Source organism: Dromiciops gliroides, chromosome 4, assembly GCF_019393635.1.
Source record: "Dromiciops gliroides isolate mDroGli1 chromosome 4, mDroGli1.pri, whole genome shotgun sequence".
Lineage (NCBI taxonomy): Eukaryota > Metazoa > Chordata > Mammalia > Microbiotheria > Microbiotheriidae > Dromiciops > Dromiciops gliroides.
In genome coordinates, this window is record NC_057864.1 from 203,728,628 (window position 1) to 203,800,716 (window position 72,089).

Below are 72,089 nucleotides of genomic sequence, written 5' to 3' on the forward strand. Positions count from 1 at the left end.
CCTGGTCCCAATAATTAAGATCTAGTCAAAGAAATAGCTGAACTTTGTGCTTTTGGGACCAGACCAAGTTGCTCCTTAGTGAAAGAGGAAGAGGATGAGCACCAGACATCCCAATAAACTATCCTAGTAGTGTTGTGTGTTGTTACATTTGATTTGGCCTCTCTCCTGTGGCTCTCATACTGGTACATAATGTTATAGGACAGTGAACTACTTAACATTTAAATAGAGGAATTAAGCAGGCAGAGACAAGTATTCCAAAGCCACATACCTAGGTCAGAGTAGACCTGGATTATGGAAAAGCACTCAATGTTATAAATAAAGCCAAGGTCATAAAGATTTCCACTTTTGTAATATGGATTTCCCAAGTTGTTTAGGAGATGTTTTCATTGCGTCAAAAGTTAACATATCCCTGAAAAATAATAATAAATAGCTGTAGGAAGGTTCAGTGTCAGGGCTTGTTTTTACTTTTCAGACTTATGTATTTCCAGGGCTGACAAGTAAATCTACTGATCAGAGAAGTATTGCCCTAACATTGATGGGAATAATGAAAATAATGGAAACTGGCCCTTTTTTGTTCAGTATTTCCTAGAACCTAATGAAATTCTAGTGGTGAGGTCAATTTCTTCAGACATGAATGACAGCAGAGTACTTTTAGTTTTCAGATATATTATCCAAGTTCACAAAAACTGTGGAAGACTGAAAAAAAAAGTGTTCAGGATCATGTTGATGCCTACATTCCTGGGCTACTCTGTTCAATATTTTACCTGGGAAATATCTTTGATAAAGGTAAATACTTCAAGATTCCCTTAGAGGCAAAGGAGCCTTGGAGAATTTCTTTCTTTCTTTCTTTCTTTCCTTCTTTCTTTCTTTCTTTCTTTCTTTCTTTCTTTCTTTCTTTCTTTCTTTCTTTCTTTCTTTCTTCCTTCCTTCCTTCCTTCCTTCCCTCCTTCCTTCTTTCCTTCCTTTCTCTCTCTCTCTCTCAAGTGGGAAATTGTCAAAGGATATTTTGGAGCAATTTGAGAGTTCTGCATGGCATTTTCCATAGAGCCAATTCATATAAAACTAGTATTTGGTCTAGGGGAAAAACATTGTTATAAGGGATGGTTTCTATTGTAAAGGTAGGAGCTTGGGGTGGTGGGTAGTGATAGATATATATCTAATAAGAACATTAATAAAACATGAATTTTCATGCTTAGAAGAAAATAAACAAACAAAAAAAATATGTTCAGGCAAGACCTTAAACAAATAGAGCAATTTTGTCACTGTCTCGTTAATTTTTCCTGGACATATTATACATATGTTTAAATGTTTTTATATTTATTTGTGTTTATATTTTGTTATGTATATGCATATATATACATGCACATATTTCAGCAGTATGTGTCTATCAAGTGAAAGGAGTCAATAAATATTTATTTATTAAATGCTTACTCTGAGCTATGCATTGTGCTAAGCACCATAGATACAAAAAAAAAAAAAAAGACAAAGACAGTTCCTTCCTTCCAGGACTTCACATTGTAATAGGAGTGAAAACATGTAAACAACTATATACATATAAGATATATAGGTTGAATTGCAGGTGATCTCTGAACTGGAGGGGTGTGTCTATGTGTGCATCTATAGCTATCAATTCTTCTATTTCTTATTCCAAATCTGTATATCTATTTATATCTATCTCTATCTATGTATCTATCTATGGATGTATGTATCTATCTATCTCTGTCTATCTCAGAAAGCGAGCAAACGCTTAATGTGTAAAGTACTGGACTTGGAGTCAGAAAGGCTTACATTTATATCCTCAAATACTTCCTAGTTGCATGATCGTGGGCAGATCCATTTCACCTTTCTTGGCCTCTGTTTCCACATTTGTAAAATCAGGTGTATTAATAGCACCAATCTCATAGGTTTAATAAAAATTGGGGGAAGGGGGCAGTGATGGTTAAGTGACTTGCCCAGAGTCACACAGCTAGTAAGTGTCAAGTGTCTGAGGCCAGATTTGAACTCAGTTCCTCATGAATCCAGGGCCAGTACTTTATATACTGTGCCACCTAGCTGCCCCCTATCATAGGGTTTTTGTGAGAGTCATAGTATATGTAAAGGGTTTTGCAAACTTTAAAGTACTTTATATATCTGAATTGTTTTTATATACATTTATACTTCATAACAATATATGTTGCTGAAGTTCATAGTTTCTTATGTAACATTCTTTTTTTGAATACTATAGTGTTGTATTCATTGATGACTAAGTCTTTAATAAAATCAAGGGAAGAAACAAAAGGAAAAGAAGAGGAAAGAAAAAGAATAGAAAGGAGAAAAGAAGAAAAGAGGATAGGATGAGAGAGGAGAGGGGAGGAGAGGAGAGGAGAGGGGAACAGAGGACAGGAGAGGAGAGGGGAGGGGAGGGGAGGAGAGGAGAGGGGAGAGGAGAGAAGAGAAGAGAAGAGGGAAGAGGAAGGAATCATCTGTCTTGGCAGATTTGGGAAGCTCTACCTAGGCCCTGCCAGCATGCCTGACCCTAGGTGAAATGTCCAGAACTTGGTTCACAGACCACAGATTCTTGAATTCCTTAATGGCTTTATGCAGTTTGCCAAAGCATAAAACAACAGTCTAACTAAGCAGAGCTACTATTAGTTGTTCTCTTTGGAATTTGTATCAATTGTAAATGTTTCCAGTGAACTGTAGTTATTTGAAGACCATACTTTTATAGGAAGGTGACAATTCTCTGTGAAAGATGTGAGTGACTGAGGGAGTGAGTGAATGTGTGTGTGTGTGTGTGTGTGTGTGTGTGTGTGTGTGTGTGTGAATGTCTGTGTTTAGGGGCATAGCTAACCCCTTACTAACTAAAACATTATCTTAGCCACATTTATTCCCATTCAGTTTTCATTGTAACTTGTCACTGAGAATTGCGTTACAATTTATAGGAAAGATGGATTCAATTCTTGCCTCTGATAGTTCCTAGTTGCATCATCATGGGCTATTTAAGCTCTCCGATTCAGAGCTTCTTCATCTAAAATTCTGCATAATGAAACAACATTTTGATGATCAGATGAGATAATGCATCTAAAGCATTTTGCAAATTTTCAAATTCTGTAGAAACTTTGGCAATGATGAAGATGATGGTGGTGATGGTGATGATGAAGAAGCATTATCTTCTTCCCTGCATGAAAAGACAGAAAAAGTAATTTAACTTTCTTTCACCAAACCCTGCAGTATAAGGATGGGGAAATCAACTCAGAACAGAATACTATAGTGGAAAGAGCATTGGATTTAGAATCTGAAGACTTAGGTTCTGTTGCTTATTACTAGTTCTGTCAATTTGATCAATCTCTACAATGAGGGGGATTGGACTAAGTGACTTTTAAGGTCCCTACCAGCTATGAGTTTGTTTTCTTGGTTTTCATTTTAAAAAAATAAAAAACATAAGGAAAATGGTGAATACAGAGGCTTATGAAATCACTTGACCTTTGCTATCATTTCCATGTAAGATATGTACATAAGTCTAGATTGGTTTGGATGATGTCTAGTTGAAGAAAAAATAATAATTTGGGAGTCCTGAGAGAAATGGAATAATTGATCTATATAAAACTGGAACACACTTTCCATATTCATTTTCTGAGGTACTCAATAAAATGTTTTGTTTTTAATAACCTAGCCAAGAGCCTTTTCATATATCATTTCATTCTGTTTCCTTTCTTTCATTTACTCTCTGCTGAAAAGCCATAAATGTACTTTTTAAACTTCTACATTCCTAGGTATGGATGAGCAAAAGACAAGGACTTATTTCATTGTGTCAGTTTTTTGGTGTTTTTTTTTAAGAGCAAGATAATGAAAGCTGAGTCATTAAGGATTTATTTGATACCTCAGTCAATTATGAGAGTATTAATTGGAATAGGGTATGCACCAGTGGTGATGGTCTTCCTGCTTCCAGGCCATGGTGCTGGATCAGTGCTTGGGAATTTGTGGTGTAATGTAGCCTGTGACTACTTCCTGGCCATATATAGCCCAATATAGAAGAATTCATACATTTTAGGAAGGACAAAATTATACCTTTATAGGCCACAGAGCAGTCAGTCAATTAATCAAAATCATTTATTAAGTATCTAGCCAAACAATGTGCTAAGAGCGAGAAGGGGTGATGACTTAGTTCATTTTTAAAAAGGAATGAACTGCCTTCAATCATTTCTCCTCTTCTCTTCCTTGTGGCAGATAATCTATTCAAATTTATCTTTAGAGGGGTGAGCAAAAATATGGCTGTCCTTTCTCATACCCTGGTATAATTGGCAATTACTCCTGAATAGCAGGCTGGTATTCTTATAGATGAGCTCAGTCTGGGCCTCAGGACCTCTGGCTATCTTTTTCACTTTATGTTTCCTTTCCTGAGCATGGGTGACCAAACAGTGATCCTGAGTTGGATAAGTCCTGTCTTACAGGCAATGTTGAGAAATCTAATGATTAGAGGAGCTGGATCCCTTGGAAGCAGGGGGAATTGTGTGTGTGTGTGTGTGTGTGTGTGTGTAAGGATACTGTGAGCAGCTAGGTGGTGCAATGGACAAAGCAGCAGACCTGGATTCAATAGGACTTGAGTTCAAATCTGGCCTCTGACACTTGACACTAGCTGTGTGACCTTGGGCAAGTCACTTAACCCTCATTGCTCTGCCTAAAAAAATAAATGGATACCACCTGCAGGGGAAGGAGCTTCACCCCTGACCTGGCTTGCCAAAAGACATGGGATATGAGTAAGACAATGTAGAGAAGGGAGGAGATAAAATATACAAATGCCTTTTACCAATCCCCTAACTAATTCATGTTGTGATATTTAAATTTCAGTCTCCTTGTAGGATATAATAGTAATTGTTATTCTTCTTTATAGTTTAAGTTTCTGTCAGTGCATGTTTATGAGAGCCTTTTTGTGTCTGCTATTTCTTTTATGTGGATGAAAAAATAAATTATTTTAAAATTGATTAATATTTTATATTGGGTACTTTTCTATTCTTTCCTTTGGGGGTGACCCAAGAAATGAGCCAAACCTACATTTCAATAACATTTTACACAAGGTACTGGGGTGGGAGCACATAAAGCTAAAAAAGTTTGAGAAAAAGAGTCCTATTCTTTAGGCTTTCAGGTTCCTCAAGGTCTAAAGCTAGTCACCCCTTACATGTGTTCAGAGAAGATAGCCCCTTAGTGGAGAAGTAGAGAATGCAATTGTTTGTGACCAGAAGTGACTATAGATAAGGCAACTCTTAATTCTGGTTTTTCTGTATGAAAAAAAGAAAGAAAGAAAGAAAGAAAGAAAGAAAGAAAGAAAGAAAGAAAGAAAGAAAGAAAGAAAGGAAGGAAGGAAGGAAGGAAGGAAGGAAGGAAGGAAGGAAGGAAGGAAGGAAGGAAGGAAGGAAGGAAGGAAGGAAGGAAGGAAGGAAGGAAGGAAGGAAGGAAGGAAGAAAAATAAGTTATGGGTCTTAGTTTTCCAGGCATACTTAGTCTAGCTCCATTTGGATTCTTCATCCTTTCCAGCATTCACCAAATTTTGCATTTATGGGAATATCTGTGTACATCTGTAGTTAGTTGTATATGTGTCTTGGTGCTTGACATATTGGGTTATGAGTTCCATGAAGACAGGGTCTCATTTCCTACTTCCTCTAACTCCCCACAGCACCTGGTTCAGTATGCTGTGAGCAGTATACACTTAATGTTGTTGACTGACTGACTGATAGGGTGAGGGAAGAGAGACAGAGAGAGGAACTGAGTGTTTCCAGGTCCTTGTAGCTTTGAGTAGTTTCTTCTGCAGGATAACCTAGTTAAATTAGTTGCCATGCCTTGAATAGCCTTGGCCTTAAAATAATTATGATATAAATTTACACTTTACTGTTTAATACATTTCCACCAGCCAAATAAGTAAGAATTTACTTTTGATAAACTAATGTCACTCTGTCCTTTCTTGAGTTCCCTTATCACATAAAGACCTATTTCATCTGTAGTTAGAAAGGACCTGAGAGGCCACCTAGTCCAATATCCCAACCAATGCAACATCTCCACTAGCATCCCTAGTAGAATCTGCCTGAAGAGTTATGGTGCTAGGGATCTTCTTATCTCATTTGCTCCCCCATCCTCATTTGAATAATTTTAGTGGTCAGAAAGTTATTTCTTACATTGAGATGCAGTTTGTTTCTGTGCATTGGTTCTTGGTCTGTCCTCTAATGCAAGAGAGTAATTCTACTCTTTTTGTTACATATAAGCCCTGTTCCCTCAAGAATTATGAATTGTCTGGTAGCTTAATGGTGGTTGACCATATCCCATTATTTTCATTTAAGACTCGTAGTTTTTGAAATATTTCATAGTCACTATTTGAATTAACTTTGGACATGCTATCTGTTTAATTCTTCCAGTATCAGTGTATCCATGTTTTTATCATTTATTGTCTCTGATTCACCATTGCCTATACTCTGCTTAGACTGTACACTTCACTAGTCCAGGCATCCTAAATCTTTCCCTCAGCTTGATGACACAGTGTGACAACTCCGTTCCTTCTGTGCCATATACTCTTCCAACCATAAGTCACTTTAATTGGTTCTTTGCCTATAAAAGACAAAAAAATCATTATCCAATGAATAAACAATCAAAGGATAAGAGCAATAAATTCAAATTGCAAAATGTTAACAACCACAGGAACTGACCTGTACATCCTTTGACCCTGGGATACCACTATTAGGTTTCTAACCCCAAAGATATCAAATAAACGGGAAAGGGCTTATAGAGTGTGTTACAAACATTTTAGGCATAGTTTTAAGTGATCAAAGTTTAAATTTGCACTGAGATTTTAGGGATATCTCAAATATGTACAAAATACTTAAAGCAGTACTTTTGCTGAAGCAAAGAACTGGAAACTGATAGGCTAGCTATTAGGGAATGATTAAAATATTACAGTATATGAATGTAATTAAATATTATTTCACCATAAGAAATGGCATAAGGGATGGATTCAGGGAACCTGGGAAGAATTGCATGAACTGATGAAAAATTAAATGAGCAGAAACAGGAAAACAATTCATACAACAGCTACACTATTATAAAGAAAAATAACTTAGAAAGAATTAAAACTCTGATTAATGCAATGACCAACCACAACTCACAAGTACCAATTATAAAGTATACTTTCTACCTTTTGACAGAGGGTTGATGAACTCAAAGTTCGGAATGAACTTTGCAGTCATGCATGCATATATAATGTACACACATGCATGTCAGCATGTATGCTTGTGCATGCACATATTTCTGTACACGTGTGTGATGTGTGTGTATATTTATGTCTCACCAGCTTCATTCCTTGGATTTGATGCCACCACCATCATGCCCCTTAGGAATAGCTTCTCACCAGGAAACTTTATCATGAAGATTGCCTGACCCATAGTATACACTTAATAAATGTTTATTGAATTGAATTGCATATATGTCTAGATAGATAGATAGATACAAACATACATATACACACAAACACACACACACACAGAGATCACTAGCCCTTCTTAGATGCATTCCACTCCTACCCAAGTGTCCTAACCCAGAAATCATAATCCTATTCTCAGACACTATGTAAACTAACCATTCACTGCTATCATTTGTCTTTCCATTCTAACACCCTGTACATAGTGATTATAATGGCACTTTTTTCAGTAAGGTTTTCTATTTCTTGTCCAGGATTTCATATTTCCTCACAATGAATCAAGGTTCCATTTGACTACCCCCCCAAAAAAATTTATTTATCAGAGAATATAAGGTTTGACAAGTCTTGAGACTTGAAATCTCTGTTATGTCCTACATATATAACCCCAGGAAATCAGCAGATGTTTCTATTGATGCCTCTCCTGATTACCACAGCTGGAAGTGATCTCTCTCCATCTGGACTCTTATAGTGCTTAGTATATACTACTAATGACCTTTGTCACAAGTTGTAAGGCATTCGGTGAATATGTATTCTTTCTACTATTAGACTTCTTGTCTATGGTTAATCATATAAGAAGCAGCTTCTTGTCTGTGTCTGAGATGATTTCTACAGTGACCTTCTAGCTGGTCTGCTAAAGCCCTAAAAAGGCAATTTCCGTCTCCTGATACTTTACGAAGACTGAGTCCCAAAGCATTTAACTGATCAGTGGGATTCTTAAATGGGAACTGCCTGATTCCTCTGAACTCTCTTTGCTCTTTAACAGTTGCTATCGTTAGGGTTTTTACCTCTTTAGCGTCTACCTCAGGTCTATCTGAAATCTCTTCACCTATGAATGGTGCAGGCTTTATATGAGAGCAATGAATCCATGAGTCTTTTTCACCAATTTTAATGGCAGTAGGAGTTGTCAATAATACCTGAAAAGGTCCTTCCCAGGCAGGTTGAGTTCCACTGGTTCTCTGAAAATTCTTTACATATATTTTATCTCCTGGGTTGAAGTTATGCAATGAAAAGTCTAATGGTCCTGCCTGGACCACAGCTCCTGCCTCATGGAGTTCACGTAGCCTGGTCTGTAATTCCTGTATATAGGAAGCAACAGAAGTATCACCTCCCACCAGTGATGTATAAACTGGGGAAAAAGTTTTAGCTTGGATAGGAGGGTGACCAAAAAGCATTTCATAAGGAGATATATGAAGTTCTCCTCTTGGTCTACTTCGTAGATAGAATAATGCCAATGGTAGAACATCAGGCCATTTCAAATGGGTTTCAGTACATAATTTGCCAATCATACTCTTAAGCTCTTTATTCATACGTTCGACTTGGCCTGAACTTGAGCTGATCAACTATAACAAGGCAAAATTTATAATGTCCTGCTTTTGGCATAGTAATATAATCAATTTGTAAGTGCTCAAAAGGTGTATATGCTAGAGGACGCCCTCCATAAGCTTTGGCCTTAAAAGCATACTGATTATAAGACTGACATGTGGAGCAGCCCGAGCAGATTCGAGATGCTGTATTAGTCACACCTGGTGCTATCCAGGTTCTCTTAATAGAGTCTACAATGCCTTGTGTACCAAAATGGCCTTTTCTGTGAACAGAGAGGCATACCTGGTGGTAGAATTTCCGGGGAAGAAATGGCTTACCTTCCGGAGACACCCAGATGCCATTGATCTGTTTCGCCTTAAATTTCTTTTTCCACTTTTCTACTTCAGAATCGTCATAGGTTAGGTTGGAAGGAATATCCTCAGAAGGTGAAAGGTTAAATACATGTTCAGGAGCTTCTAATGCAGCAAGCTTGGCTGCAGAATCGGCTCGTGCATTTCCCTTTGAAACAGGATCACTATTCCCTGTGTGGGCAGGGCAATGTACAATGGCTAGGGAAGAAGGCAGTTTTAGGGCATCTAAGAGGTCCTTGATAAGGTCCCCATTGGCAATAGCCTTGCCCGAGGATGTTAGAAAGCCTCGTTGACGCCAAATCATACCAATAAAGTGGCATATGCCAAAGCCATATTTCGAGTCAGTAAAAATGGTGGCACTCTTATCTTTAGCTATATTACAGGCCTGTGTAAGAGCCACAAGTTCAGCAGCCTGTGCACTAAAATGGGAAGGCAGAGAAGCTGCCCAGAGGGTGTCATAATCAGAAACTACAGCAGCTCCAGTAAAACGGGTTCCCTCTCTCATAAATGAGGAACCATCTGTATAGAGGACAAGATCAGGATTTTCTAAAGGTGTATCAAAAAGATCATCACGGGGTTTTTCAGCCATATCAACTAAAGAAGCACAGTCATGCAACGGTTCCCCCGAGAATGGTAAATTAGGGAGTAGTGTTGCTGGATTAAGAACTGTGCAGCGTTTTAAAGTGATATTCTCATTACCTAACAGGGTTATTTCATACTTAGCCAGCCTTTGATCTGAAAAGGCTTGTGTCCTGTGACATAGTAAGAGAGCCTCCACTTCGTGAGGGCATTGCACAGTTAGAGGGTTACCTAGGACCAAATCAGAGGCTTTTTCTACCAAAAGCGCTGTGGCCGCCACTGCTCTAAGGCAAGGTGGCGCTCCAGCCGCTACAGGGTCCAGCTGAATTGAATAGTAGGCTATAGGACGTTGGTTAGGCCCCAGTGACTGAGTCAGGACTCCAGAAGCCACCCCCCTTTGTTCATGCACAAAGAGAGTGAAAGGCTTACTATAATCTGGTAGTCCTAGGGCAGGTGCTGATAACAAGGCCCGTTTTAATTCTTTTATGGCTGAGAGATGCTGGGGATCCAACTGTAAAATGTCTGGAACAGAACTTTTTGTAAGAGCTATGAGGGGTTTAGTAATTTCACCAAAAGAGGGTATCCATTGTCTACAGTACCCAGCTGCTCCCAGAATGGCTCTCAACTGCCTCTTAGTAGTGGGGGCAGAGAGTTGTTGAATGGCCTGGACTCGCTTAGAAGAGACAGAGCGAGTTCCAGCAGCCAAAATAAATCCTAAATATTCTACCTGGGGCAAACACCATTGTACCTTTGTCTTGGAAACCTTGTGTCCTCTCTTGTGCAGCTCCAGCAGTAAGTGACGGCTATCTTCCTGACAAATTTCAGCATTAGGAGAGGCCAAAAGTAAGTCATCAACATATTGTACTAGTGTGGAGGCTTTAAAGGTAATAGAGGCCAGATCCTGCTGTAAAATTTGGGAAAATAATGTGGGACTGTCTACAAATCCCTGTGGGAGTCTAGTCCAGGTCCACTGTCTATTTTTCCAGGTAAAAGCAAATAAATATTGGAAGTCCTCATGTACTGGTATGGAGAAAAAGGCAGAGCAAAGGTCTACCACTGTGAAACATGTAGATTCATAGGGAATCGATGAAATTATCGTAGTCGGGTTTGGAACTATGGAATGTCTAGGAATAACATAATTATTAATCGCTCTAAGATCTTGCACAAAACGATAAACAGGTTTACCATCTGGCCCAGGCTTGGGTTTTTTAACTGGCAAAATGGGAGTATTGCATGGAGAGTGATGACATGGAATAATAATACCCTGGCTTTTCAAAGCCTCAATTATAGGGGTGATCCCTTCTATTGCTTCCCTAGACAATGGATACTGTGGAATGGAGGGGGGTGGTCCCCCCTTAACTTTAAAGGTAACAGGCATGGCAGACTTAAGGAGCCCCACCTCATTAGGGGATGAGGCCCATAAAGACTCAGGAATGTCAGAGGGGATTTTGGATACCTCCCCTGCTGTTCCTTGAGCTTCTGTAAGTAAAATTGGTAATAAATGAACAGTATCCTCTGGCAATTGTAGGGAGACAGCCCCATCTGGAGCACAAGATATGGTTGCTCTAAGCTTGCAAAGGAGATCACGACCTAATAAATTTACAGGGGCATCAGGCATGAGTAAAAATGAATGTTCTACTGTTAAGGGCCCCATAGATACCATGCGAGGATTCAATTTTGCCACTCTCTGGCTCTTTCCTGAGACTCCCACTACATTCAAAAATCCTACAGTTAAAGAAGAAGAATCCAGCTTTCCAGACCAGAATCCAGCTTCCTCCTGATGACATCTTACCAATCCAAGAAGACAAGAGAACTGAGAAAAGACTTCCAAAGACTTAATTATTTTTTACTGTTTCATCAAGGAACACCTGTTCCTAGAAGAAACAAAGGGGGGAATGTGATAAAATAATGGGATTTAGCAGATACTCAAAGACCCACCTGGAGATTAATCAAGACTGATTAAATCAAGTGAGAGTGATTGACTGCTGATTAAGCCTACTTCAAGTTAATTGGATTATATCAAGTTAATTGGATTGTGATCATACCTGGTTATCCCTTAAGAAGGTGTAATTCTCAGAAACTAGACTGTGAACTTAACTTGAGAACACCTTCAAAGACAATGGATTTGGATGATGCCAACCAATAACCTTGAAGCAGTGTATAAGGACCGCCTCTGTTCCAGATCTATAAATAAGCTTCCAAAAACAGCTTGGGGGAGTAGGAGTAGCTTTCTTTTTTCCTGCTTGGCGGGACTCCTGACGGCACGGCACAGACTCTCTCTCCAAAGGTGGTCTTTTTCGGATTGGTGAGTTTTTATAATGAATATAGACTAAGCTTAGACTTAAGACGATTTGTATTGTGTTTCTACTTTTCTATCCTTCTAACCAACATCACCTTGTGACTATCATAAATATAAATAAAAAGGTCTATCTAGAAAATTAAAACCTGCTTCCATTTACTAGTTTGGGAGATAAATTAAGGGAAAGGTTAAGTAGGGGAGATTTATGATCTAATATCCAATTTTAAATCTCACAGACTGTAAGCTTCGTGATAATGGGAACTATAACTTAGATATCTTTGTATATCATAAAACTAATAATGTAAGAACTCAATAAATAGTTGCTCAAAGAAGGAGTAAATAATCCAAACCAACTTCTAACTGGCAAAATTTCCAGGCATGTTTAGAGTGAATTTTTTGGCCAAGAAATATTCTCTTATATCACATCATTCAGGTTAATCATTAAGACCAGCCCTAAAAGGGTAAGCTTAGCTGCCATTCCAGATCTACTCTTTTTTGGAAAGAGGATTTAATTCCTGGCTTGTTTGACTCATTTCCACCAGCTTTTCTCCAGAAATCAAAGCCATGGTAATTGGCTTTAAAATTCTCATACTTTCACTTTGATTAAAGAAAGCAACTCAGAGTCACAGATTCAGTGTCTGGAGGGATGCAAGATGTGGTATGTTATCAACAATATCTTTATTTTTTTTTAATTTAGTCTGAGTTGGTTTCCCTTTAAGAAGACATGGAGGCTGTCCTAGGGTTTGGATGGATCTGGAAGACTAAAGCTTGAACCATTGGCATGGGTTTCTTGTCAGTTAATCAACTCATGTTTATTTATTTTTATCTTCATCTCATCATTATTTCTCATCCTTTATCTCATTCTATTTTTGAGTATTTTACAGGAATAGCTATTTAGCATTTATATTTTGTTTTAAGGTTTATAAATTGCTTTAAAATACTATTTTCTTTTATTCTCAGCACAACTTTGAAAATTAGGTGCAGTCCCCAATTGATAGATGAGGAAACTGAGGCAGATAGTGATTAAGTAATTTACCCAGGGTCACAATCTAGTCTAAAGCAAGATTTGAATTTAGTTCTTTCTGACTCCAGGTCTAGTATTCTTTCTGTTGCACATGTCTAGTAATAGATGTATGCAACAGCCAGTTAAAGAGCACTGACTAAATGTCTGTTCTGTACCAAGAACTATATACTAGCCTACTTAAGGTTTAAAGAGCTCACAGTCAAATGTTGAAAATATGATGTAAACAATTACGTGTAAACAAGATATAAAGTGGCAGTTACATGACTCAGTAGAGAGAACACCAAGTCAACCCGAGTTCAAATTTGGTTTCATATGTCTACTAGCTATGTGACCCTTGGCAGCTCAGTTTACTCATCTTTAAAAGAGGGATGAATTTTGTTCAGTTGTGTTCAACTCTTTGTGACACCATGCATTATACTGTCCATGGGGTTTTCTTGGAAAGGATACTGGAATGGTTTCTCATTAATTTTTCCAGTGGATTAAGGCAAATAGAGGTCAAGTGACTTGCCCAGAATCACATAGATATTAAGTGTCTGAAACTGGATTTGAACTCAGGTCTTCCTGACTCCAGGTACAGTATTCTATCCATGGATCCATCTAGCTGCCTTTAAAATCAGGATAATAATAGCACCTATTTCACAAGGTCATGACGATAAAATGAAACAATACTTGCAAAGCACTTAGCCCAGTGCTTAGTACACAGTAAGAGCTATATAAATGTTATTTATTTTTGTTGTTATTATTACTATTTTTGTTATATACTGGGTAACTTAGAGGTAAGAAAAGAAGGAAATGGGTAAGATTAGGGCATAAAGGGCTCAGCCTATGGGAAGCTGTTATTGTTGAAATTAAACTCTATGCTGGATGTCTATGTCTTTGTGACCAAGAAATGCTGCCATAGTAAATGAGGTGGGGATGAAGGGAAAATACAGACTCTCTTTTTAGAAAATTCTATGCTCTTCTCTTTTTTTAACATTTTATTTTACAATTTTCCAATTACATGTAAAGATATTTTTGAGTTCCACATTTTTCTCCCCTTCCCTTCCCTCCCCCCTCCCAAAGACAGTAAGCAATCTGATATAGGTTATATATTACAATCATGTTAAACATATATCCACATTAGTCATGTTTTAAGAGAAGTATCAGAGCAAAAGGAAAAAAAAATGCAAAAAGAATAAATGACAATGACAAAAAAAGCAACAAGGAAAGTGAAAATATTATGCTTCAATCTACATTCAGAATACATAGTTCTTTTTCTGAATGTGGAGAGTATTTTCCATAGTGACTCTTTTGACATTGTCTTGGATCATTGTATTGCTGAGAAGATTTAACTCTATTACAGTTGGTCATCACACGATGTTGTTGATACGGTGTACAATGTTCTCCTGGTTCTGCTCATTTCACTCAGCATCAATTCGTGTCTTTCCAGTTTTTTTTTCCTGAAATCCATCTGCTTATCATTTCTTACAGCACAAAAGTATTCCATTACATTCAAATACCACAAATCATTTAGCCTTTCCCGAATTGATAGGCATCCCATCAATTTCCCATTGTTTCCCATGCTCTTCTTTTAATATTATTGTGAGTAATTAGTTTTTATTGAATTTATTTTTAATGGTGTCATTGTCTTCCATTCTTAAACCTAAATTATTAGATTGGCTTGAGCTAGGCTTTGTGTAGAATTAGTAAGGGGGTATTCAAGTATGTTCAAGAACAGAGCCCTTCCGGTAGTAGGGCAGAAAGAATTGTAGCACCTTAAGCCAGAACAATATGGAATCTCAGTGTCTATTCTGTTTTAACTCTCACTACTTCTACTTTTTGGCTTTTGATTCCTAAAATACTAGACTTTCTCCTAGACTACAAATCCAATTTTCAGAGGGACCTCAGGGGTAGCTTGTTACTTTGCCTTATTCCTCATTTTGTTCACCTCAGTTGGTCAAAGAAGTTATTGTATAAAATTAATAAGAATTCCAGGCATTTACATTTATACTTATATTTGTTTTCTTTGAGAGACAGCATAGTGTAGTGGATGGAGAATTGAATTTAGAATAAGAAAACGCTGGGTAAAAAGCTAGTCTCAGATATCTACTCACTAGGTGACTCTGGGCAAGTCTGTTCACTTATCAGAGCTTTTTTCCTCATCTGTAAGATGGGGACAGCAGTAATTGCACTATAATTTTAAAAAGGGAAAAGGAACCAATTTGTACAAAAATACTTACAGAAGCTCTTTTTGAGGTGGCAAGGAATTGGAAATTGAGGGAATGTATATTAATTGGGGAATGGTTGTGTTGTGGTATATGATTATAATGGAATACTATGAAATGACAAGCAGGAGTTAAAAAAAAAAAACCCTTCCAAGACTTACATGAACTGATAAAGAGTGAAGTGAACAGTGCCATAAGAACACTGTAGACAGTATCAGAAATATTGTATGAGGATAAATTGTGAATGACTTAGATATTCTCAACAAGGCAACAATCCAAGACAATTCCAAAGGACTCATGATGAAAAATGCTATCTACCTCCAGAAAAATAACTGATGTAGTCTGAATGCAGATTGGAGCATACTATTTTTCATTTTCTTCATTTTTGTCTGTTTTCTTTTACAACATGACTAATAGGGAGGGAGAGAATTTGGAACTTAAAATGAAAGAAAAGTGAAATTTTACATGTCATTTTTTAAAAATTGCATTCTAGAGTTTATTACATTCTTTCTTGAGAAGAGTTTGTAATTGTGAGGAGTCAGGAGAAGAGAACATGAAGCTATTTGATTCCTTTTGTGGGGCGGAGAAATAAGGAGAATAATACAAGAAGTAAAAACTGAAAGGAGTAGAAGAAGCCACGTCATGGCAACCAGAATGCTAGGCTTGCAGTAAGGAAAACCACCTCTGACACTTACTGGCTATGTGAGCATGGAGATGTCACAATCTTTCTAAGCTTCAATGTCCTTGTCCATAAAATTAGGACAATACTTTCAGTAGCATTAAGTTTAAAGGATTGTTATAAGGATCAAATGAGATAATATAGTCTTTATAACTATATATAACTAGTATATATGTAACTATATATATATAGTAACTATATATGTATATATAGTAACTATATATATATAGTAACTATATATATATAGTAACTATATATATATATATATATATATAAAACTAGTCTTTACTAGTTGTCACTATTATTATTTACGCATAATTACAGGGAACACTCCTTACTCATTCTTGTCTGTATCCTGTATACATCTTGATTATACAATGGCATTTATTGCTGGAGACAACAATTATCTCCTCCATTAGACTGAGTTCCATGACAGCAGAGACCGTGTTTTTTGTTTGTTTTTTACTTTATATTCCCAGCTCTTAGTTCAGTGCTTGGAACAGAGTAGCTACTTAATATTTATTGACTTGACTTGACTTTCTTCCTATGACCTATTACAGGACACTGTAATGAGTAGCCTCTGAAAAATGTTTATTGAATTAATGAATTATTGAGGATAACAACAATTGTACATAATCAAAAAGTAGAAAATTATCTTTCATGTAAGGGTTATTTCACTGCAACTCCAACTGTGCATATCTGCTCATTCTTCATAATGTGTCCACACATAGTTCTTATATGCTCATGAATGAGAATTTTTCTTTAAAAAGAGCAAAATAAGACCACTTATAACTCCCTGTACCTTCCCTGTGGCCCCATAGCTATGGTTAAATACTTTAAAATTTTCTATTTTACTAGCTGCCAGAGAAAATAGCATAAAATGGTGATATTTCTTGAAGTGATGCTATTAACCAATCAGGGGTAGTCATTGCTGTCAAATCTATGCTGTGAGAGGCCATTTTGGGGAGCTTAGAATCCTGGAGTGGTCATTCACTGGGGGGTATGTTAGTTTGAGCAATTAAATGACTCGTTAGCTACAAAGGTCTGTAGATTTCTGCTACTTCTCAAGACCCAGGAACCCACTGTGCACTACTCTGAATTGGCTTATCCAATCAGATTTGTGATTTTTTTTAGGGTTTTGTTGATTTATTTAAAGAGTTTGGTACTATTTGGATGTTATAAACACAGTAAAGAAGAAGAACCATTGTAAATTCCCCAGTCCCAAGATAATCAAAGGAACCAGAGGAGGATTTGTAGCAATCTAGATACATCAAAAGAAAATGAAGATTGGCAGGAGAGCAATATTGGTGAGTGAGATTCACTGAAGTTTCACAAGGCAGTCTGACATTTAAATTGCAGGCAGCCCTGGGCCTGTTCCAGGAGCTGCCCGCAGTTGAATGCAGTTTTGATCATTTGGCAAGAATGAGGTAGGGTAAAGAGAGGGGGGGAAAAAAGAAAAATCAAATTATTCTCGGAAATCATGTTTAATGTAGAAATCTGGTTAATATTAAAATGCAATCTGCAGTTTTCATGTATTCTATTCCTCAAGGAAAATATTTCCTGTTCAAGGGACAGGAGCAGTAAGTGGTCCGTTATTACATCACTTCCTATGTCAAACCCAACTAGCATTCACAATGTCGTACCATATTGATAATGTTAATTACAAAATGATCCCTTTTTTTCTCTTTCAGTTAAAGGTCTGGGCAATATTCCAATCATATGGATCAATTTAGCTTCAGAATGCTCTGGCCAAACTGCTATTTCATGAGCTATGTAAGACATAGTATTTCCCTATGATTGAGAATGGGAGCCCCTTACTCTGCCCAATGTCGCATTTCTAAGGAAGCAGATTTTTTGATAGGGAAAAAAGCATCCTAAGGGATGTATACTCCCTGTAGGATTTAGCTTAATCAATTATATCTCTTCTTACAGTAACATGGATAATAAAACTCATTTATATACTACTTTTCCTTGCAATAATGCTATGAGGCAGGGAGTCCCAAGATAAGTAACCCCATTTTACAGAAGTGGAAACTGAGGCCTGGAGAAATGAAGCAAATTGCCTATGACTGCATACCTAATAAGGGTCAGAGCTAGGACAGGAAGCTAGGTCACTAGGCTCAAAGTCCTTTCTATCACTGCCTTTCCTTTCTGTAGTCATTTTGAAGCCATAAATTAACATGTTAAGGAGACAGGAAATGAGGTCATATGCTCACCACTGTTCGATCTTCCAACCATTCCCTTAGGCAGGATGTATGACAACTTTGAACTGTCATGGATAACATGACAGTTAGAGTTCAAGGCTCTGGATTGAATCTGTAATGAAATCCATATTACTTGATGAGATTGTCAATAGGAATCGTTGATCTTCAGTACATTCAGTGGTATTGGGAAGAGGGCATGGAATCTCTTGCTTGCCCAGTTGGTTGAGCTGAAGATCACTGAACCTACAGTACCTGGGTGGAGATGAATGAACGAAAAATATTTAAGTGCTTCCTATGGTATCAAGTACTGTTTTGAATGTTGTGGATACAACAAAGTGAAAGAGTCTGTGTTCTCAAGGAGTTTATATTCTAATTTGGGGAAGATAACACATTTGGTGGGATTAGCTGACTAGAAAGGCCTGGTAGTCTATAGGATGTATTACAGTTGGATGATAATGGCTCAGGGTCTACAGGGTGTAGCAATATCACAGATATTAAGGTATAGTGGTCTGGAAAGCATATTTATTGGTGGAGTTGATGGTAAGAACATATGTTTCTTAATTTCTCAGGGTGCAATGGCCAGGAAAGTGGTAAACCCAATAGTTCTCCATCTTAGTGAAGGGTGTACAGTGGATATGAGGGACGATAATATACTTAATAGTTAGGATCCCGGAAGGGGCTCATCTACAATCATTGGCAAAAACTGAGTGGATATAGCAGTAAGAGTAAGACAGGGCCTTGGTTCCCTCCTTTAGAGGTGGGGATACAGAGAGGGTCAGCTTCCATTTGGGAGATGAAAAAGGGAAAAGGCCATTGGGAAAAAGGTTGGGGAAAAAAGAAAGTTCTTTTGGGATGTTGGCAAGGGACCAGTAGGTGTGGAGGAAGATCACCTAATAAATTTTCTTTTCATAACCCTCTATTGTTTCATGAGAATTAGTTAATAAACAGACTAGAGTGGTTGATAGGAGCAGTTAAGAAGTGGGGTAAGAACTAAATGGTAGGGGCAGCTAGGTGGTGCAGTGGATAAAGCACGGGCCCTGGATTCAGGAGGACCTGAGTTCAAAGCTGGCCTCAGGCACTTGACATTTACTAGCTGTGTGACCCTGGGCAAGTCACTTAACCCTCATTTCCCTGAAAAAAAAAACTAAATGGTAGGGGAAGAGTGACCTAGGAGTAAGGCACATGACCCTGGACTGGGCAAGAGAGAAGGTAGAAAGGGCCTTATCTCTCTTTCCATTCCATAAAGCTGGTTTTTTGATCAGGTGGCAAGAGTTATGAAAATAAAACTATCACATGAGCAAGGGATTTTGAGATGAAAAGAACTTAAGAGATTATCAAATTCAACCCCTTCATAGAGTAAAGGAGGAAACTGAGATGCAGAGAAAAAGTGATTTGCTCATGGTCACACAGTTATTGACAGAACCAAGGCAAGAATCCTAATTTCCTGCCCCCCCCAATAGAATAAATCACATTTCAATGGAATTCTATTAAAATGTAAGTACCTCAAAAAAAATAGAACTTGATCATTCACATATAGTATTCTGACTTAGGGCCATTCATTCTTACCCCACAGTGCATAGGCAAGAGGTAATGAGATAAGAGAGAAGTTAAGAGGAGAAAGGAAAAGAAAGAAAGACGACAGTGAGGGCTTAGCTAGGCCTTGGACCTGTTCTCTAACTCTCAAGCCAGGGTTCTTGACACTGTCTTCCCCCTCTACATTCACCTCATGTACTTTTAGTATAGTATAGAATAATACTCACTTTCATTTGTTTGGTAGGGAGGAGCAGGCAGATACTATCCCATTAGAGAGAAATAGAAACCTGGGGATAGAGACATAAGACCATTTCTGAAGAAGTTGGCCAAGGTTAGGGGTGAAGCTCATCCCAACTAGTAATTTGGTAGCTTTTCATTTTAACTAATTATTCTTGCTTAGCAAGGTGCTAGGTTCTACTTCTACTACTACAAAAGTGCTGAAAATGCCCTCTAAATTTTATATTCCAGGGTAAAGGTATATTCACCCCACCCTAGGAGTAGAGCTGCCTAAAATGGCCTCAAATGATTAGTGGCCTCTTGGCCAGAGGTCACTAACCCCCTGAACTTGCCCTTTACTGTCCTCATCTCTAGAACCATTGAAAACATCTTACTTCTGTGAGGGGAGAGAGCATGGTATAGTAGACTTAACATTGACTCTGAAATCATAGAACCTTTGTTTGAATCTTGCCTCTTACGCTTACTACTTGTATGAAGTTGGGTAAATCAGTTTGTTTCCCCGTGCCACACTTATGCTTCCTATGGTACCAAGTATTGTTTTGAATGCTGTGGATACAACAAAGTGTTGTTTGTTTGTTTTTTTAATCAATGTGAAGAAGTGATGAGCAGGCAGATTTCAGAGAAACCTGAAAGGACTTGCATGAACTGATGCTGAGATGATCAGAACCAGGAGAACATTGTACACTGTATCAACAACATTGTGTGTTGATCATCTGTGATAGACTTGCAAAACTGAAAGAGACCTTCACTGGTGAGAGGGCAAGCCAACAATTTCATTCTATTTGGACAGAAACGAAAGCCATTACGAGGCCCGATTCAGAACTCTACATTTGATTAGGATGTAGGCAGAATTACATGTACAATAAACTTCAAAATGATGACTTTTTGTGTGCTTACCAGAGAGAAATCTCAAATTAAATGGAACAAAGAGCAAGGCTGGAAAGGGAGCTTAAATCTCTCAATTTAATCCATCTATTTGGCAGGGGAAAAAGCTGAGGTCCTGCGAAGGGAAATGACTTACCCAAGAAAAACTGTATGGACAAGTACCAAGACTTCTGGAAACTTGACTTACTTTTCTACATTTCATGTTTTTTAGTGCTTGAAGAAGGCCAAAGCAAGAAACCAAACTTATGGAATCCAGACTTCGAGTACCCTGTTGTGTGAAGGATGAAGCTTTTCTCTTTGGGTCTCTTTGCTCCTCCCTTTGATAATATCATTTCCAGTTTACATGTTTAGTCTGTTGAAAGAATCCTTGCAGCATGTTACCTTTCCAGGTTTCTGGATAGTGAATGATAGGATCCAAGGCATTTTTGGTCATTTCCCAAGATATTTCCATGTGGGTAGATGAGCACTGTTGATTTTTAAATTATACCCTAGCAGAAAGAATGCAGAATAACCAAATTATGGTAATTGGAAAAGAGGCAGCTAGATGCCTCATTCCATTAAATGCTTCCTTTTCAGAAAAACACATACTGTCTCAGCTTATCAGGTATTTCCCATTTTTAATTAAGAACCTGCTTCTTCATTGGAGGATATTAAAAACAAATAAACAAGCAAACAAACAACAACAACAACAAAAACCTGGAACAGCCTGTTAGCAGTTTGGGCTCTTTCAGAATTAAATCCAGACAAATTTTCCTTAATTTGGGCATATCTCTCTGTATATAAGAAGGTGGTCATTAAGTTCTAATGCTTAAATAACTGATCTTGTCCATCAAATTCACAAAATCCATTAGTCATCCCAGAAGCTTTGTTATATACCACACTTCCAGACTGAAAAGCAGTTACTTTGCAGCAAGAAAGATTAGAAAATTAATTCATTGCATTTTTGTTTACTTTCTCCTTATGAAAAATGAGTTAATTCATTTTAAAAATAATTCCCATTTTTATATCAAAATGAAAAAAGATATTAGTCTCCAAAGTAGATTTAAGCTTAGTACTGTGCCCACAGAGGATTCCATGCAGAGGAAAAAGGATATTAAGGTCTTGCATTTCTGGAAGTGGAAGTGCCTAAGCAACATATGATTTCTGTATTTATTCCTCACTACCATTATTTACTCTATACCCAGTTTTCACAGAGATACTGTGTATAACTATGAGATAGTATATCAGACTTGTGGGGGGATTTTTGTAGTTACTACTATTCTTATTTTATCATTTTAATAAGTGACTTAGTTATCATCCTATTGAATCTATTAGTAAAATGAAAAGTGAAAAGTAAAAAGCAAAGAAAAAAAGTAATATTTCTAAAAGACCCCATCATCCAACCTGCCATGGCAAGGTCAGGAACAAAAAAGGACCCAATGCGTCCTGTGAAACTGGGAACATTCCCCTCCGCACCCCCCCCCCACAGCTCTAAGCTAATTGGCTGGCAGCTTTGATAGATAGCACCCACCAGCAAATGTCACTTCCTAACGCCAAGGACCTGACCGCATGGCTTGCCCTCAGACAAATTCTCCTCATGGCAGAGCTATCCTATGTTAACTCTCCAGCAGGTGGAGTCACTCCAATCATTACAGTAGAAAGTAAAAAGGAAGCATTGTAAGTGAAGGCTACTGAGTTTTAGTTTTAGATGAAACATCCATGTTACCTAACCTGAGGTAGCAGATTCCCTTTGGGTATACAGCCTATGAGTGAGAATAAATATTGGAGATACAGTCCTGAGGGGATTCTCTAAATTCATTTATACCTTATCAATACACTGTGGCAGGAACTGCTCTAGGAACAGTATGCAAATTACATGTAAATGAGCATATCCAAGAAGCTGCCTTCTTTTCAATATCTATCCCACTCATTGCACTTATTCAAGCCCAGATAGCAGTAGTTAATAAGGTAGATGACAATTATCTAGAAAGCAAGCAGAATGATAGTGGTATGTCCCACCCATAACAAACAAAACCAAAACCAAAACTCCCTCACTTTTTAAGTATCTGTGATAGGGTGGCAGCAGTGGGGATAATAAGACTGAACCCATGACCCTGTTTCAATGAGAGGCTCTGACATCCACTTTTTTGTTTTTTGTTTTTGGTGGGGCAATTGGGGTTAAGTGACTTGCCCAGGGTCACACAGCTAGTAAATGTTAAGTGTCTGAGGCTGGATTTGAACTCAGATCCTCCTGACTCCAGGGCCGGTGCTCTATCCACTGCGCCATCTAGCTGCCCCTCTGTCATCCACTTTTGAACATCTAAACCTAGGGATAATGAATGTGTTTTACACATGAGAGTTACTTAATAAATGTGTATTGAATTGTAATCTAATCAAATGGAATTAATCATATGAACATAATTGAAAAAAATGAAGGTAGATCATGAATTGAGGGAATGAGAAATAATAGAATTAAGAAAGAATACATTGAAGTTTAACAATATGATTCGTATCCAGACTTCTGTTTAATTATGTCAATAAATCTTTCCCATATGTGACTTGGGGCAGTTTGCTATATCTGGACTTTGAGTCAGGAAACAGACTCACAAACTGCTTTAGACTTCTACTACCAGAAGGAGTATGGCCAAGTCACTTAACCTCCTAAGTCTCAGTTTACTCATCTGTTAGTGAAGGTTAATACTAATAATTATAAATACTAAACAGGGTAGTTATGGAGATTATATGAGACCACATATATTAAGCATTTAATAAATATGTTATTATTATTACTGAGAAAATAATTAGTGGATTTAATAACTAAAATATTTAAGACTCGAAATATATAAGTGGACATAAATATATATGCATATATTTTATATATACATATATACAAATACCTATATCTGAAAATATCTGCATCTATATCTAGATACTTATCCATATATATGCACAAATATCTATATAAATCTATAGTCTATCTCTGTATCTATATTAGTTTAATTATTATCCTTTAAAATTTGAAAATGATATCACTAATGTGCCTAAAAATGGTACTTTTAATATATTTCATACTTGTGAAATTCTTAGATCTATAGCTATAGTCAGTGCTCAAAGAATCTGTGTGTTTTCTCTGTGTATGTGTTCATAATATTTAAAACTGAAAGGTAGCTACCTATTCCACCTTTGTCATTTTAAGAGGAAGAAATAGGCCCAACGTCACATGGCTACTGAAGGGGCAAAGCTGTGATTGCAACCTAAGTTTTCATATTCTATGTTCTGTGTTGCTTCCACTATACCACATTGACCAGGCTACTATATAATACTGGTTAAGGTTGTCTGATTTGCCCAAAGTCATAATAGATTCTAGTTCAAGGTTTTTGAATCCAAACTCACTGATTTTTCTTCTATATCATGAAGAATTTCTTTGAAGCTACACTATTTATCCATTACTTTCCAGTATCTGGTGATGCAAAAGAATTTTATTTCCATGGTTTAATGTTGCTAAGTTGACAATGGTCCACAGCTTACTCTGTCTTCTTCCTATTCCCCCACCCTGTTCTTCCTCACAATACCTATTGATTGTCTTTGGGCTTTGTTTTAGGCATCGGAAGAATCACAAAGGAAATGCAAACCTGGTCATAATTTCAACCAGCCTCATTTAGTAGGACTCTTTAGGGACTGATGGCAGTCATATTATCAGAAGAATCTGATAAATTAAAAATCGATATATATATTTGTTACTTATAAAAAAGTTACTTAAGGAATTAAAATAAGTTACATGTATTAGAATATATCTAGGTCTATCTAAATGTAATAATATAGAAAATTTGCATTATATGTGTCTTTGTCTACATTATATCTATGTTTGATATATGTATAAAATATAATTACATATCACAAATAAAATTTAAAAAGTTAAAAACAAGTTAAGCATAAGTGTTTGTCAATGCTGCATGTCATATCACACACAATTGAGACTTCATATAGTGGGGAAAAAACACAAAACAGCGAGCAAGATACATGAGTTCTAATTCTCTCTCTCTCTCTCTCTCTCTCTCTCTCTCTCTTTTTTTTGGTGAGACAACTGGGGTTAAGTGACTTACCCAGGGTCACACAGCTAGTAAGTGTTAAGTGTCTGATGCCAGATTTGAACTCAGGTCCTTCTGACTCCAGGGCTGGTGCGCTATCCACTGCACCACCTAGCTGCCCCTCTAATTCTCTTTCACCATTGACTTATCATCTGACCTTAGGTTCTTTGTTCTAGTTTCCATGTTGGTATATAGTGATAAATAAGTAAGTAAGCAAATATATATATATATTTTTTTTATTTATGTATACAACATAAAAACATATCTAAATATATTTTATAAATACATTTATAGTCTATGTAATAAAATATATTATAATATATTTTATTTATACATATTTATGAGTTATCAATTTTTATGTATTGTATATATAACATATAAATACATAAATGAATGAATAAGTAAATAAATAAATGAAAATTTTATACACACATACACACCTGACCTATCTTTTTAGCAATGTTAGAAAACTATAGGAGTCTGACTACTGAAAAGAGAGGCTCTATGAAAATGAAAGGCATTTGATAAATTATCATGATCTATCATGAAATCTAACTAAGTTTGTAATTGCCCTAGAATGCACTAATATTCTTTGGGTTATTACTACATATACATTAATTTTGCCAAACATAAAACAAATTGAGGGAGACATCTAGATTTTTTTTCCAGATGGTCTGAAAAGCAGCAAGGTCAGCCTTCAAGAAAGCTTGGTCCGTCTCAGACAGATTTTTAAATTTATCACCCCTCATTCAGGTTATAAAACTTGTTTCTGGTGATCTCTTCCCCAGTTCCCTTGCTTAAAAGCCATGGCAAAAGAAATCTTGAATTCTGAATTATTCTATTTTCATATTCTTAGTTTGAATAATTCTAACCACCATATACCTATTCCATATACTTTTTTTTGGTGGGGGGACTGGCATTTTAGATTAGTATAGTATAGTAATAATCAGGAATAACACAATGTGTTGGGTTAAGTGGAAGGCTGGTAATTCATTTGTTTTGAGGACATTACAGTTAGTTTCTACCCCAAACTATAATTAGAATTAGAGCTCATAAAACAGAGCTTTAACTAGGACACACTGACTGGAACCTTTCTCCAGGGTACCAAATTCAGAGGATCCTGACAGAACTTGTAGTCAATTCCCAAATGAATCATGTGTGAACAATAAATATTTATTAAGGACTTTACATTTGCCAAACATTTCACCAAAATGAGTTTACAAACATGAAAGAATCCTGGTACTGAAGGAGCTTAATGAAAAATAAAATATATATTTTCACAGATAAGTACAGGATATATATGAATAAATGCAGAGAAACTAAGGATAAAAATGAGGGTGTAGCTAGGTGTAGCAGTGGATAGAACTCCAGGCCTAGAGTCAGAAAGGCTTGAGTTTAAATCTGGCCTTAGACATTTGCTAGCTGTTTGACCCTTGGCAAATCATTTAATCCTGGTTGCCTCAGTTTCCTCATCTGTAAAATGAGCTGCATAAAGAAACAGCAAAACATTCCATTATCTTTGCCAAGAAAACCTCAAATGGGGTTACAAAGGGTCAGGCATAACTGAAAAATGGATGAACAAAGATCAAGGTTGTATCAGGAAAGGCCTCTTGAATAAAGTTATATTTAAACTAAAACTTGCAAGTGACAAGAGAGAGCATTATAGACATGAGGGGTATCCTATAGAAAGGTGGGATGTGGAAGATGATTCATGTGTGTTGAAGAACAAGGACAAGGAATTTTAAAAAGTGAGTAGAATATTAAAAACAAAACCAAACAAAAAAACTTGACATTTTTGTCTACATGGATTTTGGCTATCAAATGGAGAAGAGATGTAGAATCTTCATGAGTACTTACCTTAGTTTGTAAAGCCCTTTACATATCATCTGAATTTCATAACAACCCTCTGAGGTAGGTGGCATTATCATTATTATTATTGTTGTTGTTGTTACTACTATTACAAAAGAGGAAAATGAGGCTAAGAGAAGTTAAATGACTTGCCCAGGGTCACACAGCTACTAAGTATCTGAAGCAATATTTGAACTCAGGTCTTCTGGACTCCAGCCCAGTGAAACAAGATGACCAATCTGTAGTGTGCTTGTCAGTACATCCTCATGACTTCCTTCAGTGATGTCCTGCAACCCATGAGCACCTTAAGGTTTGCAAAGTGCTTTAATTGTGTTATGTCTTTTGATGCACATAATAATCCTGTGAAGTAGGTGTTATTATTATCACCCTTTGACAGATAGGGAAACTAAGGCTGAAAGAGGTTAAGTGTTTGTGGAGGGTCACACAGATATGTGTTCATGGCAGGAATTGAAATCAAGTCCAGTGCTTTTATGTACTTTGCCACCTAGCTATCAGTTCTGGGAATGGTTATTATTTCTGTTTTTTGTTTTTGTTCTTTTTCTTCTTGTTATTGTTTTTGTTGTTCTTCATCATCTTTGTCTTTTTCATTTTCACCTTTTTCTTCTTTGTCTTCTTCATCTTCATCTTCTCCTTCTTCGTTTTAAGGTTTATAAGGGTTTTTACACATATGAGCTCATTTGATCCTCACAACACTGTGAGGCATGTGCTATTACTATCTTCATCGTACATATGAGGAAACAAAGGCTGGGACAGGTTAAGTGACCCGTCCAAAGTCACATCATTTTTGCTGTTATTCTTCAGTTGTTTCAGTCATGTTCTAACTCTTCATGACCCCATCTGGGGTTTTCTTGGCAAAGATACTGGAGGGGTTTGCCATTTCCTTCTCCAACTCATTTTACAGCTAAGGAAACTGAGGCAAACAAGGTTAAGTCACTTGCCCAGGGTCATATAGCTAGTGTGTGTCTGGGGCCAGATTTGAACTCATGTCTTCCTACTCCAAGTTCAGAACGATATCCACTGAACCACCTAACTGCTCTAGTATGTGTCTAAAGCAGAATTCAAACTCATGTCTTCCCCGAGTCCAAATCCCATGCTCTATTTGTGAAGCCACTATCTGCTTCATTGAAAGAACAGAGTTTAATACCTTGCTAGCCCCAAAGTTTAGTCATACTGTTTGCTGGTCCTCACTTTAATTATCCCCTTCAAACATTCCCCCTCTGCCATGGCAGCCTGGCTTCCTGAAGTCTCTTTCTTTTTACCACAAGGCAGTATCACATCATCCTACCCCACCCCACCCTACCCCACAACTGAGGTCATGCAGCATGCTTTGTATCATTTGGTCTAGATGCAGGAATGCCTAGTTATAACTCAGCTCATTAAACTCTTCTATATTTTCCAGTATTAGCTCTCATGGATTTTCATTAGTTTTGAACCTACTGAAATAACTGTGAGACTCTGTATTCAATAAAAGGGGAAATGGGGGTGGGTGGGGAAAGAACAGCTTCCTTAAGACATTTACATTTGACATAGGAAAGCTGGGTCTGTGCCCACTACAGCAGAATGATCAGGCTCACGGCTCAAAGTGATTTTTCTTGAGGTGTCACTGCCATACACAATCACTTTGGTGTTCTCTCTTGGCCAAGAATGACTTTGCTGATCTTCCAGGACTCTGAAACCCACACCCTGGCCCTGGTTTACATCTATTTTTTCTGCCAAGGTGAACGCTGCAAAAAAGCACACATGCTCTTCCCCTTTCCTTCCGCTTTCCCAGCTCCCCTCAACAGAACAGCTCATCTCCAGAGGAGACACACTCCACACTACTGGTCACCAGTTTCTCCTGGCAGAATAGGGGAAAAGGGTAATGAGCATAGGACATTGATGGGGAACCAAAATAAAAATGGAAAACAAATCTTCGTAGTGACACAGGTTGATGCTGTCAGACAATTACCCATTCCTAAATTTTTAGATCAAGCTGCTAGTTTAAAAGTGTGGAAAAAAATAGAGGAGGAGTTAGACCAAGGAAAGTAAGAGGAATAGAGAGTGAGGAATCGAAAAAGGAAGGAAAGAAGAAGGAAGAACAAGAGAGAAATAACCCAAATTACCTATAGCTGTGAGGTGCTAAAAGTTAGTGTTTTGTTTGTTTGTTTGTTTGTTTGTTTGGGGTTTTGTTTGTTTGTTTGTGTGTTTTTTGCTGGGCAATGAGGGTTAAGTGACTTGTCCAGGGTAGCACAGCTGGTAAGTGTCAAAGTGTCTGAGACTGCATTTGAACTCAGGTTCTCCTGAATCCAAGGCTGGAGATTTATCCACTGTGCCACCTAGCTGCCCCTGAAAGTAAGTTTTTAAAGAAGAATTATTTTTTCATGTATATTTAGGCCTTGATACATATGGTATCAGAATAAGACAGAACAATTAATGTCATGTTCCCCCATCTATATTTCCCTCTGCTTAATCCTCAAGTCCTCTGGATCATTTATGAGAGGGACCTAATGTTTCACAACTTTTTGTTGTTCTAATATTGAAATATGTCATTTTTTGAACTAGTTGTCCCCAAACCACAGGAAAGCCTTTGAGGGCTATGTTGAAAATTACATAAATCAGTGCTACTAGCATATAATAAGTACTGCAACTATAGGGAAGGTCATGGAAGAACCCATCTCTCCTACTTAGACTCCAGGGTATGTATGAAAAGGACAAGAAGAGAAAGGTGTTTTTTTGGGGTGAGGCAATTGGGGTTAAGTGACTTGCCCAGGGTCACACAGCTAGTAAGTGTGTAAAGTGTCTGAGGCCAGATTTGAACTCAGGTCCTCCTGAATCCAGGGCTGGTGCTCTATCCACTGTGCCACCTAGCTGCCCGAGCAATGATTTTTTAAAAAGCTAAAAGGAGTCAACCTCTCTATTTAATAGAGAATTACAGAAAAAAGACAACCAGTAGACCGAGGAGGGTGGGAGATGGGAATCCCTTAAAATAATCCTAAGTAAACTCCGGAAAATGAACCTGAAGCTAGGGGGCAATTTAACAAAGATACTCCAGGAGTTTCACCACTGTGATAATTTGGAAATGAGGGCCTACAGATAGATTTTGTTCCTGGTCTTCTAGAATTGATGATAGGGGCAGTGCCAGCTGCCACAGGACAGTGAATAGGGATACAGAGCCCAGCAGTGTACTCTTTGCAGAACTGGGAGCCAAAGCAGGAGCTAGGAATTTAGAATTTGGATGCTTATGCCATGGCAGGTGGGGGGTGGGGGGAAGGCAGTAAGGAGGAAAAAAGTAATTTGGAGGAAGTCTGACACCCAAATCTCCAGTATCTATACAGGACTTATCAGGGTCATAACAGAAGTGTAGAACCAAGTACTGATTGGAAATGGTGCAAGGAATAGATAAAACGGTCTAGGCTAGTAGCAAGAGTAAACTACCAAGAAACATAAATAAAAAGCAGGGATCAAGACAAAGAGTAGAAAAGGTGTGACTTTCTATAAGTCACCCCTTCCTGAATGACAGTAGTAGCTCATTCAGAATAGAAAGGAAACATGGACAGAGTAAATCCTTCCAAAAGTGGCAGAGAGGATGGATTCTGTCTTTGGCACAAAGTTCAAATTCAAACACAGAAACCAGAGATATGAACAAAAAGAATAAATTAACCAAAACAATAAAGAAATAAATCAATGCGTCAAAGATTCTCAAGTGAAGGACCTCAAAGATCTTTGCTTGGCCCTGTGCTATTTCACCCTTTATCAGTGATTTGAATAAAAGCATTGATGACATGTTCACAGAATTTGCAAGGGGAAAAAAACAACCTAAGACGAAAACCTAAGATACTAATGACCATCAGGGTCCAAAAGAACCTTGATATCCTAAAGCATTGAGTTGGATTTAATAGCTGTTCATCTTTTCTTCTTGAAGAGCATCATGACATCTGGGCAATGACATGACTTGCACTGAATTGGAACAAAGTGAGGGAGGGCTGTGAAAGGTCACCAACCTCACTCTCTCCTCCAGGGTCATCTTGGTCCAGAGGAGATATATAGATCAAAACAACTGGAGATTGCCCTAGGGTGGTACAGTGGATAGAGCACTGGCCCTGGAGTCGGGAGGTCCTAAGTTCAAACCTCATCTCAGATACTTACTAGCTATGTGACCCTGAGAAAGTCACTTAACCCCCATTGCCTTAAAGAATTAAAAATAAAAGTTTCAGATTGGATTTAATAGGATGAAATTCAATAGTAAAAAACTGTAAAATCTTGCATGTGGGTACAACTTTGCAAGTAGAAGATAGGGAAGGCATGATTCAATCCCTACCACTTAATCTAAAAAACTTTAAAAAGACATGGGGATTTTAGTCTACAGACTCCATACATGTTAGCAGCCAAAAAATTATTTGTAGACACCAAAAAAGCCAACATAACCTTTCTGAGAAAATAATTGTTAATAATGAATATCTTGGAGGGGACCAAGAGATCAGTTTCAGTCCTTTCTCCCCTCCATTCCAGAAAGTCCAAATCTTGTCTGGGACAAACTGAAGGGAAAAAAAGAAATGGAGATAGACTCTTTCTTTTGTCTAGCTCAGTGAAGGACCACACCTAGGTAATAGACTTTGCCACAGGCAGCTTGAGTGAGGGTCATCTGTAGAATTCATTTTAATTTAGACCAATCTCAAATCTTGTCAACCAATGGAATTGAATGATGCTAACCAATTAGTTTTGATCAATGTATAATGACCTGCCTCTATCAAAAAAGGATAAAACCCTTGGCCATGTTGGGGTCACTCTCTTGGCCCTCTCTTTATTCTCTCCTTTGTCTGGGAATGCTTTCTCTTTGTGCATGCTCTTCCTCTTAGGACCATGTAGGTATGAAGGCCTGAGATGATGAGAAGTTAGTGAGACATGCGGTCAATACTGATAGATAGTATTAATTAATAATAAATGCTTAATGCCAAAACTGCTGTACTAGCAACTCATATATAAATAATAATTACTTTATAGATTACAGTAGTAGCAATAATTTTAGACAACACATTCTAGACTTTGAATCTACAAGAGTGAAACTTAAAGAATAATCCTAAGGCAACCAGATAATCAACATTCCTATCTGATTTATGGTCACTAGGCTCCTGGGTTTACCTATAAGGAATTTTAGAGATGATGAAATCCCAAAATCTCAATTTTTCCAATGAGGAAACTGAAGCATAGAATATTTAAAGTTTCTTTCCAAAGTCACATAAGAAACTGTCTTGTGTGGTTTAAGATACCAGATAAAATGAATTAGTTCACTCTAATATCCAGGTTGTCTCTACCTGGATTCCTGACAATCATCTAATGTCCTGGCCTACTTTTCCAGCTTTGAATGATTGTTTATTTTTTCTATCCAAGTATTTCTATTTGTTACTTGGCCTATCACCAAATGAGATAAAATCTTGCTCTCTTAATCCCTTGAAATTGAGTGACTTCAACTTTTCTATTTATTTTTCAAACCAATAAATTGGAATCTTCCTTTTTAATTTAGACCATTTCTACCTTAGTGTGTTCATTTTCTCAAATTATGGAAACCCCAGTGTAATTTGAAATGAGACTGCGTGCCACACACAGAGTCCTACATTCTCTCTCACTTTAAGAAAAGAAATAACACATTAGGATGTGAGCCTTGGACACTTTCCTTGAGATTCTTGATCAACTTTCTTAGCATTGCTTTACTGGGAAAGCTCTCATATTGGAATGGGGAAGACCTTCTGCCTATTAATATGCTGGTCCATGCAGCTCAAATCTTATGAGTGACTTCTTTATTCCCAGGGATATTCCTGAATCCTAGTCAAATTCCTGCAGATACTTCAGCTCATAATAGGAGGCTCTATTTGGGTTTCAGTAAGCAAACCTAAGGTATTCTCGAAAAAGGAATGTTCTGCTATTCTATTCTGCCTGCATGACTGCAGGTCTGTTCGGAAGAATATGCATCCCTTGCCAACAGATCACTTCCAGGCCCCTCAATTCATTTGCATTCAATCATTTTTGTTGATTGGGATGTGAGATTGCTTTTGTCTAAGGTGCCAAGTGAACTGTAGGTTATCAGAGTAATTCCTGAAAAGCTATGTGAGAAGGTGTGAGATTTCTAGGCTACTTGGATTAACAGCAGTCCTATTTCCCTAAAGTTTACCTCAGCCCCACAAATGTTCAGTAGTTTTGCTAAGTCTCCTCCTTTTCTTCCCCATCACCACACCTTCAGTCACCATTATATTATTGCCACCAACCCATTCCCTCATTCAGATACTTCCCTTAATTAACTATTTTGATCTGTTCTTAGTGTGGAAGTGAAAGAATATATGTAAATATATGTATGTATATGTGCATGTATATGCGTAGCATGTGTGTATGTATATGTGTCACATATACATATATGCATATGTGTATACACATATATACATACATATATATATACACACACATATATATATACACATACATACACACACACACACACATATACAAATATATTTGTGATAGGAAACAGATTTCAGGCTTGAACTTCCAAGAAGCTATAAACAACAGGGAAAAGGGAAGTAATTTTGCTTGAAGTGTTCTTCCAAATCATCTGAAAAGGCCCGCAGGGAATGTAATTTTTTTATAATAATTCTTTTTTCCTGAAATGTCTCAGACCTGCAAGATGAAGCCTTTATGTCTTTTCATTATAACCCAAGGCTGCCTACATTTGACTATCAAGTAAGAAAGACATTCATCTCTTCCTAATTCCTTCACCTCTCTTATTTCTGTCTTTGGAAACTGACTAGGCTCAGAGTCTTGGATAAATTCTTAAAACCAGTAGTTCAGCTACCATTAAAATAATTTCTTATATTTATATAGGACTTTCAAGTTTTCAAAGCACTTTACAGTTGAAAGAGGCTTACTGTTTACAAGATGAAAATGTCTGTGTCCGATCTAGCCTATGAAAAGAAAGACAGTCTTTTAGCTAGACAACAATACTAATGTAATATATGCCTTGCATTAAATAGCATAAAATATATTCATTGATTTATTCCATGATTACTGTATATTTGGATATGGCAGATGTTAATGTATTATAATTTGTTTAGTCATTCCCAATGTGAATTGTTCAATAGGAAGAGGATGATATTATTCTGAAGATTAGGGGAGAATCATGTTAAATATTTTTAAGTAAGAATAATCTGTATAAATATAATAATTAAAGTAATAGGATCTAATGAATTTCACAATAAAGAGTACATAGAGAAAGGAGAAAAGAGAGCCCAGGACATAGCATTAGGGAACTTCCACAAATAAATAACTGTGATATGGATGATAAGCAAGCAAAGGAGTGGTTAGGATAGGAGGGGGTGGAGCCAAGATGCTGAAGAAAAGGCAATGACTTGCCTGAGCTCTCCCTAAGACCCCTCCAAAATACTTTCAAATAATGCCATAAGACAGTTCCTGCATCAGCAAAACCTGCAAAATGACAGGGTGAAATCATTTTCCGCCCAAAGACAATTTAGAAGGTCAGGTGGAAAGGTCTATTATACTGGGCTGAGAGTGGAGCACAGGCCAGCACAGGTCGAACCAGCTCAGTCCCAGACCCAATACAGACCCAGTCACAGCCCCTGTCCCAGGCAACCAGGAGCAGGCCTTCGGAGCCTCTGAACCAGCAGTGGCAGCAACTGCTTCTGGAACTCAGCCCACAGATTGTAAGGAGGTTGAACAATTCTGGGTTACTAACTCATACCTATTGGATTGGAAAATAGGACAATAGAGGAAAATAACAAATGCTGTAAGAGCTATGGGGAAAATAAGACATTAATGCCATGTTGGTGGAGTTGTAAACTGATTCAAACATTCTATAGAGCAATTTGAAACTATGGCCAAAGGACTATAAAACCATGCATACTCCTAGACCTAGTAATACCACTAATAAGTCACTATGCAAAAAAAGAAAAAAAAAATTAAAGGATCTTTATGTAAAAAAAAAAAATTATGGTGGCCCTTTTCTGGTGCAAGTAATTTGAAACTGAGGAGATGCCCATCAACTGGTGAATGGCTGAACAGATTGTGGGGTGAGATCATGATGGAATAGTTCTGTGCTATAAGAAATGATGAGTAGGATGCTCTCAGAAAAACCCAGAAAGACTTACATGAGCTAGGGGCAGCTGAGTGGCACAGTGGATAAAGCACCAGCCCTGGATTCAGGGGAACCTGAGTTCAAATGTGGCCTCAGACACTTGACGTTTACTAGCTGTGAGACCCTGGGAAAGTCACTTAACTCTCATTGCCCTACCAAAACAACAACAACAACAACAACAACAACAACAAGACTTACATGAGCTGATGTAAATTAAAATGTACTTTATACTAAGTAACAGCAATATTTTACGATGATCAGTTGTGAATGACAGCTGTTCTCAGCAACACAATGTTCTAAAACAACTCTGAAGGATTTATGAAAAATGTGATCCATCTCCATAGAAAGAATTGATGGTTTCTGAATTGATTGAAGTATATTGTTTTTGTTTCTTTTTCTTAAGTATTTTTTACGTTGGTTTTCTTTCTCAACCTGACTAATAATGTTTTGCATGAACACACATGTATAACTTATAATGAATTGCTTGAATTCTTGGAGGGGGGACAGGAGGGAGGAAGAGAATTTGGAACACAAAGTTTTAAAAATAAATGTTAAAATTGTTTTTACACATAATTGGGGCAAAAATTCTAAATAAATGGAAGAAAAAAAGAAGAGTGGTTATATTTATAGAAAAGAATCATAAAAACAATGTCATAAAAATCCAGAGAGGAGAGAGTATCCTGGAAGACATAGTGGTCAATAGTTTAAAATGTTATCAATGACCAAGGAAGAGAGGACTGAAAAAAGATCTAACAGATGTAGCAATTAAGGGATTTATGGTAATTGTGGTGAGAGCAATATTTTAGCTGAGGGGTAAGCAAGATCACAAAGGATTGAGAAGTGATTGACAGGAAAATAATTTGACTGAGAAAGGGAGGAGAGACATAAAAGCTTGATTGGTTTAGCTCAGGTTTTTTTTTATTTTTTGAAGAGTTGTTCATCTTTAAAGGCAACAGGGAAGGAACTAATAAACAAGAGCTGAAGATTAGAAAGCTTCAATCTACAAGAGAAGATTGGAGGAGATGAGACCAAGGGTTTGGCCTTGGCAAGGTGTAGGACCACCTCATATTCAGAAAATGGGAGAAGAGGAGAAAGACAATGGCAAGAGGTTTTGAGAAGCAAAGAAAAAAAGCAGGAGTTTGTGTTAAATAGGCACAATTTTCATAGGGAATTAAGAATTGAGGACTGCAGCTGAGAGAGGGAATGGGATGGGGGAAGTGGACATGTGGAATTCTTGAGGAAATAATTAAAGGTTCAGAATACCTTCTGAGGAGAATAAGAAAAGGCATCAATTAAGAAGGAATTTTTAAAAAATAAAATAAAAAAATAAAAAGGGGCAGCTAGGTGGTGCAGTGGATAAAGCACCAGCCCTAGATTCAGGAGGACCTGAGTTCAAATGTGGCCTCAGACACTTGAGACTTACTAGCTGTGTGACCCTGGGCAAGTCACTTAACCCCAATTACCTCACGCCCCCCCCAAAAGAAGTAATTAAAGGATTTTATTGCTACAGTGAGGGACTAATTGAAATTAAGTAAAATGAATTCATAATGTGTCCCCTTAGCAAGGTTTCATAATCTCCAACTTCATTCTTTTTTTTTTTTTTTTGCGGGGCAATTGGGGTTAAGTGACTTGCCCAGGGTCACACAGCTAGTAAATGTTAAGTGTCTGAGGCCGGATTTGAACTCAGGTACTCCTGAATCCAAGGCCAGTGCTCTATCCACTGCACCACCTAGCTGCCCCTCCAACTTCATTCTGTAGCACTTGAGTAGAGGTAGAGAAGGAAGATGATGGGAACAAAGTGGGGGCAAGGTTTGACAAGAGATGACTAGCAGTAGGACAAGGCCAAGTGGTTCAGCAGAAAAGGGTACTCTAGAGTTCAACTGACTATAAGGTCAAGATTGGAAACAGAGTAAAGTCAAATCAGAGTTAAGGTATGTCCTCATTCTCTTTGTCCTCTCCATAGCCTTAGACACTGTTGATCATTCTTTCCTCTTTGATATTCGGTTCTCTCTAGGCTTTTGGGACACTACTCTCTCCTGGTTTTCCTCCAGCCTATCTGACAAATCTTTCCTCAGTCTCCTTTGCTGGATCCTCCTCCAGATCATACCCTCTAACCACAGTGTCCCTCATAGTTCTGTTCTGGGCCCTCTTCTTTCTCCCTCTTCACTACTTGGTGATCTCATCAGCTTCCAAGGATTTAATGACCATCTCTATGGTGATTATTCTCAAATCTGCCTATCTTTCACAAGCTTTTCTGTTGACATTCCAATTGCCTTTAGGACATTTCAAACTGGATATCCGGGAGACTTCTTAAACTATACATGTCCAAAATAGGACTCATTATTTTCCCCTTTAAACACTCCCCCTACATGACTCCCTCCTTCCACTAATTTCCCAGTTATTATAGAGGGCAATATCATTCCAGTCCTCCAGGCTCATAACCTAATTATTCTTGTCTCTTCACTATCTCATCTGTTACCAAGACCTGTTGATTTAACCTACGTAGCATATCTCAAATAAGCCCTTCTCTCTCCTCTCATCCTAGTACACGCTCATCTATTTACACCTCAAGTATTGTAATAGCCTGCTGATGATTCTGTCTACTTCAAATCTCTCCTCAGTCCAGTTCTCAATTTAGCTACCAAAGCAATTTTCCTTAAGGACACGTCTAATCATCTCACTCTTCTATTCAATAAAGTCCATTGACTCCCTATTGCCTCCAGAATCAAAAATAATATGTTCTAGGGGCAGCTAGATGGCACAGTGGATAGAGCACCGGCCCTGGAGTCAGGAGTACCTGAGTTCAAATCTGGCCTCAGACACTTAACACTTGCTAGCTGTGTGACCCTGGGCAAGTCACTTAACCCCAATTGCCTCACTAAAAAAAAAAAAAAAAAAAAAGTTCTGTTTGGTGTTCAAAGCCCTTCATAACCTAAATCTTCTTGTACCATATGAGCCTAAATATACTCTTCCTTCTAGTGACACCTGGATTCCTCATTGTTTCATGAATGAAATCAAATCAATTAAGATTTTTTTTTTTTAGTGAGGCAATTGGGGTTAAGTGACTTGCCCAGGGTCACACAGCTAGTAAGTGTTAAGTGTCTGAGGCTGAATCTGAACTCAGGTCCTCCTGACACCAGGGCTGGTGCTCTATCCACTGCACCACCTAGATGCCCCTATAAGCATTTAATCTTAATTGATGGGGCAGCTAGATGGTTCAGTGGATAGAGCACCGGCCCTGGAGTCAGGAGGACCTGAGTTCAGATTCAGCCTCAGACACTTAACACTTACTAGCTGTGTGACCCTGGGCAAGTCACTTAACCCCAATTGCCTGGAAAAAAAAAAGAAAAAAAAAGATTAAATGCTTATCCTGTGTCAGGCACTGGAAAAGTGAGGGGATTACAAAAGAGACAAAAGACAGTCTTTGTCCTCAAGAAGCTTACAATCTAATGATAAAACAATCAAATGACAAGACATTCCATCTCAGCTTTAGGCATTTTCTCTGGCTGTCCTCCATGTCTGGAAAGGTCTCCCTTCTCAACTCCTCCTATTAATTTCCCATTTCCTTAAATTCCATCTTTTACAGGAAGCTTTTCCAAATCCTTTCCTATTACTTATTTTATATTTATCCTGTATATATCTTGCTTTGAATATACTTATTTACATTAGATTGTAAGCTCCTTGAGGGCACATACTGTCTTTTGCCTCTTTTTCTATCTTCAGTGCTTAGCACAGCTCCTGGCACATAGTAGTGCTTAAATAAATATTGATTGATGGACAGCCTGAGAAAGCACTGAAGGGCAAAAAGGATTGGAGGTTTCAGTGAGGGAGAAGAATGGGTTTATGAGAGATGAGTCATAGGGAGAGATGGAGTGATAATAGGTTGTGGTTAAGTAGAGGAATGTTGGATTTTTTGATTAAGAAAGTGGAATATTTGTGGGTAATGGTGAGAACCAGTGTGTGATCAGCCCTATATGTGGCTGAGATGGTGTGAAGTAGTGTGTCAAGAATTTAAGAATACTAAAAAAATGGGATTGTAGGGAGCTGGATTGGGAAACAAAATAGATCTTGAAATCCCCTAGCAAAAGGACAGAATTTCAGAAGGAGAGTCAGATGATGAGTGAGGTACTGAATTCTTTGAGAAAGGAAAGAGAATGAATTGGGAGCTAGTAGTATACAACAACCATTATGATCTGGATTATGTGGATAATTTTAAATGAGTGAACTTTAAAAGAGAGGTTACCAAGTGATAATGGAAAGAGAGATTAAGAAATGGCAGTGAAAAGGAAAGAGGGTTTTTCAAATTCTTCCTCTAGAAATAATGTGTTGGGGAAGGGTACGTAAGTGAAGATCCAGCCAGAGCTGGAGAGCATGGGCAGGGATACAGTGTTGTTGGGGAGGAACCAGGGAAAAGTGAGGCCTAGTAAAGAGAAGTGTGAGAAAAAGAGGCCTAGGACAAAGCAAAATTATTCTATATGCAACAAGATTCCAGAAAACGTAGTAGAAGGGAACTAGAATAGGTAGGGTTGGAATGGGACATGAATGGTGAAATGTTGAGGAGAGTAGGATAGAAGAATGTGAGGATGGCATCATTTTTTCTTTATTTGGCCAGTGACTGATTAATTCAGAAATAAGAAAAGAAAGATTTAAAGGGACATAGTGATAGGGGTGGTAGTGGTGGCAGATGATTTTAAAAGATTGCTGTGTTTAAGTGCTCTTATTGACTTGATCCAAGGACATATGTTTAAACAGACTCAAGTCACAATAAGGCAAGTAGTCTAGATTGCCTCACATGGCAAGAAACCATGCATTTGTTAAGCACCTACTATGTGCTAGGCTCTGTGATAAGTGTTTTATAAATATCCCATTTGATCATCACAACAACTCCGGGAGGGAAATGATACGATTATCCTTTTTTACAGTTGAGGAAACTGAGGCAAACAGGGATTAAATGTCTTGCTCAGATTCACACACCTAGTTAGTGTCTGAGGCCAGATTTGAATTCAGGTATTTCTGACTCCAGACCCACCTTTCTACCCACGGTGCCAACAGAAAAAAAATGAACAAGTATAATCTTCATAATGTGCTCTAGCAAAATTGCCTAGGACCAGTATTCTAAGAATGTAAAATCCATACTGCTCATATCAGTTCCTGTATTTATACTAAATTTATTAGTATGATAAATAGTCGGGGGCAGCTAAGTGGCACAGTGGATAAAACACTGGCCCTGGATTCAGGACAACCTGAGTTCAAATCCGGCCTCAGACACTTGACATTTACTAGCTGTGTGACTCTGGGAAAGTAACTTAACCCTCATTGCCCCCCCCCCAAAAAAAGAGATAAATAATCATATTTAAGTATTCAACAATGGAAAAATTATCTTGAAGATACTGGTATGATTTATAAAAGTAACACACTAGAAAACTGACTGTCCTTGCAATGCTGGGCATCAAAGGAGAGTCCCAGATGGAGAATCTCTCCAGTATGTTCCCAACCATGAATGTAGTTTCAGTCATTCAGTAGTGTCCAACTCTTTGAGATCCAGAATAGGTTTACTTGGCCAAGATATCAGAGTGGTTTGCCATTTCCTTCCCCATTAGATTAAGGCAAATAGAGGTTAAGTGACTGGCCCAGGGTCACATACCTAGTGAATATCTGAGGCTGGATCTAAACTCAAACTTCTTCACTGCAGGCTTAGCATTCTACTGACTAAGCCATCTCACTTTTCAAGTCACCTAGGTACCTCAAAAATGAATAGTCTATTTGTTTACTTAATGCATTCTTCAGTGATATGTTAAACAGGATGCATTAAGTAAACAAACTAATAATAAATTCCCATCTACTGAATACTTAGAAAGACATCAAGTGACAGAATTAGACACCTGAAGTTCTTTACCCTTTCTAAACTAAAAGGTAAGAAATCCCTGTGCACCAAATTTCAAATCTCCCAAATCTGCCAAAAGCAATATAGTATTGTTATTTATTCCCTTTTTATAGACAAGTAAACTGAGACTCCACCCCACAACATAGATAAAGAAAAATATGGGACCAAAAAAACATCATTCCCTTTGAAAACTTGCCTTGTATAGGTTGAATTTTTGAGACATGCTTATCAACTGATTTTTAACAACAAAGATCCACCTCCTTTTAAGCCCTATCAAACTATTAGATGCTGAAACAGAATGATAAAACAGATGGAGGACCATCCTTGTCGCTTAGGAACCCGAGGATTCATCTCCCATTCAACGGACACAAAAAAATTTTGCTCGTGTGGGCAACTTACATAGTTTTTAAGTGCCCAGGACAAGACTCTTAAGGTAAAGTTTGCAGATGAGTTACAATTGGTGTGGTGGAGTGACTTTCCACACTGGTGAGTTCCTTCTCAAATGAAATGGCAGCCTAGACCTCTCTCCCCACCCCACGTGCTTTTTGCACTACTACATTGCCTCTTATAGGACACTGAGTTAAACTTGAAATTTTAGGAATAGAAGATAATAAAAGACAATTTACTACTTGTACTTTTCAGCATTCCTCCTTGCTCTAGGGTTTTCCCCTATAATGAAAGATAAATGATGGGTTATGATCATTCATCTTCATCTACCATCCAAAGCTCACATCAAACCTTTTAGCAAAAGAATTTAAGGTATGCATTGCTAGAAGGAGAGGATATGCCAGGAAGGCCCAGAAACAAAGGATACCTGAAGGTTGGTACATGTTTTTCCTTTGTTAGTTAAGGTGGGTTTCCTTTCTGGGAAAGATAGAGATTGCTTTGCTCTCAGGAAGGTTTGCTGAGCAATGGGAATGATTATTGGTCTGTCTCCTTCTTGAAAACCATTTGTAGTAGGGATGGTTTTAATATTCCCAGAATCTTGGTTTATTTGCTCTCAGATTCCATTAAGTCTTGAGCTATTTATTAAGTCAATATTAAGAAACAGAATACAGAGAAGAAGTAAGTAATTGGCAGGAGCCCAATCCCTTTGTCATTTGCATACTCATGGTTATTAATTAGGGTTTGTATAAAATAGGAAAAGGCTGCTGACCTGACAGTGAGTTAATGAAGTTCCAGGACCTCTTTTAAGACTCTTAAGAGTTTTATTTTCTTTCAAGATTGGTGGTGCACATTTGTAATTCTAGCTTCCTGAAAGGCTGAGGCTGGTGAGTTGGGTGAGGCTAAGTCATCAATTTGACAACAATATGGGGAGTTCCCAGGAAAGGGGTCACCCAGGCAACCTGAGTGCAAACTGACCCTGAGGTCAGTCTTTGTGTTTTTGAGGTCAGAACACAACCAGCCAAAAGTTCCTGTGCACAAATCAATATTGGTTACTGCACTTCTAGCTTGGGCAAGACTGTGGGAGATAGAGTGTCAGACTGGAGTCAGATAGATCTGAGTAATCCAGACTCAGATAATTACTAGTTATGTATCCTAAGCAAGTCATTTAACCTCTGTTTCCCTTTTAGTTTCCTGATCTATAAGGGGGGATAATAATAGCAAACCACCAAGGGTTGTTGTGAGGATCAAATGAAATGAGATTTGTAAAGTACTTTGTGGCAATGTCTGGCAAATGGTGTTCAGTCATTTTGTGGTAGTGTCTGCTCTTTGTGACTATATTTTTTGGGGCAGAAGATACTAGAGTGATTTGCCATTTCCTTCTCCCGCTCAATTTACAGGTGAGGGAAACGAGAGGCAAACAGGGTTAAGTAACTTACCCCAGTGGTCATACAGCTAGTAAGTGTTCTGAGGCCAGATTTGAACACAGAAAGAGTGTTAGCTATTATATAATATGCATACATCACATATATGTCACATATTTGACATAATTCTATATGTAAGATGGTATACGTGAGGGAAAAAGCATCCTCTTCTCAATAATTCTCAGAAACTCAACAGGGATGTGACAATGGCTCTTTATTTCCTTCTCATGAGAAGGAGGCACCCTAGTGTGCAGCTAGTGGGTGTAAAAAAGGGGGCTCGCAGGCCCTATTTTATACCCTAGTCCCTAATGCAAATGGACCCTCCCCTTTTTCATCATTGGTCCGATTACTCAAGTGTTACAATCTATACACAAAAACTAGCTAATCAGAACGCAATATTCCCACCCCTCTTCCTTGTATGGGCATAACTCAGGAGTGGACCCTATACTTCCTCATATGGACACAACTCTGGAGTGTACCTTATTGAGTTCCTTGAACCATGTGACCTTGCTTGCCTGAAGGGGAGGAGGGGATCTGAGACCTTTGTCCTACAAATAGTTCAGGAGGAGTATGACTGACTGTTATATCCACATTGAGAGGAGACGACTACCCATTTTCTCACAGTATATATGCACATATATGTTATACATAGACACATACATAGTGTATGTTCATTTACACATATACATATGCATATATTCCCCTCTATTGATTCAGAGAATAACACTCATCTCAGAAAATAAACAACATACAAATTTAGGAGTGCTGTTTGTCCACCAAGTCAAACAAAAATTTCATCCCTTGCATCCTGTAGGATGTTTCATCATGAATTTTCATTGTGGCCAATAAGGCATAGAGAAGATGAATGATTTTTAGGTGTAATTGACTGAGCTGGACAGAGATTTCATAGATGCAATGAGTTTGTACCTTTCTCATGCTAGCAACCCCAAATACTTCAATTCCTGGACTGCTGTCATGTAGTTCTGTACAAGTGGGGATTATCTAGAGAATAATAGGGAAATTTCCATTGGCCTAAAGAAAAACTATGGTTTTTGTTTGTTTCTGTTTTATTAGCTTTCTTTTTATTCTACATTTCACTAGCCTCTCTCCCTCATTGGACTCTCTTTGTAAAAAAAAAATAACATTTAAGCAAAACTTGAAAACAAACTGTTCATCATGGTACATTACATTTCTACATCTATAGGCCTCCCACCTTTTTACTGAGAGGAAGAAGATCAAAAATGATTACCATCATTTGCCATTTCCTCTCCAGCTCATTTCACAGATGAGGAAACTGCGGGCAAAAAAGGGCTAACTGACTTGCCCAGGGTCATACAGCTAGTAAGTATTCTGAGGCCAGATCTGACTCAGGAAGAGCACTAGCTTATTATATAATATGAATTAAAGATTATTATAATCCACTGGAATTTAACTGCCAATTAGTTATATGCAGTGTTTTGTGAAGTTGGAAAACTTTTTGTAACAAATACATGAAATAAGAATTCTTTGATTTCCCTGATACATCTTAGTTTAAGTCTGGACTCAGACACTCAGACTGTATGTGTGTGACCCTGGGTAAGTCACTTAATCCTGTTTGCTTCTGTTTCCTCATCTGTAAAATGAGCTGGAGAAAGAAATGGCAAATCACTCCAGTATCCTTGCCAAGAAAACTCCAAATGGGGTCACAAAAAGTCAGACACAACTGAAAAACAACAAAAATCATATTGTCATAGATTTAGAGTTAGAAAGGATCTTAGAGGTCATATAGTTCAATACACTTATTTGAAAGATAAGGAAACAGCTTTAGAGAAGTTGTCACTTATCTATCACATAGTTTTCAGATAGATAGGAAGTGATAGAGCTGACTTCAAATCATGCAAGAGTTTAAGAGAAGTTTTTAACTGTTCAGTGTCACATAAGCAAAGGAGTCAAATGAATATTTTTTTAAGACTTGTTTATCTATATGTTCTATCACATGTAGACATAGTCTTGAGTGGGGAATCTTGAGAAACAAAGTCTATATTCAGTATCAAAATCAAAACCCCATATGTTTTAATATTTACAATTGAAACTAGTTGGATATGTCAGGGTGGTGGTGATATTGTCTAGTATATTCAAAGGACAATACAGTGTGTGGGTGTAAATATGGCAAACCCCTACAGGGCATCTTATCTTCAGCAACTTTAGGTGCCAAGACTGCCTCACCACACCCTATGTCTTCAATTACTTGGCATCTCCATATAGAATTAAAAGCTCCCAAGTCAATGTTTGGGCATTAGTTATTGTGGGTATGAAATGTGGTGTGTGTGTGTGTGTGTGTGTGTGTGTGTGTGTATTTTATTTCAGCAGTGTGGGGGAGTCCCTCTATAGAAATTCCTTTTACTGATTCAGAATAGCACACTCATTCATAACCTCATCTGCAAACTTAAGTACTGGAAAGTTGTTTGGTATTCTGAGGAAATTAAGTGACTTTCTCTTTGCCAATTCTCAGTGTTTTCAATTTCTCTCTCTAGCCTTATTGCTATGGCTTGCTTTCCTAAGCACTACAGTCAATAAAGTGATATAATGGACAGCATCGATTTATCCGTGATATTTTCTTAGAAAGGCCTGTGGTCATTTACCATGACATTTAATATTGGCTTTTGTTTCAGTTAGATATGGTTATTCTATTAATAGAAAGGGCCATTTATTACCAGGACTTTTAGTGTTAAAAAACAAACAAACAAACAAACAAACAAACAGGTGTTGAATTTTGTTTAAAAGTATCTATGATATAATCATGTGTTTTTTGTTATTTTTTGTTATTAATATGATTTATTACATTTATCATTTTCCCCATATTAAACTAACCCTGAATTCCTGGTAAAACTGAACCACAGTCTTTTGCTAATATTGGGTTAAAATTTGTTTCAGTATTCATTAGGGATATTGGTCTCTGCCTTCTGCCTCAATTCCTGCCTTCCATCTCTTGGCATTGCCTAGAGTTCAACATGGAGCCATCTTTGGCCCTATCTCTATTTCTCTTTGTGCAATTTACTGATCAAGATTTAATTGCAGCTCTTAACAGGCTAAACTGATTATTAGAGATCCAGCTTCATTCAAGCCTTCCTAGAGGACCCTGAACAACTGCCTCTTCTCAATATCCTTAATCCCCTGTTTTGGTCACAGAATATTAGATATCATGCTGATTTGGGGTCCTCTGTAAAGCCTCCTACTGGCATCTTGTTCTGATGCCTCTGATATAGTTCCATTCCCGGGCAGCCCTCCACCAGAAGCTGACTTTGTTCTCTTCTTCAGAGGAGCTCATGCTGGCTTTGGGCCTCTTGGAGGGTCCTGAAGTGTATATTGTCACTGCCCCAGGCAGACACATTTCATTTTGCTGTGACCTAATGTGATCTTTCTGTTTCCTGTTGTTGCTTTGATTGGTCAGAGCCAAGAGTCCACTGACTAACTCCCTTTTATCGGAGATCGTCCTTTGTTTAGGCCATCTATTGCACATCCTCTCCTGAGAACAATCTCACACTTCTGGCCTTTAAAAAATACAGTCCTGAACTGATTGGAGAAGCCTATTCCTTTTGGTTTAATTAATCATCGCACCATCTGCTACTCTTTAAAATCTTTGTTAGGAGTGGGGTTTCATAGGGGAATTTAGCTTAGCTAGAATTTCTTACATTCCCATCTCTTCAAGAAGTACTCAGTTCTCTCCACTCTGGTCCATATGCTCATTTCCTCTCATCAGGGTTATATTGATTATATTATCATTATATTATAATTATATTAATAGTATCCTATTTGTATCCCCTCTGATGTTTACTGCCTTTGTGACCTTGGGCAAATCACATAACTTCCCTGAGTTTCAGTTTCCTCATGTGTAAAATGGAGGAGTTGCAATAGACGTCCTGTGAGGTCCTTTTCAGCACTAGATTTCTGATCTCTGATCATATGAGCCTATAGGAAACAGTCATTCAAGGCACAGTGTTGTACTTCTATGTGTGCCTGCTGTGTGGAAGGACATGGATATGTGCATGCATGCATGCACACATACATGGATGCATGTATGTATATAGCCTATGTATACAACATACATATTTTATGTACGTGACCTTCATGTACATGTATAAATATGTATGTAGACATACATGCCTATTTGTATATACACGTGCCCACATCCATGCACACATATGTATACACGTGCTTGCTAAATTACTCAGAAGAAGTACAAATTTTTAGGGTTATTACACATAAAAAGTACTAGCTCTATGAAGCCAATTATTCTTCCAAGCACAGACATCTTCTATTATTTCCCACTTGATAAGTTTGCCTTAACATTTGCAGCTACAAAGGAAGAACCTTGGCAAACCTGTTGACAGATGACTCCCAATATGGGAGTGCCTCTTTAATCTTTCAGCTATTCTCTCAGTCTTTCTGCAAGAGCAAACATCAGACTAGTCCCAGTGCAGGCATCTGCTTATTGATGTCTGCCTGTAGGTGGAAGAACCCTGTGAGCCAATCATCAAGCATAAAAACTAGTCCTGTCCTGGAGAACTGGTTAAACAACCAACTTCAAGTGTGAGTGATTATAGATTCTGTTACAGAACTTTGAGAAAAGCTATAGGTTGTGGGGAGTATTAGTGCCCCCAAAGACTTCAAAACTCTATCTTCAAATGGTTATTGCATTTTCTCTGGTAAAAATTTCTCAGGGGCAGTTAGATGACGCAGTGGAAAGAGCACTGTCCCTGGAGTCAGGAGTACCTGAGTTCAAATCTGGCCTCAGACACTTAACACTTACTAGCTGTGTGACCCTGGGCAAGTCACTTAACCCCAATTGCCTCACTTAAAAAAAATATTCTCATCTTTTCTTAGGTGTGAATAGCATGTTGTCATTTAAATTAAAGGAAAGGGGGCAGCTAGGCGGTGCAGTGGATAAGACACCAGCCCTGGATTCAGGAGGAACTAAGTTCAAATCCGGCTTCAGACACTTGACATGTACTAGCTTTGTGACCCTGGGCAAGTCACTTAACCCTCATTGCCCTGAAAAAAAAAAAGGAAATTAAAGGAAAGAACTCCTAAAAATGACAAAGACAAGAGTAATTTACATTCATATACCACTTTAAGATTTGCAGAGAGCTTTATGGGGTCATCTTATTTGATCTTCAAGAACAATCTGGGGAGGTAGGTGCTATTATCATTCCTATTTCCTATAATCCATATGAGGAAATTTAGGTCCATATAAGATCAGTGGCTTGCTCAGGGTTATAGAATTAGAATCAGAAGTGGGATCTGAACCCAGGTCTTTCTGATGTGAAGTCCTGTGCTTTATCCATTAGAACAAAGTTTCTTAAACTGTGGGTTGTGACCCCATGTGGGGTCATGTAATTAAATGCAGGGATTGTGAAAAATTTGGCAACAGTAAAAAGGTTATGTATACCTATCTTATATAACATACTCAGGATTGTGTAAAAAATTCTCTGGTGAAAAGGGGTCACAAGTGGAAACAGTTTAAGAAGCCCTGAATTAGAATACATTGCTTCAGAAACAATCAGTTTAAGAGGGAATGTGGAAGCAATATCTTAAGGTCCTGCTATATGCTGGTGTAAGGGGCTAAAATTCTAGCTAGTCTGTCTAAAATATTTAATGAGTGGTAGCCAATAAATTATAGGCTTTAACAAGAGTTAGACTTTTAAGCATTTATTAAGGAGAATGAGAATTTGGTGAAAAGAGAGAGAGAAAGGCCTAGATTCATCTATCTATTAAAGGGAGAGCGCATCTTTAGCTCCGCTCTCCACCAGAGTCCTCACAAAAGAGAGCAAGAGAGCCAGCCTTGCCCCCTTGTCCTCCCACAAGCAAACGTCACTTCCTGATGCCAAAGAAATGCCACATGTCTTGCCCTCAGGCACCTTCTCCTCCTGACAGAGCTTTCCTAAAGTAAGTCTCCAGCAGGTGGCACCATTCCAATCATTACACTGGTTAGTTTCCCTTCTCCCTCATTAAAAATTGCTGAACTTTCCTTAAGATTAAGTTGTCTTGGGGCAGCTAGGTGGCGCAGTGGATAAAGCACTGGCCCTGGATTCAGAAGGACCTGAGTTCAAATCTAGCCTCAGACACTTGACACTAACTGTGTGACCCTGGACAAGTCACTTACCCCTCATTGCCCCTGAAAAAAAAAAAAGATTAAATTGTCTTGGAGTATTAAGGTCTGGGCCACTGGTGTAGTTTCCTGGTAGACTGAGTACAAAGATCAATTAAGAGTTATAGCTCAATATCTCAGGCCTCTGACCAAAGACCAACTATTTTCCCCAATCCTGGGAAACCAATCTCAGTTGAATCAATGTGACATACTCACTGAATATCCTTCCCCTGCTATATATGTAAGTAAACTTCCTTTTCTTTTTTCCAAATGGATGAAAAGGATACCATTTCATTTTAATATAGAACCTAAACTACCTGGGTACTTCTCTGACTCAGATCTTTCCTCTTTCCTACAACAGTAGACAAACCAATACATTTTTTGTAGAGCTGTAATTAGTCTAACTGTTCTGGAAAACAAATTAAATTGTATGAGAAAAGTAACTAAACTATTCATTAATCCTCTTTAACTCAATGATTCTACCTCTAGGCATATACCCCAGGGAGGTCAAAGACAGAAACAATTATTCCCTATATAGTAAAATATTCATAGTAGGATTCTTTGTGGTAGCAAGAAAACTGGGGAAAGTAGGTACCCATCAATTGGGGCATGATTAAACAAATTTTGGCATGTAAATGGAATGAAATATTATTGTGCCATAAGAAATGACAAACGAGGAATTCAGAGAAACTTGAGCAGACTTTAATGAACAACTGCAGAGTGAAGAAACCAGAATTGAAAAAAAAAAACCATGCTCAATGATTTTATCAATGTAATTGATAGCATTACTAAAACGAAGATGAACCCTAAAAAAACCAAACCAAAACAAAACAAATAATGGTTCAGAGAACAGTTACAATTCCATCCTCTCACTAGAGAGGTAAGGGACCATGGAGACAGAGTGCTTTTTACATTGTCATTTTTTTCCCAAATATTTTTGCTTAATTCTTTTTCTTTGGTTGGAGTAGGGATCTCAATTATGAGGGTTTGGAGCATCTACTTAGAAATGGTGGTGATCTTTAAAAAAGACTGCAATAAAGCTAATTTATTTAACTACTAGGGAAGCTCTTGAGTGAGATTAGGCACTGGCAGCATTTTTGAGTTGCTATGGTAATTTCACTAGACAAAAGGTGCATTTTCCATTGGGACCTTGCTCTGTTGAATCATTAGGCGTGTATGATTCCTCAGTCTCCATCCTCCCCCTTTGAAAGTTATTTTTTAATTGGTGCAGGATAAGCTCTGAGTCACTGTCTCTGAAGCAGTTACCTTTTCTTTGCCTTCACATGCTTCTTATGGTTCATGACTTCCTATACCCTCCTAGAAAAGTCATTGAAGTTATTCTTAGTCAGTATGGCCCAATAAAATCTAGAACCAATCAGTAAGTCAGTCAGTCAACAAGTATATATTAAGCTCTTACTATGTGCAAGGCACTCTCCTATGTGCTAGGAATGCAAATGTAAGTGAAAAGAAACTTCATGCTCTCAAGTAACTTCTCTTCTGGTGAGGAAGACCACCTCCCCCACCCCCCAGGAAACTAAACTGTGTGGGGGGAGGATAAAGTACCTGGAATAGGGCATGATAAAGAAGTCCAGAGGAGTATAACCTGGCCTGGCTACTGTAGGTGGCTAAAATTCTAGCTGGTCTGTCTAAAATATCCTATAAGTGGTCGCCAATAAATTATAAGCTTTGGCAAGAGTTAGACTTTTAAGCATTTATTAAGGAGAATAAGAATTTGGTGGAGAGAGAGGAAGGCCTAGATTCATCTATCTATTAAAGGGAGAGCGCATTTCTCACTCCCTTCTCCACCTGAGTCCTGAAGAAAGAGAGAGTGCCAGCCTCACCCACTATTCCTCCCACAAGCAAATGTCACTTCCTGATACCAAAGAGTGGCAAGTCTTGCCCTCAGACACCTTTTCCTCATGGCAGAGTGTCCTGCAGTAAGTCTCCAGCAGGTGCCGTCATTCCAATTGTTACACTACCTCCTCAAATCAAGGTTATGGGAGTCCCATCAGAGGAAGGGGACACAGGGGCAAAGCATACTTCCAACATCTGATTTGGGGTTAAAGTGAAGTCCCTTCACTTAGTTCTTCCTGTCCACCTTCTAAACTGGACAGAAAATATCTTAATCCTAAAACATAAGGATTCCCTTTTACTATCTATCTAAACTACATATATATGTGTGTATATATATATATATATATATATATATATATATATATATATATATATATATATATATATATATATATATATATATGTAGCCTATGTGTGAAGTTCCCAGCACCAGTAGTGGACTGACTGTTGCATAGGAAAAGGATGAGTCAAGTAGGAGAGGAAGGTATGAATGGGTACAATCTTCATCACTAAAAAAGAATGTGCACATCAATAAAATTCCAGCTCAAAGTAACAAATAAAAACAGTTAATTCTTCTTATTAAGTTGAATTGAAAATTATATATTTTTTCTTATTTTTAAAAATTAAATTTATCTTTTGTTTAAATAATATTAAATATTAGTAGTAGTAGTAGTAGTAGTAGTAGTAGTAGTAGTATACCTCACAGTTGCTCTATGAGTTAGCCATTAAGAGTATTATTTACCTCCTTTTTCTAGATGAAGACATTGAAGCTCAGAAGAATTAAATAATATGCCTATGGTATCATAGCTACTAAGTCTCAGATGTAGGATTAGAATACAGGTCTCCCTGATTCCAATTCCAGCATCTAATGACACATTACATGATTACATAGCATAGGATGATTTAGTGAATATATTATACCCTGTTGTCAACAGAATATTTGATAAGAATATTGTTCCTCTTTTCTTAATAAGAGTACCTGGTACAATCCCATTAATGCTATAAGAAATTAATTGTATTAATTAATACAAAATACATATACATGTCTGTCTGTGTATGCATTATTTATATCACTTTTCACCTCATATTTTAATGGGTCAATCTGAAATCCGTGGATTGGAAGGGAACTTAGGTGGTTAGATAATCTATCCCTCACCTTTAAGACCATACCCAAAGTATTCAAAGATATCTACAAAAGTAATTTCTAGATCATCAGGGGAAATTTTTTCAGCCCCTTTCAACTAGACCCAATACCGCATTTGACAACCTTCAAGTTGTCAAAACGCTCTCTAGGGATGAATCTAACACCTTCACATATCAACTTGTGCACATTTTCTCTTATTCTACCTTGTGTTTGTATGTTTACACACTATTGTATTTTTACACACTTCTTATATGGAAAGACAGACAAGAATGAGTCATCAATCTCAGTATAGCAGCCTTATACACTTAAAGTTCCTTTGAACATGCCATTCAATAGATAGATAGATAGATAGATAGATAGATAGATAGATAGATAGATAGATAGATAGATAGATAGATAGATAGATAGATGATAGATAGACAGATGGATAGATGTTGATGTTGATATGGATAAATCATAAGGGAAAACCTTTCTTTGGAAAATGATGTTGGAAGTACAAATGTGAAAAAGGAATGACTTAAGGTGATGAGAATCAAATGGACTTGTGTTTTATTTCATGCTCCTTGATTTACTGCTTCATCAGTTCATTCTATGATAAATTAGTGGGTGCCTACTATGGGCAATGGAGAGAAAAATGGCAAAACACTCCCCTATCTTTGCCAAGAAAATCCCAGATGGGAACATGAAGAATTGGACTGAAATGACCAAATAACAACAATTATGGGCAATACACAGTGCTGACCTCAAATACTATAAAATATAATGGAGAAGGATAAGACATATAATCAAATAAATAATAGCTATAATATAAGGTAAAATATTGATTAATCCTTTAAGAAAATTCATATTGAAAATATTAAACTCAGCACAAGCTCATATTTGTTATTCCTCACTCAATTCTGTGATAGTGAAAATGGTGCTTGCTTTAGACAATTGTTTTCAAAAGACTATATATTCTTTTCTCAGTTTTTGTTTTGTTTTGTTTTGTTTTTACTAAGGATACCCTTGATATGCTCACGTCTCAGAAAGATTTTAGATAATGATCAGAATAGGTTTTTAGATAGGAGAATGTATGCATAAGTATTGGTAGTAAATACACAAAAACACACACATATGTATTATAGTACCATTTCTTCATAAATATTAAACTATGAATTCATACAATATTTTAACTCACATTAGCCTTTAAAGAAAGGCAAAATAAAGGTGAACAAAAAGGATTGTATATTTATTTGATTATCTTATTTCCACGGCCCAGATATTTGTGTTGAGTAATTTTTCTTGTCTTATTTTCAGTTGCTGTTTTTTTTTTTAATTTGAACGGGGCGGGGGGGGGGGGCGCAGCTAGTTGGCACAGTGGAAAAAGCATTGGCCCTGGATTCAGGAGAGCCTGAACTTCAAATCCAGACTCAGACACTTGACACTTACTAGCTGTGTGACTCTGGGCAAGTCGATTAACCCTCATTGCCCCACCAAAAAATAAAATAAAATAAAATAAACAGTGAAAATATAAGAAACTTAAAGATGACAAGGAGACTTCCAGGTCATGTGACCAATGGCATATAAGACTAGTCTCTTTTGTAAATCCTCTACAAAGTATTTAATTTTCAGTTGCTTGTGGCTTCATGATAGATATTACCTATAAGAAACCCAAAATTGAGACTATTCTAGAAGGGCTGAGATTCCTAAAACTTCCCCAACTCAAATTCATTGTCTAGATATGGTAAACTGGTATAAGTTTTAGAAGCCTTGGTGTTCTGGAACCAGCTCATCCTGGCTGGAAAGAGGCAATTGTTATATTTTAAATGTGAGCATACACTTCAGAAACTTACAAATACTACAAATCAGGCCTTGATTTATTGTTTTGATGATTGTCTCCACTTAAGAAAGTGATGAAAAAATAATAATGCAGATTAAACGTAAAATATGTCATGGATTTTATAGAACTACGTGGTAGCAAAGAATTAGAAATTGAAGGGATGCCTATAAATTGGAAAATGGCTGAACAAGTTGTGGTATACGATTGTGCTGGAATATTATTCCATAACAACTGATGGTTTCAGAAAAGAAAAAAAAAAGACGGTTTCAGAAAAGCCTGGGAAGACTTATATGAACTGAATCAAAATTAGGTGAGCAGATTGAGAAGAAGGAGGGGGTAGGTGAGGGAGAGGGGAGGGAATTTAGAACTCAAAAATTAATGTTAACATTGTTTTACATGTAATTGAGAAAAATAAAATTAAAATATTATTTTTTAATGTGTGTCATGGACTCATCTTTCTTCCTTCCTACCTAATCTTTTCCCATTCTGTTTCTTCCACACAGAGGTTTAAGGTCATTTTCCTAAATTGCTAGTATGGGCATGTCACTGTCCTACTCCAATTTCTATGAATTCCTATTGCATTTCAGATCAAATAGAAATTCTTCTCTGTGGCATTCTAATCTTTTCACAAACGTTTCAGTTTACCTTTCTGTGTTTAATACAAGTTACTCCCATTCATGGATTCTATGAGTAAGTCAGACTGGTTCCTATCTCCATGCTTGTGCATTGACTATCATCCATGCTAGGAATTCACTCCATCCTTATCTTCTAATAACCCTTCTTTCAAAATGCACCTCAGATATCATCTTCTGCATGAAATCTTTCCTCATTCCCCTGACCACTAATGACTTCCCTGAAAAATTACTGATTATGTGCTTTTTATCTATTTCATATATCCACATACATGGATATATTCATATGTATGCATATTATATGTGTATGCCTATACATATATAGACACACACATATCTATATATACATACACATACACATTTGTCTTTTTTGATAGAATGCAAATTCCTTGAGGACTCAGATTTTCATTTTTTTCCTTTGTATTTGTAGTGCCCAGAATAGTGACTGGCACACAATAAGTATTTAATACATTCATATTTATTGAACAACCTAGTTTATTATAAAAGTGTGGGTTTGACAAAAAAAAATCCTTTTTTGTTGGGGGGAAAGGAATGTCTGGACCTGTTATTTCATTATTGTGGGGATTCCAGTATGGAAACTTCACCCCCTGATGCAGATCTTTAATATATAATTTTAGAGAGTTACTTGGGACACAACTTCCATAACTTTGTCTGTTTTCCCCTTTTTGTATATATTTTTCAATGAATTTCCCATTGAAGATCTACATAATGAAATACTTATCATTGAATGGAAGTGGCCCTGGGTCTTTGAACCTTATACCAGTGGAGCAGGAGCTTTGATACATACTATTATGGTGGAAAGATTTTGAAATTTCGATAGTGACAGAGATAAAATATCTCATAGACATCTCTTCCCCAAACCATTATTTTCCAAAGTTTGTATACTTATGAATATTTTATATATCTAAAAGAAGGTGATTTCCAAAGATAATGGCCTGAACTTTTTTCATAAGGCACAATGACATGTTTGGGTACCCATTACAGAGAAGGGAGGTGGTGGCCAATAGAGCACACCAGCAAACAAAATTCAGAAGCTTCTTGGAAGAAAAATAAATAGCATCTAAACAAATGGAATCAGGACCATGAGAATGTTCTGTAGTTCATAAATTCATGGCAACAAGTGTTGGGCCGATTGTTTTAGGTACTGCTTCCCGTCTTCATGAACTTGGTATTAACTCTTTTTTTCCCTGGTTGATTTCAGGATTCCATACTCTAGGAAAACAAGCACCCTAGCTTCCAGGGCTCCAAAACACCAATTTATTATGTAGCTACTTTTCCTGGATGACATACTCTTATCTTGCCAACTTGCATTCAGTTCACTGCTTCATGAATATCAATGGAGGTTTCAGGCAATGGATTATAGAAAGAGCACTGAATTAAACCTTTTCTACTCAAGAAGTCTCATGATTTTGCAAGCTGCCTAGCAGATCACCACCCAATTACTCTCGCTTTTCTCCTGGGATGTCATGGATATTTGATCACTTACATTATTTACTGACAAGCCAGGAAATTAAGCAGGGCATAACATTCCTCCGAGCATGGTCTGTGGACATGGAACAGCTCTTAGTGCTCTCTTCACTGTCCTTCCATAAAGATAGGGGAAACTGGAGTGGAGGGTGGTTGATTGCAAACCTTCCAGTGAGTTGGAGGTTGGAAATTGCAGACACCTGGGCTGTTACATTACTCATAAACTTCTTTTATAGCCACAATTGATGCCAGGTGAAAGTTGCTTGGAAAAGCTGGCCAGAGTTCTGCAGGTGATACTTTATAATGACACTGTGATAAGAAGAGAGCTGGGAGGCAAAACATGGGAAGGCTTCTGAAAGTTCAGAGGAGATCCTTATCAACACCAGACAGCTGTTTACTTTCTTAACATGGTGACAACTTATCTAGTTCTCAAAGTTCTGTGCATGAAGGAAGAAGGAAAGAGAAATGCAGAGCATTCCTCATATTATCATTTATTTTTCTTTCTGTGTAATTCTTGTGCATAGCAATTGTTGCTAGTGAAAGGTTCCTCCCAGAATACTGAGCACCTGTTCAAAGGATCAAATTCCTTTTTCTGATGTGTAGAACAGATGGGGGAGGAGGGAGAATGTCTTTAATATTATCTATATGTTCCTCCACCCACATTTTGCACCTGTTCCTTTCAGGAGTGAGTAGAAAAATATCTTTATTATATAATGACCTTCATTCTAAATTCTGCTTATGAAGCAATGGTTACAAATAACAGGATCACAATATTACAAGTATTATCAGTGTTGCTAAAGTAAAAACATTATGGAACAATGTCTATTTCTAATCATGAGAGCAACTCTCCATAACAACAGCAATTCCTAGAGATTGGAGCCATCTTTCTTTAACGCTAAGATCAGGTTACTTGCAATCTCCTACCAGCCTATGTACCAGTTGTAATAGTAGATCATATCTCTGGCACTGTGGAGGCAATTTTGCATCTCCTCATTCCTGCAAAGTCACTTTTATTCTCTTGATGCTATTGAATCCAAGAATAAAAGAAAAGAAAAACCACTGAAGCCAAGCAAATCATTAAATGTTGTAGTAGATGAGTGCTCCAATTTGGTTTTATAGTTTGATGCAACAGCTGTGCTCCATTTCAGACAGGTTAAGCCTATTTAATAACACATACCATATTCAACACATTAACCATGGGAGGCTGTGAAGATTATTAGAAAGGGCATTGGATTTGGAGCCAGAAGACATGGGGTGTGCCACATACAATGGTCTTGAGGTTACATATACATACACAAGACATTTATATACCATGCATATGTATAAATGCATATATACATAGATTGTGCACTTGAAGTTTATGTGTATCAACATGCTCCTCTAAAAGTGTATAGGGTATATGTATGTATGTATGTGTCTCTACCTATCTTTCTATCACATATGTTACATAATGGTATCTATGCTGCACATGCACACATAAATATGTGTGTACATATTAAACACATAATACATATATTAAAATATATATACACTTATGGAGTTAGAAATATATCTAAACACAAACATACATATATACATTTGCATACCCCTATATGTATTTACACACATAGTATATGTACACATATACAACCTCATATACATACAAATGTACACACATTCTAAGGATGCTATTGGCACAGGGGGAAAAACTTGAAATGATTGATCCTTTTCTTTTTTTAATTTGAAGTCCTTCCATTTTTTTTGTGGCAGATGAAGGTACTTCAATGTCTAGAATGGCACTTTGATCATACACTTCAACATTTTCAAGTAGTCTGCTTATTCAAAACAACTTTCCTCTAGCCCTTCTCATTCTTACCAATATCACGTAATAATATTCAACTCTATCATGATGATGGTGATGGTGATGATGAAAGATGGAGAGGAGAAAGAGGAAGAAATTTAGTGAGAAGAGGAGGAGATTGTAGCAATAGAGAGGCACTAGAGAGTATCCAAAGGAAATAACCAGAATGAGGAAAGTCCTTGAGTTCCTTCCACTGAAGATCTATTCAAAGAACTCATGTTTAATGAAAAAAAAGATTTAGTGGGTGATTTAACATTTGCCCTTAAGTACTTGAAAGACTTTTCATGAAAGAATGACTGAACTTTTTCTTCTTGGCTCCAGGGGACAGACAAATGTTTAAAAATCACAAAATAGGTAAATTTAGACTTGATTTAAAGAAAAAACATAAATATTAAAGCTATATTCAAAGTGGAACAGGTCACCTAAGGAAATGATTCTCCATTTAGTGAAGTTTAGCAAGAAAAAGTTGGATGACCACTCATTGGGCATGTACTTGAGTCTCTTATCCATCAAACTGTTTAAGCAGCCTTTGACATCCCTTCCAACTGAGTATGTAGAGTTCCTGAGTTTGAAACATTGTTCTAGGCCATGGCAGGGTGATATTTAAGGAGTTGTTTTTCCTTTCCCTCATCAAACTTAAAACTTATAATTTAGAAAGCCAATTTTCATGAAAATCTAGAAAACCAATAAGTTTAAGTAATTTATTGAATGCTCTGCATACATATGGTTTTAGATATAATTGAAAAAGGAAGGGATGAGGGACTTAATTAAGGGAAGAGTTGACTTGATTTCATCTGAGTGAACTTCACTCTCAATAATGGTGTAGAAGAATCTAAGAAACAAAACTAAACAAATGCATTGGCAATTAGGTAATAAATTATTTTTCTCCACAGTGAAACTGGGAAATCATGCATAGAAGAGTTTGAGCCATGCTGTGATGGGATAAATATAAATTATGGTCTCTTTTGCATCATTATGGTAGCTTACTGGTTCAAGAATGGAATTAGTCCAATGCCATTCTCTCTTGAGACTGTCAAAGTCTCTCTTAAAGAGAGCAGTTTAGATTTATGTCACACTTTTCCAATCCTAAGGCTACACTAGGAGACCAACAAAGATCCCATAAATGATGAGTAAGATAAAATGTTGTTAAGATGGAGCAGAACTTTCTACTGTTAGTTGACTTCATTTGCTTGGAAAATCCTCATAAATGCTATCCTGCTGGTAAAGACTTAAAATACTAATATCACAAAGTCCAAGGCTTGTTTTCATTTCCCCTATTGTAATATTTTAGGTCTGTGGGTATAGCCCTCGACATTGGCTTCCATAAAAATAACAGTTTTACTGCTAAACCAAGGGTTCTTTATACAGCTCTGAAGTGAGCAAACTCTGCTGTTTTTTATGCCTCAAAGTTACTAAAAGACTGGAGAAGCTTTGATCTTGTATAGTCAAGAGGCCATAACCTGTAAAATAATTTCAACTGGGCAATTCAAATCTAGTGTGAACAGCCTAGAACTTGGAGAAGGAAAAAAGGTTTACTGTTTTCTTTATATTTTTCTTTCTTAAGAGAAACAGTTCTAGACTTGAAAAGAAGCTATACTTTAAAAAATATGAATCTTACCAGAGTAGAGTTTCTATTCTGTAGAATATTAGAGTAGACCATTACATGAGATAATCAAACTTCATTACCTCTCAGAGTTTCAAATTCTACATTTATAAAATGAGTGGCTTTCTCCAAGATCCCTTCCATTTTTAGCATTTTATAATTATACTTCTATGGCATGATATTTGCTTCTCAGCTCTACTATTATTTTTAATCTGGGTCTCTCTCTCTCTTTCAAGTTAGTAATGAAGGGGATATACATTGGTTGATCCAGTTGATTTCATTCTTATCATTAACAGAATCTTTGACCTGCTCTATTTCCAACCTGGGCTAATTCACCCCTCAATAGTCAAGTTGGTGTTTTTCCCCTGATCCTAGGGGTATACCATATTAATGTCATATTTGGTTCAGACTCCCTTTTGTTGTAGTGGCTAGGTGACACATGGAATAGTGTACTTGGAATTAGAAAGACTTATCTTCCTGAAATAAAAACTTGTTTCAGACAGACAATTACTAGCTGTGTGACCCTGTACAAGTCACTTAACACTTTTTGTTTCAATGTCCTCATCTGTAAAATGAGCTGGAGAAGGAATTGGCAACCCACTCTAGTATCTTTGCCCAGAATGTCTAAAATCATTCAACAATGACCACCACCACAACAACACTGCAGCTAAGACTTCCATAGTTCATGAGGTACAACCACCTCAGCTTTCTGGCTAAGTAGGTAAATTATATTAGTCTCTCATCTCTAATTCTGAAGTATAAACAACAAAGGAACAGAAGTTGATTGCACCAGTATAGATAGAGGGACTGTGGTCTTTTCCTATGAGTTAAAAAATTGAATGGTTAGGAATTATTTAGTTCTCACTGGAAAATGGAGGATAAACTTATTGAACTCTACAGGCTTTCAAAGTCATGTTAATCTCTTTGTTGTCAACACATCTTCAAAAATTTTGCATAAGTTGTATTTATTTTCACTCTGAACTTAGAATACAAATACTTAGAGGACAGGCAACCTTGTTTTGTATATCTAACATGATAGAGCAAACAAATGGTGATAGTGACAACTATGGACATGGTAAGCCTCGAGATTAGTCTGTCAGGCAACTAGCTTTTATTAATCATCTGCCATGTATTAGGCATTATATTAGGTTTGGAGATATAAAGAAAGTGGGGGAAAACACATTCTTTGCTCTCAAGGAGCTAACAGTCTGATAGAGTCTGGGGAGAGGATATATGTTATGTAAAATATAAAGAAACAAGATACAGGTTGAATAAGTTAGGGATAATCTCAGAAGAAAAGTCCTGAAAATGAAGGAAAACTGGGAAAGCTTCTTGTAGATGGTGTGACCTTAGCTGAGATTAGCTGAAAACCTCACAGAATACTTCATAAATGTTTGTTGATTGGTATATTATTGAATTTCCCTACTAGATTTTGGTTGTTATTGTGTGGAAGTTCCTGATGAGTGAACAGGACCTGTAATTTCCCTAGTGTAGGGAATTCAGCATGAGGAAATTCCAGCCACGCAAATAGGTCACTGTTCTGCAGCTTTGAGTCTTAGAGACATGCCGTGGTCCCTTAAAATTCAAATGAATTGACTTGGTCACATAAGTAGTATATGTTATGACATGGGTACTTGGACTCATGTCTTTCTGATTCCCTACTTTCCTCTCACAAGTCTGTAATTCATTTAACATCCATTCAATGAACATTTATTAATGTCCTTGTTCTCAGGAATATGAAATATAAGAGGGTGGAGTTCAGTGATAAGATGTATATTAAAAAGTGTAATAAAAAGGCAGAATATGATAAGTGTACAAGACAATGTCAAACCAGATGACATGAGAGACTCAAGGAGGAAAGAATCTTTTATAACTGTCAGGAAAAACATCAGAGTAAAGATATTGTCCTTGAAGGAAGTCAAACATTTCAGTAAATGGAGAATGTGAGGATTTTTCTTTTCCAGACATTTAAGTCTTGTGGAAGCTCACAAAACAATACAGCAAAATTGGGAAACATGGAGAGGAAATTTTGAAAAGTTTGAGTACCAAAAAGTCACTAATATGAATTAACGAAGGAAACTTAGATAATCTTCCTAAGGACAGGAATAAAGTGCAAAAATTCACCAAGAGAAAATAAAATGAGTTGTAGCAACAACAAATGAAGAATTACAAAATCATCAAATTTATGAGTTGAAAAGGACTTTGATCAGGATTAGCTCCTGTCCATAGACCAAAGGAATTTACAGTATAATAAACATGCCATGTATCATCCAGTATCTTATTGAAGATCTCCAAAGAGAAGGAACCCCTTATTTCCAGCAGCATTCCTTTCCATTTCATTTTTGGACAGTGTTGATTATTAAAAAAAGTTTTCCCTGACATCAGGTCTAAATTTGCTCCATTGTTCTGTCTTCTGGAACCAGAGAGAATAAATCTACCCCCTACTCCAGATTATTGTGCTCCAAAATGGGAATACAACTATCATGTGCCCTAAGTCTTCTCTTCTTCAAACATGGTGAGCAGATCTGAGCAGATGAGGTCTGAGGAGGGCAGATTACAATAGGATTATCATCTCTTATACCTGGGAGTAATGTCCCTTCTTTTTTATGTCTTTATTGAATTTTATTTTCCCCCAATAAGTTATAAAAAACAATTTTAATATCCAATTTAAAAAATGTATTCCAAACTCTCTTATTCAGTGCCTGCCCACCCCCCACCCTTAAGAACACAAACAACTCAATATACACTATAAATGCATAGTCATGCAAAACATTTCTACATTAGTCAGGTTGTGAAAGAAAACAGACAAAAACAGTAAGAAAAAGAAAAATATATATTTCAATCTGTATTCTGACATCATCAGTTCTTTCTTTGGAGATGGATTGCATTTTTCTTTTTTTTTTCTTTTCTTTTTTTTTTTGCAGGGCAATGGGGGTTAAGTGACTTGCCCAGGGTCACACAGCTAGTAAGTGTCAAGTGTCTGAGGCCGGATTTGAACTCAGGTACTCCTGAATCCAGGGCTGGTGCTTTATCCACTGTGTCACCTAGCTGCCCCAGATTGCATTTTTCATAAGTCCTTCAGAGTTATCTTGGATCATTGCATTGCTGAGAATAGCCAAGTCAATCACAGCTGATCATCTTGCAATATTGCTGTTACTTTGTATATGTTACATTTCAATTTGCATCAGCTCATGTATGTCTTTCCAGGTTTTTCTGAGAATATCCTACTCATCATTTCTTACAGCACAATAGTGGTTCATCATAATCTCATCCCAAAATTTGTTCAGCCATTCCCCAATTGATGGGCGTCTCCTCAATTTTGAATTCTTTGCACCAGAAAAGGGCTGCCATAAATATTTTTGTACATATAGGTCCTTTAACTTTTTGGGTTTTTTATTTCTTTTTGGATACTGACATAGTAATGGTATTAATAGTTCCAAGAGTATGCATGGTTTTATAGCCCTTTGGTCATAGCTCCAAATTGTTCTACAGAATGTTTGAATCAGTTCACAACTCCACTAACAGTGCATTAATGTCTAATTTTCTTCATATTCCCTACAACATTTGTCATTTTCCCCTGCTGTCCTATTTTCCAATACAATAGGTATAAAGTAGTACCCCAGAATTGTTTTGACTTACCTCTTTCTAAACAATAGTGAATTAGAACATTTTTTCATGTTGCTGTAGATAGCTTTGATTTTTTAATGTGAAAACTTTTCATATCTTTTGATCACTTATCAATTGGCAAATGGCTCTTATTTTAACAACCTTGATTCAGTTCTCTATGTGTTTGAGAAATGAGGCCTTTGTCAGACAAACTTGCTTCAAAATTTTTTCACAGTTACTATTGCTAACTGAATTTCTCTCCATCCTCCTCCCTCCCAATGTTATTTGTTCTATTCTCTATCTGCTTTCACCTTTTCCCTCCTCAAAGGTGTTTTGCTGTTATGTCCCTTCTTAATGCAACCCAAGATCTCATTAACTTTTTTGACTGTCACTGTATCAAACTACCTGAAACCCATGGTTTTTAAAAAGCCTACACATTTCAAGAAATTTTCAAGGAAATATAGATTTCCTAAAACCAGATATCTCAGCTATCCTAGAACTAGAGAGTAAAGAAGACATTGAAAGAACACACCTATCATTGCCTGAGATTCACAAATGAAAACTCCAAGGGGTATTATAGCACAATTCCAGAGCTCCCAGATCAAAGAGAAAATACTTCCAGTAGCCAGAACAAAACCATTTAAATACCATAGAGTCACAGTTAGGATCACACAGAATTTAGTAACTCTCATGTTAAAGGAGCAGAAGTCTTGGTATATGTTATTATGGAAGGCAAAACAGCTGGTATTACAAACAAGCATAATCTATGCAGAAAAACCAAGGATACATCTTTAAGGGGAAAATGGAAATTTAATTAAATAAAGGACTTTCAAGCATTCCTGTTGAAAAGACCAAAGTTGAGTAGAAAATTTGACTTTCAAAAGAAAACTCAAGAGAAGTATAAAAATGCAAACATGAAAGAAATAATAAGGGTAAAGTATTTTCTGCTATGGTAAGATGATACATGTAACTTCAAAGAACTTTATCATTTTTAAGGTAGTTAGAAAGATTCCACGTAGAAAAGGGGTACAGGATTATGTTAGATGATATAAAAAATGGATAGGTGAGAAAGAGGGATGCCCTAGCAGAAAAGAGAAGGGAGAGGAAGAATGGAAGGAAGTTTCACACATAAAAGAGGCATACAGGAAAGAGGTTTTATAGTGAAGGGGAAAATAGCAGGAATGATGGTGGTGGGCAAAACTTGCCCTTCACACACATCTTATTTGGTTCAAAGGGGGAAATATATACACATACACAATTGGTAATAGAAATCTATCTTGCCCAAAGGGAGGTAGGAGGGGAAGGGGATAAGTGAAATGGGGAAGTAATAAAAAGGAGAGCAGATGAAAGAAGGCAGTGGTCAGAAGCAAAAGAAACATTAGAGTAGGGGCAGGGTTAAAAAAAAGAAAAAGAAAGATAAATAGAAGAAAACAGGATGGAGAGAAATGCACCATTAGTAATCATACCTGTGATGTAAATAGTGATGCAATATAGGATGATATAAATAGGATGAATTCATTCATAGAACAGAAGCAGATAGAATAGATTAGAAACCAGAATCCAACATGTTGTGCATAAGAAACTCACTTGAAATGAAGACAGACACAAAGAGTTAAAAGAAGGAGCTAGAGCTGAATCTTTTATGTTTGAGATAGAGTTAAAAAGGCAGGGTAGCAAACATGATCTGAGATGAAGCAAAAGCAAAAATACATGTAATTGACAGGAATAAGCAGAAAAATTACACGATGTTAAAAAATAGCACAGAAAATGAAGTAATATCAATACTAAACACATATGCACCAAATGCCAGAGCATCCACATTCTTAAAGAAAAAGTTAAATTAATTCTTAGTGGGGGACCTCAATTTTTACCTCTCAGTGCTAGATACATTTAATCATAAAATAAATAAGAAAGAAGTTAAGGAGATGAATATAATCTTAGAAAAGTTAAATATGATAGACCTCTGGAGAAAGTTGAATGGGAATAGAAAGGAGCAGACCTTTCCTCAGCTGTACATGGCACCTTTACAAAAATACACCCTTTATTAGGGAAGAATAACCTCCCAACCAAATGCAGAAAAGTAGAGATATTAAATGCATCTTTTTCTATCCACAATGCAATTAAAATTCCATATAATAAAGTACTTTGGAAGAACAGACTAAAAAAAAATTGGAAACTAAAAAATCCAATCGTAAAAAAGTGAGTAGGTCAAAAGACAAATCATAGAAAAAATCAATAATTTCATTAAAGATAGTGACAACAGAGACAATATTCAAAAATTTGTAGGAGGTAGCCAAAGCAGTAGTTAGGGGAAATTTTATATCTCAAAATATGTAGAGTAATAAAAAAAAGAAAGTTAGATCAATGAACTGGGCATGCAACTAAAAAAAAAAAAACTAGAAAAAGTACAAGTGAAATACGCCCAATTAAATGTCAAATTGGAAATACTGAAAATTAAAGGAGATATTAGTAAAATTGAAAGTAAAAAATACCATTGAACTAATAATTGGATTTATGGGGGAAAGCAATAGGTAAACAATTGATTAATTTGATTTAAAAAGCAAAAGAAAAAACAAATTATTGGTATCAAAAATGAAAGAGTGATTGTACCACGAATGAACATAAAATTAAAGCAATTATTTAGAGTTATTTTGCCCAATTATGTGCCAATAAAACTGGCAATCCTTGTGAAATAAATAATTATTTAAAAAAATATAAAATGCCCAAAGTAAGTAAGAGGAAATAAAATACTTAAATAACTCTAATATAGAAAAAAGAAATTAAAAAGACATCAGTGAGACTCTTAAGGCAAAATCCCCAATACCAGATGGATTTAGAAGTGAATTCTATCAAACATTTAAGGAATAATTACTGTCAATACTCTATATAAAATATTTGAAAAAATAAGTAAAGTACTACCAAATCTCTTTTAAAATGCAAATATGGTTTTAATATCTAAACCAGGGAGAGGAAAAATAAGTAAATGTATAAACCAATTTCCTTAATGAATATAATTGCAAAAATATAAATAAAATGCTAAGAAAGATTTTTACAGCAATTTATCACAAAGATCATATACTATGACCATATAGAATTTGTATCAGGGAATGAAATGCTGGTTTAATATTAGGAAAACTATCAGCACAGTTAACCATATTATAATAAAACCAACAAAAATCATATTATTACATCAATAAATTCTGAAAAAGCCTTTGATAAAATATAACATCCACTCCTATTTAAAAGAACCATTAAAAAAGCATAGATAACGATGGAGCCTTTCTTAAAATGATAAAATACTGTCTATCTAAAACCAAAACCCAGCATTATCTGTAATCAAAATAAGCTAGAAACCTTCCCAGTGAGATCAAAGGGGAGGCAAGGATGACCATTATCACAATTAGTATTTAATATTTTGCTAGAAATAATAATAAATATAATAATATTATTATAATAATAGTTATAGAAATAAGACAAAAAATAAATTGAAGGAATGATAATAGGCAATGTGAAAACAAAACTATTACTTTTTTTCTAGATGATATGATGGTTTTCCTAAAGAACCATATAAAATCAACTAAAAAAACTTAGTTGAATCAATTAACAAATTCTTCAGTTGCAGGATATAAAATAAACCCATATAATTCATTAACATTTCTATATATTTCAAAAAAAGTCTAGCAGAAAGAGAAATTTCATTTAAAATAACTGTTGACAATATAAATACTTGGGAATCTATCTGCCAAGACAAACCCAGTGATTTTATGAACACAATTACAAAGCATTTTCGCACAAATAAAGCAATCTAAAGAACTGGAGAAATAGTCGTTGATAATGGGTAGGCTGTGCCAATGCAATAAAAATGACAATTCTAGCAAAGCTTTATTTTATAAAGCTAGAAAAAATACTAACAAAATTCATCTGGAAGAACAAAATGTAAAGAATGTCAAGGGAATCAATGAAAAAATATAAAGGAAGGTAGCTTAGCAGTTCCGAATTTCAAACTATATTATAAAGTGTTAATCATCAAAACAATCTGGAACTGGCTAAGAAATTGAATAGAGATGAGTGGAATAGGTTAGGTACATAATACACAATAGTAAATGATCATAGTAATTGCCTTTTTGGTAAACTCAATGATCCAAGCTTTGGGAGGTAACTCAACCTGGGGGCAACTCAACATTTAACAAAAAATTGCTGGGAAAACTGGAAAGCAGTTTTATAGAAACTAGGTATAGACTAAAATCCTTCATGCAATATGTTAAGATAAAGATAAAGATAAGATAAAGTCAAAATGGATAAATACTTTAGACACAAAGGCTGATATCATAAGTAAATTAGGAAAGCATGGAACAATGAATCTGTCAAATCTATTGATAAGGCAAGAGTTTAAGACTAAGCAAAAGATAAAGATCACAAAAAATAAAATACACAATATTGATTACATGATATTTACAAGGTATTGGCACAATCCAGATTAATGCAGCCAAAAATTAGAAGGAAAACAGGAAAGTAGGGGAAAAATTACAGCAAGTTTCTCTGATAAAGGCCTAATTTCTCAAATATATAGGGAACTTATCCAAATCTTTAAAAATAATAGGCATTTCACAGTTGATAAATGACCAAAGGGTATGAACAGGCAGTTTTCAGAAAAAATCAAACTTATGAAGTTACATTATAAAAATGCTATACTATTGATAAATAGTATAGTAAATAAAAAACAACTCTAAGATATCAACTTGTACCTATAAAATTACCTAACATAAATGAAATGAAAAATGACAAATGCTGGAGCATATGTGGAAAAATTGGGACATTAATCCATGCCTATTGGACTTGTGATCTTTAATCAATTTGGAGAAAAATATGAAATTATATCTATAGCATTATTAACAGTACATACCCTATGACCCCACAATACCATTACTTGTTATCATTTGTTGACTTGACTTGACGTGACTATTCTATCTCCTGATTGATGCTCTACCATCCAAACTGTACCCCACCCCCCAGAGACCATGTATGGGAGTATATAAGCTACTTTGCATACCATTCCCATGGTCCATGTAGTCTCCTCTTCCCCCAACTATTTTCTGCCCTTTCCCCCATATCTATCCTAACCCATCCCTCTGTCTCCTGTTGAGAACTGTAATCAAATCAATACTTCTGTTTCCTCTGGAAATGGCATGCCATTTTACTTCCTTACTGTTTTACTCACCATCTTTGTGATTTCCTTAAGTTCCTTCCCTGGAATCCCCTCTCCCATGTATGTTGTTTCCTCCCTTACACCACTCCTGTCACACTTTGGTAACCTGTACCTGTATCACTTTGGTATCTGTATCAAGAGTATTTGTCATATAGTAAATGCTTAATAAGTGTTTCTCATTTATTTGTTCATTCTGATATCTATCCATCCAGTCATTCCCTGTAATAAGGGGAGACTTATATGGGACTAAGGCCTAGGAAAGTGAATTTTGGTCTAGGGAGTCAGAGAGATTATTGTGAAAGTACAAACATTATCATTCCCATTTTAGAGGTGAGAAAACCAAGTCTGAAGGTCATTTAAGTAGTAAATGGTAAAACTGGCAGACAAATCCACTGCTACTGACTTCAAGTCCAAGACTCATTCCCATTCAGTCCATTGAAATTTCATGCCTTACACAACTTCAGACAAGTACTACAGAGGAGGTTATACTGCAATTACCCCAGCCGCCCAGACAGCTTCTCATGTCCCCATAAGAATAAAAAGAAAACAAGGGTTTTTGCAGTAAATTCATTTTTATGGAAGTGGCCAAATCACATGGCCCTCTGTTTGAGTCTTTAGTACAGCAATAAAAACAGAATGGGTAGACAGCTCCCTGCAGGGGAGAAAGGCAGAGGAAGAAAAACACACATACACAATCAAATAACCCACCCAATGAAAATTAGTTTAAAATGGGAGTCAGGAAAGTGAAACAAGGTAAGACTTTCAGGAACCTTTGACCCTTTGTTAATCCCACTTTAGGTAAAACTACCCTTTGGACTATTGTGAAGGTGAAGAGGGAAGCACATGATTATTCATTATAGGTAGGGTTCAGAGTCTGTTTCTTATTCAGGCATCAAGATAAGTATCAGGGATATTCTTACTAACAAAACAAAACAAAACAAAAACAAAAAACAAAACAAAACAAATCAACAACAACAAAAAAAAACAAAAAAGTCTTTCCATTTCTAGATATATTAGCACCCTATGTCCCCAAAGCAATTCTTTATTCACTCTGATCCATTTCTCTAGATTCTCAAGATAATCACTCTAAATCTTCACTTTAGTCCAGATTCACTCATATTGCTCAATGACTTCAAACAACAAATTGGTTATCATAGCAACCCTAACTTGAAATTTTTTTTTGTTTTAAGTTATCTCTCTTTTTTGATTACAAGTGAGTGGCATAGTGGTCAGAAGGTTTTCCTTCTATTAGGATAGATGTGAATTCAAGTTCTAACTCTCCCATCTATTCACCATGTAACCATGAACAATTCATTAAATCTCTTAGGGCCATACTATAAATTAAAGGAAAATTGCCAAACCAGGGAGAAGTTTGCACATCAGGAGTTCCTTAGAATGATGAAATTACAGATTTACACTGAAGTAAAAAAGAAGGCTGGGGGCGAGGCATTTTCCATGTTCTTAAGTCACAGAATCATAGTCTTAGAGTTGGAGCCTTCAATTTATAGATGTAGAACGAAGTTTCTGATAAGTTAAATGACTTGCCCTAATTCCCACAAGTATAAAGTTGAAAAACTAAAGGTGTTTTGGAATTTATTCTCATTGGGGAAAATTTTAGCATAAGAATAAAGCTGGTACTATAAACCTGATTATGTGTGTGTTTGTGTCTGTGTGTGTTTGTGTGTGTGTGTTTATTGTTGATTTTATGGCAATTCATGTCTGGTTTTGTTTTTGTTTTTTTCTCTCTCTCTAAAATCATGAGATCCCCAAAGGAAATACAAATTTCTCCCCAAACAACACTTAGAACACTGCACATAGTAGGTGTACAAATGCATGTGGAATGAATGAATAAATGACTATCATTAAAGTTTGTAGGGATTTGAAAACATTCCTTTGCTGATTAAGTATATATTTTCCTTTTCATGAAAGATTTCTGGATGAACATTTAATTACAAAGAGATATTTAAATACTATAAATAAGAGAGAACCTGTGAAGGTGTTGTGCAGAGGTTACAAGCAAAGAGAAACATTAATTACATTTTAATCTGGCTTGGAGAAGCACTCAGAAGTGCTGTTGTATTGAGTGCTTGACAGCTCTGCTGTAGTGGATACAGAGTCAGCCTCTGAGCTAGAAAGAAAAGGATTCAATTAATAACTCTGACTCTGGCTGTATGACTAGGAAAAATCACTTAATTCCTTAGATTCCCAGGCAACTGAGAAGGTAAGTGTTAGGGCAGTTATTAATCTTCATTGATATGAGGAATGTCCTTGCCAAGAGTTCTCTATTATAATGAAGAAGGAAAGAAAGGAAGAAAGGAAGGAAAGAAGGAAAGAAGGAAGGAAAGAAGAGCAAGAGCAAAGGATAAAAGGAGGAAGGAAAGAAGGGAGGAAAGGAGGAAGGAAGGAAAGAAGGAAGGAAGAAGAGGTAGAGAAAGAAAGAGAAGGAAAAGGACAGAGGAAAAATGAGCAAGGAAGAAGAGATAGAAGAAAAAAAGAGATGACAGAGGGAAGGAAGAAGGTAAGAAGAAAGGAAAGAAAGAAGAAAAGGAAGGAGGGAAGGAAAGAAGAAGGGTACATTGAATCGATAGATAGACAATATCTAAAATGGATACCTTGGTCTTCTATGAGCTGAACACATGACTTCAATTTTTTTGTGTGTGTGAGGCAATTGGGGTTAAGTGACTTGCCCAGGGTCACACACCTAGTAAGTGTCAAGTGTCTGAGGTTGGATTTGAGGTCCTCCTGAATCCAGGGCCTGTGTTCTATCCACTGCACCACCTAGCTGCACCATGACTTTAAATTTAAAGGTATATTCACTATAAATCTTTTAACTTTGAAATTCATCAGGTTAAAAAGTGTTTCAAAGTCAAGAGTATAGCACCTCATCATTAATATGTGAAGGTGAATAGTGGAATTATTGATCCCACGGCCTACTGTAACTGCTTCAGTAGTGCAGCCTTTTTATTATGACCCATATAAGATTATTATAAAAAGTTTATGGTACAGAAAGTTTTTTTTTTAAGTGAGGCAATTGGGGTTAAGTGACTTGCCCAAGGCCACACAGCTAGTAAGTGTTAAGTGTCTGAGGTCGGATTTGAACTCAGGTACTCCTGACTCCAGGGCCAGTGCTCTATCTGCTGCCTGGTACAGATAGTTTTTGTTCCACTAAACAATTTAAATATGGAAGTCACATAAAAAAAGCAAAACCTAGTGAACCAATGGATTCCAAATTGAGATGTGTATTTAAATGTCCAATGAAAATGGTAAATTGAAGGCTAGGAAATTTGTACCACAAAATTCATCCAGATAAGATAGACTCAAGCCAAAACCATGTAGTTTATTTTACTCAATGATACTGAAACAAGAAAATTAGTAAAAGAATGTAAAAGACTTTAGAAAGAAATGATTAAATTATTCAAATAAAATCCTCAACTGGAGAAAAGTTTTAAGCTCAGAAAGGTTTCATACACAAATAAATCCAGAACAAACTTGTCTTCATCTGTCTGATGGCAGATCAAGGATTAAGATCCACTCATTCTTTCCCACTTCTTCAAAATCTTCAGTTCCTTAAAAATAGCTCAAATGCCTACCAGATACTCTTTTCTAATCTCCCTGCATATTAGTATTTATTTGTTTCAAACTACGGCATTCCACAATCTAGCTAAACTATTTTCTTGATATTCCTTATATTAATTTTCCATCTCCATATCTAAAATGTTCTTCCTTCTCACCTATACCAAAAAGATACCTTACTTCATTCAAAACCCACCATTTTCCTTTAGGAAAATATTACTTTTTACTTGAAGCCTTCCCTGATCTCTCAACCACTGGTGCCACCTCTCACTAAACAACCTTTATTCCTTGATATAAACAGCCATTTTATATGATTCATGCTGAGTGCTAGGAAGGATATATTCAAAGAAATCGACATCTCTGATAAGCAGTCCTGATGTACTTTTAGAATTGTAATATAGAGCACAATAGATTTAGAATGTATACCAAAAAACCCCTATACTATATACAATATTGTATAATATATAAGCATAGGAACTATCATTAATATAAAGTAACTATAGAAATATTAACACGCTCCCATCAAAAGGAGAAAGAAGATTGAAATTCTTAGAGCACACAATAAACATATCAAAACCTTAGAGAAATACTTTCAGAACAATTAAATATCCACCTCTTCAAGAAACAGTAATGGCTGAACCAAGATAGCAGAGTAGAGGAAGCTTTATAGCTCAACTTTCCCAACATTACCCTCCTAA